The sequence below is a fragment of the Pygocentrus nattereri genome, chromosome 11, assembly GCF_015220715.1.
Source record: "Pygocentrus nattereri isolate fPygNat1 chromosome 11, fPygNat1.pri, whole genome shotgun sequence".
In the NCBI taxonomy this organism is placed as follows: domain Eukaryota; kingdom Metazoa; phylum Chordata; class Actinopteri; order Characiformes; family Serrasalmidae; genus Pygocentrus; species Pygocentrus nattereri.
In genome coordinates this window covers 12,023,416-12,084,363 of record NC_051221.1, presented here as the reverse complement: position 1 = coordinate 12,084,363, position 60,948 = coordinate 12,023,416, and the positions used below count along the sequence as shown (strand labels likewise).

The 60,948-nt window shown below is 41.2% G+C and overlaps 3 protein-coding genes and 1 long non-coding RNA gene across 9 annotated transcripts; 2 read left to right on the top strand and 2 right to left on the bottom strand.

Moving 5' to 3' along the window:
- Positions 1-288: 288 nt before the first annotated feature.
- zbtb22a (zinc finger and BTB domain containing 22a) lies at positions 289-7,035 on the bottom strand. 2 transcript variants are annotated; one of them, XM_017711945.2, is made up of 4 exons: positions 6,846-7,035; positions 4,659-4,870; positions 3,087-3,810; positions 289-2,872 (listed from the first exon to the last, which is right to left on the bottom strand). In XM_017711945.2, the coding sequence occupies exons 2-4, from the start codon at positions 4,863-4,865 to the stop codon at positions 1,806-1,808; spliced, it is 1,998 nt and encodes a 665-aa protein (XP_017567434.1). In that variant the 5' UTR covers positions 4,866-4,870; positions 6,846-7,035; the 3' UTR covers positions 289-1,805. The 2 variants fall into 2 exon arrangements, with proteins under 2 accessions (XP_017567434.1, XP_017567433.1); XM_017711944.2 differs by lacking the exon at positions 6,846-7,035 and having other exon boundaries at positions 4,659-6,838.
- Positions 7,036-9,864: 2,829 nt separating this feature from the next.
- On the top strand, positions 9,865-42,051 carry LOC108435832 (coiled-coil domain-containing protein 106-like). Of its 3 annotated transcripts, none has more exons than XM_017711939.1 (4): positions 9,865-9,919; positions 10,043-10,151; positions 14,177-14,313; positions 41,733-42,051. In XM_017711939.1, exons 1-4 carry the CDS (start codon positions 9,916-9,918, stop codon positions 42,047-42,049), a joined length of 567 nt encoding a protein of 188 aa, XP_017567428.1. In that variant the 5' UTR covers positions 9,865-9,915; the 3' UTR covers positions 42,050-42,051. The 3 variants fall into 3 exon arrangements, 1 of the variants encoding a protein (XP_017567428.1); XR_001858473.2 differs by lacking the exon at positions 9,865-9,919 and adding an exon at positions 10,703-10,822 and having other exon boundaries at positions 9,973-10,151; positions 41,736-41,815; XR_001858472.2 differs by lacking the exon at positions 9,865-9,919 and adding an exon at positions 10,703-10,822 and having other exon boundaries at positions 9,973-10,151; positions 41,733-41,812.
- On the bottom strand, positions 35,265-37,266 carry LOC119264249. Of its 3 annotated transcripts, none has more exons than XM_037542403.1 (2): positions 35,826-37,266; positions 35,265-35,737 (listed from the first exon to the last, which is right to left on the bottom strand). In XM_037542403.1, exon 1 carries the CDS (start codon positions 37,005-37,007, stop codon positions 36,321-36,323), a length of 687 nt encoding a protein of 228 aa, XP_037398300.1. In that variant the 5' UTR covers positions 37,008-37,266; the 3' UTR covers positions 35,265-35,737; positions 35,826-36,320. The 3 variants fall into 3 exon arrangements, with proteins under 3 accessions (XP_037398300.1, XP_037398301.1, XP_037398302.1); XM_037542404.1 differs by having other exon boundaries at positions 35,265-35,957; positions 36,040-37,266; XM_037542405.1 differs by having other exon boundaries at positions 35,265-35,946; positions 36,040-37,266.
- Positions 39,197-40,264, top strand: LOC119264250. Its single transcript, XR_005130910.1, has 2 exons — positions 39,197-39,703; positions 39,792-40,264. It is a non-coding gene; the product is annotated as an uncharacterized LOC119264250 (long non-coding RNA).
- Positions 42,052-60,948: the final 18,897 nt, after the last annotated feature.

The window sequence follows — 60,948 nt, the reverse complement described above, 5'->3', positions numbered from 1 at the left end:
TAGTCAGCACATTCAACTTTGTACAAAACAAAGTATTCAATGATAATATTTCATTAATTCAGATCTAGGACGTGTTATTTGAGTGTTCCCTTTATTTTTTTGAGCAGTGTATAATGACAATAAAGTTGAATTTAATTGAATTACCCTTCTCTGTTCAAGTGTCTGCGTGTGCAAAGACTCCCAATTTCAGTGAGGCATTTCTGGGCTAATTTCTGCTCAGTTTTTCATCTGATGCAGTTAAAAAGGCCTCTAAGACTGGGTCACTCATCAGATCAGCTGTGGCACACATCTGAAAAAAAATCTTTATTTATAGACATCACTTAGTATCATACAAATGATTGACATTTAGCACTAAAGCTCTGCCAGCGCTCCCCCCAGTGGTGAAAGAACAGGAACGGCATATGAAGCTACACAAAGCACGGTCCATGAGGCTGAAGTGACAAATTTCACATCAAATTAACAAAAGCCATGTCTTACATCCATATCCATGTACATGACATGTGGCCCACAAACAGAACTTACATTTCCTTAGATGGATGGTCTAAATTAATATCTGTGAGTCATTTAGGCTCAAGTGTTGTTTTCTTCACACGTGTTTAATCGATGCTTAAAGCCTGTCAAATAGAACAGTATTGCTTGAACTCCAACATCTACCTGATTAAAACCAACACTTGAAAATAATTTATGTTTGGGTACATTAATACTGCACTTCGTTCCATGCACAAATGTCCCATGTAGCTTTCTTTGTGGAAATACCTGTGCTAATCCATTAAGGCCAATGGCAGCAGCAACATCAACCGTTTATCAGCAGTCATATCAGCATCAGTCATTCATAATGAGCGCACATGTAGGCCATGAGTGAAAGTAATGATCTAAAATCAGCTCTTCTTCTTGGTTGTTCTAGCTAAACTTGCAACATCAAATGCTGCTCATCTTTCTGTCTTGCTGTCGGTCCTGCAACTGGAACACATTACATGTGTTTTGTAGGACATACACAGTTCATTCAGATGGCTTTATTAAAATGTTAGAAGTCTTGCAGTCTCTCAAAACCCATTGGCTGAATTTTATTCAATATTAACTTAATTTTCTTATTTTAAAGCTGCACTATAAAAACTTGGGGGATTTGGATAGCTCTTCTGGTGGAAATGTGTAATTATATGCAACATGTGGGAAAAACACTTTTGCAATGTGTGCTCCAGACCCCTTGGTGATCCACCAAGTGGATAAATGAATACAAAGAGACTTCGAGCTTCGAGGTGTCTTCCGATTGCTTCTGGCTTTTAAATTATTATTCACAAGCACCACATTTTAGAGTGTTTTTTCTTCTCCTGACTCTATAATACTACTCCTTTCAATTTTAATAAACTGATTTTACATAGTGCAGGTTTAAATGAAACATTGTTGCCAGATGTGCTACTTGCAGCTTAAAAAATATGACTAAATGTGCTACTTGTTCCTGCAGGTCAAGCATTGTGTTTACTTTGAGCTACTACTATAACAGCTGTGCCTTAGTCGATAAACAGAGTATTGTGAGCTCGGATGTAAGCGCCCATAGCAACAAGATGAGAACATCACTGACAGAGTTTGGGAGAAACCTTTTCTAAAGTTGTCCAGATTGGATTGTGACTTGTGGGTTAGACAGAGTCCTTAAATCTTGTCATTTTATTTACTGCCTCAGGAGCTGAAAAAGTGGATAACATTGTAGTAAGATTAGCCTGGACTGGGACACTGAAAGTAGATGGCGACCTCATGGCAGCAAAAAAAATGGAAACATTTGATAAGAACGGCAGGTTTCACTTTCTTTCTCATGTGTACCTACCACTATCTTCCTCCTTCAGAACCTGCTCCATCAGAACTCTGTCCTGTCCTGAAATTCTCCCCACTAATCCCTCCATGCAGCTTTCATCTGCTTGTGCCTCACCCTGCTCCACCTTCACCTGGCCCTGCCCCTCACACATGTAAACTCCATACTCAAACCCTGCCTCCTCCTGCCCCGGCTCTGCTTCGCTGCCATCAGCAGCTGTGTCGGCAGGATGATGCCCGGGTGCGGCTACCTTGGCAGCAAGACGCTGGCACCGTGCCTGGTGCTTGAGATAACTATCCCTCCAGATGATCTTCTTGCCACAGAATGTGCACTCATATGGGCGCAGGCCACCATGCGTTTTCACATGCTTGGTCAGGTGGTGCTTCATCTTGAAGCTCTTGGCACAGACAGGGCAAGCAAAGGGCCGCAGGTTCAGGTGCTGCATTTTGACGTGGCGGTCGCGCATGCTCTTCAATGTGAAGGCCTTCCCACAGTGGCAGAAGTGCACTTTACCTGTGTAGGGTGCTCCTGCCATGGATGGGGGAGAGGAGGAGGAGGGGATGGGAGAGGAGGAAGGAGGGAGAGAGGAAGAGTGTGATGGGGGAGAGAGAGCTCCGGATGTCCAGGTTAGCTCTGAAGGCCCCAGCACAAATTCACCTGTGGCGTTCCCGCCAGGTGACACAGGCAGCAAAGGTCTCTGTGAAACCTGTCCTGTGCCCTCCTCAATCTCATCGTAGGTCTCGCCCTCAAAACCTGCCTCCGCGAAACGGCTGAAGTCCATCTCTTCTTCCACATCATCTTCACCGTCCTTTGCTCTGGAATGATCGTCTAGCAGCCTCCCGGCTGGCTGAGTATACGTGCTTGCCGACCAGTCAGCCTCAGGCTGCCACTGAACACGTGCAGAGGGCCCTGGGAGAGGGGGAGGAGCAGTTCCTGCTGTGGTGAGCGATTCCTGCGGCTCCTGAGTTGACAGAAACTTTTCCTCCTGCTGTCTGTCCCTCTCTGCACTTTCTCTCCCTCCCTCTCTCTCTCCCTCCTCTTTGAGAGTTGCCCCTGAGCCACAGCCTCCTGAGAGAGAGAGAAGAGCAGAGAAGAGACAGTCAAATACAGACAGAGACACAGACACAAACACGGTGCAGAACATTGTCAGAATCTGGGGACGCTCCCTTTTTAAAGGTCGGATGGGCAGCGCTTGATGCTGCTGCTTTTTCGACAGTGAGAGAGAGCTTGCCCCCCCCGCGGGACAGAAGTTAAACAGCAGTGATGCAGACGCTCCACTCACCGGCGCCACGCTCCTCCAACTCCACCTTCACTCTTTCCTCCTCCAACTCTTCCCCTACACCTTCATCTGCCTCCATCCACCTCTCCCCTCGCCTCCTTTCCTCATCCTCCCTCATCCCTCGCTCCCTGCTTTCCTGCGGCCCCCTCAGACGAGCACGGACTCTGTGTCTATCGTTTGCAGCGGTGCCACTGCTGGTCATCCACAGACTCTCAGGGCTACAGGGTGGATCTCCTTCCCCAGCAGGGCTGCAGTTGGAAGGGGGAGATTCTGGTCTGTTTTGGGAGGGGAGAGAGAGCCTGGATCTGCCCCACCTGCCCTGCTGATGCTGGAATTGCTGGGGTCTCCTCCAGGTGGCCAGGGGAGGTAGAGTGCCGTGCTCACCCATGAGAGGCTTTCTTTCCTGGGCCGGGCCATGATCACTCTGTCCTCGCTCGCGCTCCTCTGGGTCCGTCAGGCAGCAGTCTGAGCTGCTGGGAGACTGGTGACGGGAAGAGCTGGCCTCGCCGGGGCTGACCTGCGTCAAAGGCCGTGACCTCTTTAGGATGTCTGTGCACTTGTCCACGATGTGCCACATCTGCAGGAAGCTGGCTACTGTTACGTAGTTGACGATGTCATCCCGCACAATACTCAGCTGACCTGTGTAGGCAGAGTTCAGGACGCTCTCAAAGGCTAGGGGGTCCATGACTGATGGCAGAGACACTGTAGTGACGTTCTTCAGCAGCACCTGGGCAAATACAAATATATTAAGTGAGTACAACGAGCACACTAGAGGTGGGCAATATGACAAGAATTTTAAAGTTATAATATAAAAAATGAATATATTAATTTAATATTAAAAGTTATAATAATTTTTTTTATCTGAGCATCTGAGTGGATACTGTCAGTATGTAAAGAACACAGAACATTGGATTTAGTGGTGCAGAATAAAAAAAAAATAATTGAAAAAAATCACTTACCCAAACATGCCACTACTACTCATTCTGTGTCTACCCATTCTGTGTGAGTCTGAGTCAATGTATCATGATATGTATTGTGAAAATGTATTTAAAGGAGAATTCCATGAACTTCATTTTTTTACATAATAGTGAGTGGAATCAGATGTCTTAAAAGTTTAATTTCTCTAAAAGCTCCATCACTAAAAGTTATTACATGAAATGCATATGAATACACTGTCTGTTGACTGCGACATAGTTTTAAGGTCAGTCTTTGGCCTCAAAAGAACCTTTTCAGGTTCAACACTATTTACCTCTCACCAACACTACTTATAAAACTCAGAAGACTAGGTTCACTGCTGATTTAATGGATCTAAAATGGATAATGGAAATAAAATGGATATATTTGTAGACACTGTGGCCCCTTATTACTAATCACCACCACTGTAAAGAAATCAGTGAAGTCAGTAAGTTTCTCTACAATTAACTACTTCACACCAAACCACTCTATATGAGTTTGGTTACATTTCAGTCAGTGAAATACTGTCAGGGTTTATCAGAGTTGTAAACAGGCATATATTCAGAGTGTATGTTAAACTGAACCTAGATCCAGAAATTCAATCGTTCTTTGTTTAAATACCTGGTCATGAAAATAAGGTGAAGAAGCTGCCAACACACAGCGATGGGCCCTGAATACCTGGCCTTGGACCTGGATGGACAGATCACACAGCCGGCCCTCCTCTCGCTGCCGATTCAGGTTGTCCAGCACTGACGCTCGCACATTGGGAAAACACACCTGGACCACAGGACCAGTGGGTGTACCACCACTACTCAACACCTTATCCATAGCACCTACAGCAGCAGAAGAAGAAATGAACCATGCAACTGCCAACGAAATATGTATGTTTATGTTGGTAAAAACACTTACATTAGAATAAAGAAAATAAACAAACATAAATACGGAGGTAACTTTACAATATTTATTTTTTTTATTCCACCACCAGCAGATGTAATTTAATGAAATTGTAATTAGACAAAATAGGTACTAATCGATAACTACAAATAATACTGGACTTCCTAGATAAGAGCCTTCTAAATGGCCCAGCAAACCCATTCATGTCATTTGCACTTATGCTAATATTTGTGTTTGTCTGAGAAAATGAACACTTACTGTCAAATATACGGCAGTTAGAATAACCAGTCATTAAGTAGAAGTTATTCATTTTTCAATGTCAGAAGCAGGAAACGTATCAGAAAATCACACTAAAATCTCCAACACAAAGTACAACATCAAATTTAGCACTATTTTGTCCACATTTGTGCAACTACCGCAACTTCAACTTTTCCATGCCTCCAATCTTACAGTTACAGCTGTGTTCTTTCAACAGATGCTGCTCCCAAAGGAGTCACTAGCATTAATTTTCCCTTTCAAACGGACAATCAAAGAAGCTGAACAATGGACTCACCACCACTCACTCAGGTCTGAGTCCAGACCTCAACACCATTGAATGGGTTTGATTACTTCAGAAAACGATCAACCAGCTTCTAAGACTGAACTATGGAGGTGTGGAAAATAGCCCTGCAGGTTTATTAGAGAAACTGAAAGTGAGTCTCCTGAAAAGAATGGAGGCTGGAATAAAGCTAAAGAGTAACACACTGAGGACTGAAACAAATGATATTATATTCAGTTGCTTTTGTATAATTTTCTGTTTCATGTTTTCTGCTATTTTCCCTAATGTAAACATGAATAACATATTTAATGATCATTTTTTATTGTAAATTAAATCAATGAAGGCATCTGGCATCAATAATTAGGTAAATGAACAAATAGGACAAAACATTACACAACTGCCAGTCCTCAAAAACATCAACATGATGGCCAGTTTGGTACTTTTATCCTTTTCTAATGAATGTTTTTCTCCAGATATCTAATAATCCCTGTTGAAAAAAAAAGTCCAGAAGAACCATTAATATTACAACCAGGTGCTTTCTAATTTATATTAGCTTAATGGTAACTAAAAGATATTATTAACTATAATATGCCACTAATTTCCTGCAGCACTACTTCAGATCCCATTAGGACATCGTCGGTTACATATTTTTTTATTCACAATAGTGATAAACTTCACACGGTTAGCAGGCCGGCTCTTTTCCTTAAGGGTCAGGAAAACTCAATACAGCCCGTTTTGCTCTAATTTATTAGCTAAAGGACGGTCAAAGCAGAAAAAAGCACCAAACTGAACTCCATTTCTTCAGAACAGGATCAGGTCTGGACTGAAGCTGAGGAGGTGACCAGTTCAGCTTAGCTTAGCTTGCTAACGTGGCTAACAGCTGTTTTGACAGCTGTCAGTGAAACTCTCGAGAAGAGGAAAACCTGCCAAGAAGAAAATTAATCAGAAAAATAGCAGTCAATGTTGTCAAATGTACAGAAATACCGCCCAATTTCCCCTTTTAAACAGCCCAGTTTAAAGTGATTAACTAGCTTTGTACGCCGTTAGCTTAGCGATATTAGCTAACGACAGCTAGCTGTCTATATTAGTTAGTTTAAGCCTTTAAAACGTCTCTAAACACACTGAAAGGGCCGAAAACAGCGGTTAAAACGTCTATGAAACGATCCCGGATCTGCAGCCATGTGAGCATAAAGCTAGAGTTAGCATTCTTTTTCAAATTTTCCGTTCCACCTTAAATGGTGCAGCAGCTACATTCTGACCCCATGCCCCATAATGGAACTGTGCAGCATTTAAGGTGGACAGGATAGTTCTATCGGCAGAAGCTGAAATAGGCCGCAGTATTTTAGAGAGAAAACAGATGACTGGGTGAATCTTACCCCAAAGTAAACGGACGAGGGTCAGCTGGAAGCGGTCAGGGCTCCTCAGGCACTCCCCGCAGCGGGTAAACCCAGTTAATGTGGAGATAAACGACCTTTTTCCGGCGTCATTTAAAGACTGGTAACGTTTTCCATCTCATTCCCAACCAGCGCTGCGGAGAATCTCTCCTTCTCTCGCACTTCAGTGACACACAGCGGCGAGAGCGCGCACAGCGCCGCCGACAGGAGGAGCCAGGATCTGCAGGTTCGTTAGCAAAGGCAGTAGCTCTTTTTACCGGCTTGAGTTCTTTGCATGGAGAAATGGTTTTTCAGATGGTGCTTGTTCTATGGTACTTTTGTTGTTATTTAATGTACTTATACGATGTTTCCTGATTTTGTACTAATAAATATGAACATATCGCTGCTGTCAGAACAAAACCTAGTATCTCCATTTTGCCTCACAGCGCTACCCGTCGTACCATGGTCCATTATAAGTAAAAAAATCATTACACTATAATAGTATTTTACACATATTGCACATTAAGTATCGATTATATTGCACATGAGTATTGTGATGATACCATAGTGGCGGTCTGGTGCTGGTTTAATTGGTGACCCAGTGCTGTCATACTGGTTGACCAGCATATCAACATCCAAACAACAACACATACTGTTTACAGAGCTGGACGAAGTACACAAATCATGTACTTGAGTTAAAGTAGAGATACCCAAGGTAAAATATTACTCCAGTAAAAGTAGAAGTCCTTACTCTAGACCTCAACTTGAATTAAAGTACAAAAGTATTTGGCTTCAAATGTACTTAAGTATCGAAAGTAAAAGTGCTAAAAGATTAATTATGACTAATGTCCTGTTATCATTTTTTATAACAATGACCTCATTTTAGGTGAAAATCCTCCAGTCTCTCTCTTGGTAAACCAGTCTTTTAATGGAACGTCATTAATTAGTGATGCTGACGTCTATTAAAATGATCATAAGCACAAAACACTGAAGGTAAACAGTTTCCATCAGGGAGAACCAAGTGGCCCTGAAATCACTTTTACAAACAAGCAAAGTTTCAGTTTAAGATTTCTTTGTAACTTAGTTACAAGTTAAATAAAAACTGGCTTTAAACTCAGGATCACAAATGAGTTTCCTTTACCATATTGATCTGTAGGTCTCAATTCATAAACATAAAGTAACCGAAACTAATTTACTATCAAATGAAAGTGTTTGTATAAATTCAGAAAAAAAGAAACATGCCAGTCACAGCTGCATATGTGTACATATTTCTATATTGTGCTCTATTTACACAAAGTTAGGTTAGTTCCATCATTTAGGTAGACGTATGTGCTCCCAAATTTTTACGCTGCTGCACTGAAGTTGAACCGTGTGCTGCACTGGGCCAAAACAAAACAGGTCAAAACAAGCTCAGAACAAAGTGACTGCTGTGCTCTGTGTTCTTGCTTTCCACTTCTTTAGTTTTGACACGTTACGGTTTTATACACACAAAAACCAAAAGGAACCACATATTTCTCAAAATGTAGTGGAGTAAAATGTAAGATATTTTCCTTTGAAATGTAGTGGAGTGAAAGTAAAAAGTTGCCAAAAATGGAAATACGTCAGTGCTTCTAGTTCATTTTTACTACTGTTTCCTCCAGAGTTTCAAACATTTGTGGTTGGCTGTAGCTACGGCGCAGACCCAGTAACGAAGCTAACAGCTTGGAAACCACAAGACACTGTAATGATTTCAGTCACTGTATTGATATATATCTCTCACTGTTTTCAGAAGGAAACCACTGACCAAGAAAATCATTGACCACTAGAATGGGACAGCTACACATGAGTCTTAAGTCACCACACCCAGTGCCAGTGAAGGAGTGATTCTCCTTCACTGGCAGTCAAATTCTCACACCAATGTTCCAACATATAGTATAAAGCCTTCCCAGAAAGGTAGTCACCCAAGTAATAGAGGACAAACTCTCAATTAATATCCTTTATTTCAGAAGATATGCTCATGTCTACAAATGACGTAGAAGCATCTCACAGTAGAAGCACCTCTTCTATACTTTCTTCCTCACAAAACTCTGGTTGAAATGACTTTACGATTAATAAATAAAGGTAAATTAGAGATCTGAAATATAGCCCTTCTTACCACAGTAAACAGTGCTAAGATTCCCAAAGAGCAGGACACAGAATACAAGCCGCAGTTCCATGTTGGGTTCAGTGAGATGCTGTAGATGCATTGAGGATCATGGACTTCTACCAGACATGCTGATCCTGGAGGCCTCTTCCTGTCTTCCAGTGGATACCTCACAACCTACAAATAGTCTGTTCCACAAGACGGCTAGTGTAGTTTCATTTCGTCATGTAAACCAGACACATACACACACACACATGCCTACCATCTCTTATGAACACGCACCAATAATATTTGTGCATTCATTTTCCTTTGCTTTTCCATCATCTTGACTGGCACAAACTGTTCGTTGCATATAAATTCTGTTTTATGTATTTTTCTTTTAATTTGCGCCATGCTGATTTATATCTGCGAAAGGAAATAAGACACTACAGTCTGAGTCTCAAGAGTGTGATGAAATACACACACACACACACACACACACACACACACACACACACACACACAATTTCTAAGCCACTTCTCCTTCAGGGTCGCGGGGTGGTTGTGATGAAATAATGTGTTTTATTTAAAGCTCCAGCATGAGAAGTAGTCTGCATTGGACATTCCAGCTGATTTCCTAAGTTACAGTAAGTACACGTCCTCATTTTAGTACACACTCTTTATCTGCAGAATTTAACATATTGGGAAAAACAGTAAATAAAATGTGAACTGTATGAAAGTCATGACATGTTTTAGATATCATGTTAATGTTAAGTAGAAAATAGTTAAACAGAAATAGGTCTGTAAAATGTACAAAAAACTGGCATATTTGTGTCCAGCCCGACTGGAACTACAGCCGCCTCGGCCGCCTCAGACTGCATTTCCCAGGACCCCTCACTTCCTCACATGACTCAGGACTCATCAAGATCCACCTATTCACCCCCTCTGGACTAATCGTGTTCACCTGTTCTCATGTGTACTTAACCTGTCTGCTTGTATCTGTTCATTGTGAAGTATTGTCACCATTTGTGTACATGCCTGTAAGCCTTTTCTTGTGTATGATCTGTTTTCCAATTCTGACTCTTTTTTTTTTGCCTAGCCCGTTTGCTCTGTTGTGGATCTCTGGTTTTGGACTGTTTTTGGATTTCCCCCTTTGTAAAACTGGCCTCATCTGTGAGCATCTGGTCCAGCCAACAGACATTACACAGGTTTGTTCCTTGTAGCTTCATGGACACGCAGAAGCAAAGTTTCTTAGCTCAGAAAAATAAGACAAAAGCAGAGATACCATACCCTCTTAACTCTTTACATACTGAACAGCCATCACTTCTTGACAAAATCAGGTAAACATGAATATTATGTGACAAATACAATGTGGTATTTGAAACCACTCAGTTGCAAATGAAATTATAAAGCAGGATTACGAACAAGACACAGGTAATGAAGATAAGTGGGGCAGCAAGAAACAGGACTGGGGATATGAGTATTTATTTAAATGAAAAATGTAACATTTAACTTTTTTTCCCAATTCAACCATGCCATCTAAACTTTGGATAAAAAAATTAAAGATTTCAAGATTCAAATCTTTGTTCAATCATCTGTACAATAGTCAAAGACAGACTGAGGGAGAGGAACCGAGCATGAGCCAGCATTACTGAACACACATTCCAAACTGAATGCAGAAAAACAAGCCAAGTCTCGCCTTAGAAGAACTGCTTGTCTCTTAAAAACCTTTTGATTTTGATTCTTTTTGTGAATGCAGACCACGCCTTGGTAAGTGAGATAATGAGAGGAGGGGAACTCTGAGGAATTTTGGGCTAGAGCTCAGTACGGCTTTGCGTGTCGCAAGAAGGCCAACCCCCCCATTAAAGATCAACTGCAGGTATGGACATGGTGCAGAAAAAAGGGGAGGAAGAGAGGTGTGAAATTCGTCACGAGTAGGATGAGTGAAGGACTGGTATTTATAGGAAGCTAGAATTAAGTAGGAGGAGTTTAGGCATGGTCTTTCCTCAAACTTTAGTTGTCATAACTCCATTTAAATAAGATGTGAGTATGAAGAAACTTTATTTACCATCATAGTTTACGTTGCACTTAATGTAAAGGTTCTTCATTAGAGCTGGGGAGTAACCAAGACCCCTAGTGAATCACCTTGAGATTGTGTACATCAGACAAATGTCCAAACAGTTGTGGGCTGGTAGTTAGGGAACTAGCCCTGTGGCCAGAAGGTCGCCGGTTCGATCATCTGAGCCGACATTACATCACTGAGGTGCCCTTGAGCAAGGCACCAGACCCCCAACTGCTCCCCAGGCACTGCGGATAGGGCTGCCCACCACTCTGGGCAAGTGTGCTCACTGCCCCCTCGTGTGTATGTGGTGTTTAACTGCATGGATGGGTTAGATTGCGGAGGTGAAATTTTCCTATTGTGGGACTAATAAGGGTCAATTAATCTTAATCAAACTGGTTGTCCTGCTGGAACTAAACATCCCTTGAGAAGACAGCTTGGAAGAGACCTTTGAAAGAGAGCTTACCAAGTATGAGAATCTAGTTTGGGACTGCCAGCAGGGTCGCTGGAGTGCTGTGGTGTTTGCTAATAAAGCAGTGGTCACCGGCCCTCCTTCTGAAGATTTACTTTCCTGGAGTGTTTATTTCCAACCTGCATCTAGTATCCTGCCCCTTGTCTTACTGATCCATCTGATTGAACCAGTCAAGAACTTCTGAAGAAGTTAACTAGCTGGAGCAGGTGTGACAGATTATGGTTGGAACTAGACTACAGGAAGATTGATCTCCAGGACCAGAGTTTGTGACCACTGCAATAGAGGATGGATGATGGGACCACTTGATTTCTGTCCAGAGTTTTCAGCATGTTGGGCTTCAAAGGAGTGGAAGGAGCAAAAAGACATCCATAACCATCAAATTGCAGAGATGGTTGTGACCCACAAGGGCAGGTAGATGGATAGCCATCTCCTCATACCACTTAGTGCCTGCTATCATGCAAATACAGTAAATATGTCTCATATGCTATGTGGATATGCAATGAGACATGTTTTTATTTATACTCTTATACTTATGTTTGGTTTTATTTTTATTTTTTGAATAGTATATGTATGTTTATATAAAATTATATGTCTTGCTACTGAAACTGGATCAAATTGGATCAATAAAGTTCTGTCGATCTGGACAGTAACTGGGGTCGGATCAGCCTCAGCTCGTTTGCCTGGAGGATGATGGTGTTGAAAGTTGATATTATTGCAGCTGAAGAAGTAGTTGCAGTTGATGCACTTGCACTGTCAGAAGGTTCCCTTTCTGGTCTCGACTCCTCCAGCAATACTGATGAGTGTGATGTCCTCATGTGCCTGTGCAAGTTGTTTGTCGAGCCTGCTCTATATGAAATGCTGACTTTGCACAGTCTGCACTCTGCCCTGGAGCTCGACGTTGCATTAAAATGAGTCCAAATGAGGGTTGGGGAGAGCAGCGAGGCACCGAAGGACAAAAAAAACCACGTTCCAATCGTTCACTTCAAAGAGCCAGCTCTTAGAGCCGGATCGTTCGCGAACGACACATCACTACAACGTTCATTCTATATATATCGGTGTTCATTCCATATATATTAATGTTCATTAAATATTTCCTGTTTGGCTTGCCATAATATATATATATATATATATATATATATATATATATATATTTTTTTTTTTTATATATATATAGACACACTGCTCAAAAAAATAAAGGGAACACTCAAATAACACATCCTAGATCTGAATGAATGAAATATTCTCATTGAATACTTTGTTCTGTACAAAGTTGTGGGCCAACCACACCAGCATATAGTCTCACAAGGGTTCTGAGGATCTCATCTCGGTACCTAATGGCAGTCAGGATCCGTCACCTCATCACACACACAATACTGAGCCTCATTTTGACTTGTTTTAGGGACAATTGGATCAGCCTGTAGTGTGTTTTTCCACTTAAATTTTGTGTGTGACTCCAAATCCAGGCCTCCATTGGTTAATAAATTTGATTTCCATTGATGATTTTTGTGTGATTTTGTTGTCAGCACATTCAACTTTGTACAGAACAAAGTATTCAATGAGAATATTTCATTCATTCAGATCTAGGATGTGTTATTTGAGTGTTCCCTTTATTTTTTGAGCAGTGTATATACTTATCCTGACTCAGCAAAGCTACTAATTGATATTTTAACAAAAATCTTATAAATGGCAGCTTTAACTTCATTCTACTAAAAATAAGCAAATTAAAATTAGTCCACATTAAATTCAGTCCAGAGGTTAGACAATCACTTTCAGACTTAACTGGAATCACAATGAGCACCACTGTAACTCCAATGCAGTGCTATTTACCAGCGTCTGACTGAGAGACTCTGAATATATTCAATGCCAAATCATTTGATGAGCTGTAACGTCTGTCTGGATCAGACAGACACTGGATCAAACACAGCGATGTGTTTGGTCGTCTCTCCATCATGAGTGGTCAGAATGTCCACTCTCTGTCCATTGATGTGTCTGCTCCAAGTCACTGTGCCATTGATTTTCCACAGTGAAGGATGGCGATGGAGCCTTCTGTCCAATTCACATGCAGAACATCTGTAAGGAAGAAGATGAGAGATGTACTGTATGCCTATATATGTACATATACAGTATAATCAATGATGCTACTGATCTCACCAAGCAGTGAGATCTAGAAAATAATAGTGATATGGCTTATTATCTTTGTCTATTTGTTATAATACCCAACACTGACACTCACTGAATTGCATATTAATCAAACGTCTATTAACAAATCTATAATTATTCATAACAACATAGGACAAAACTTTAAAAAATGTACATGTATGAATTCAAATGTTTAAGTTTGGAGTTATTATTTCCACTTAAATCCAAATGTATGTCCTTCAAAGAATGCTACATTTCATATGTTAACATTGCAAGAACTGCCAGCTCACATGGGAAACTACCAGGAAAACTGTCCAGCTTGACAGCTCTCTTCTCTACTCCTCACCAGAGGATGTGGACAAAGGAGAAACATCAAGTTGCTAAACACTAGAACTGACTAATGATTGAGTCCAAAATGAATAGGTTAATAGGGACCACTTGAGCAAAGTCATACTTTGTAAATGCTTAAACATTTTTTATATAAAAGAATGGATTTCCTGAATGCAGAACAGCTTAAAATATTTTAGCACTGCTTTTATAGTTTTGAGTGCTTTGCTTTTCAGACTCCTACCCTCACATGGGGCACTACACGTGAAAGTGTCTACCTTGGATGGCTCTCTTCTCAACTGCTCAATGAACTGCAACAGGCTGCTCTCACCGACCGGCAAGACGAAGCACATTTATCTCGACCAAGTCCAATGTGAGTGAAGCATTAGCAAATCAGTTATATCTGTGTTCTCAGTGGATTTTAGCTTTTGTAGTACTAAGGACAACAAGAACAAGTTAATGTTATCTGATGAGCAAAAGAAAGTGCAGCTTCAGTGCAGCCATCATTATTCATTTAATGTCCTGGCTAGATAGACAGGTAATGAAATGCTGCACCTCTTGGAGCTAAAAACCAGCTCAGATAGAGATAGATAGATAGATAGATACTTTATTGATCCCGAAGGAAATTTAGAAAATTAGCTCATGCACACACACAGAGTTGTGTCTTCATTTCTTACATCTGAATGGCTTGTTTTGCAAATGAAAATCACAACACTTAAATGATGGTTTAGGCTTTTTTAAGTACAGACACATTGTACTTACTACAATTTTGCAGCACATTTTAAGGGCTGCAGAACTGGGGTAGCCATTGTCTACCAACCTATAGATTTCAACTAAACAAAAGGGTGCAACCTTCACTGAACCTATGCATGCCAGAATCAGTTAATTACATATATTGGGTTAATTTGTGTAAGTATGGCAGCATATTCTACAGTTTTCAGAAATAAAAATGAAAATTGGTAAATGGTGTATTTAAAGTTTAATTTCCCTGATCAGTCTTCATTATTTGCAACATAATTAAAATGTTAAAGTTCAAAAAGTGTTTTTCATGTGTATAATGCTTGAAAAAGTTAACGAGGAAAAGCTAATTCTTTTTGACATTTGATGTTCACTGTCTTATGACATTAAAAATAAATAACAGTTGCCTATTTGCAAATCCTTTCCCTTGTTATTTTAATAACAGCCTGAGAATCTATACGTGGATTGATCACAGCCTGAATATCTAAACATGGATTAATCACAATCTGAGTATGTAAGCCTGGATTAATCACAGTCAGAGTATCTAATAACGGAATAGTCACAGCCTGAATATCTAAACCTGGATTGATTTCAGTCTGAATATCTAAACCTGGATTAATCACAGCCAGAATATTTCAAGATGGATTAACCACAGCCAGAATATTTCAAGATGGATTAATCACAGTCTGAATATCTAAACCAGGATTAATCACAATCTGAATATCTAAACCTGGATCAATTACAGTCAGAGTATCTAATAACGGAATAATCACAGCCTGAATATCTAAACCTGGATTAATCACAATCTGAGTACGTAAACCTGGATTAATCACATCCTGAGTATCTAAACCTGGATTAATCACAGCCAGAATATCTAAACCTGGATTAATCACAGCCAGAATATCTCAAGATGGATTAACCACAGTCTGAATATCTAAACCAGGATTAATCACTTTGACAGAGTGGCAAACCCCTCTCCATCTTTACATCTGAAAGACACAGCCACTCTCGCATATCATCTTTATAGCCAATTGTGTTACTGACTGGACTTTACCAGTCTTTTGTTGCCCACGATGCAAATTTTTTAAATGGGTTCAAAATGGCATTTATTTTACAAAAGACACAAAAAAATCTCAATTTCAATATTTGCTATGCTGTCTTTGTACTATATAATTTAATATTATGTTTTACTGTGTAACAGCATTTTTGGAAATGGGCTATATTTGTTCATAAATATTATAGACTTGAGAAGTGGAAAATGAACTGAGAAGTGGAAAAGTATTCTGTGGTTTGATGAATCAACATTTGAAATTCTTTTTAGAAATCAAGGACACTTTCCGAGTAAAGACCACTCAGCTTGTTATTAATGCACAGTTCAAAAAACAGCATTCATGATGGTATAGGTGTGCATTAGCGCACACGGCATGGGTGACGTGCACATCTGTGAAGGCACCATTAATGCTGAACAGTATATACAGGTTTTGGCAAGATATGCTGCCATCCAGACAATGTCTTTTTCAGGGAAGGCCTTGATTATTTCAGCAAGACAATTCCAAACCATATTCTGCATGTATTACAACAGCATTGCTCTATATTATATGGGTAACAGCATTTTTGGAAAGGGGCTATATTTGTTCATAAATATTATAGACTTCAATAAACTGCTAATTAGTGCTTTTTGGTGCCCAATTGTTGACTCAGATTAATTAACACTTTAGTAAACTACTTAATAATATCTAATTAATATGTGCTGCTTTTTATTACTATCATTAGTTAATGATGGAGACATTACTTAAACAGTACTGTGCAAAAGGAATTGAAGAGATAGTGTGGTAATAAATAAGTTTCTGTGTTAAAGCTGAGTTTGAAGCTCAGGATAGCTGAACCGATGAACTGAGCTGGACAACGTCTCTCTCTGCTGTTCAGTCTGTCTGTTCTGATGGAGGATCACTATGCCAGGAGGAACATCAGAGCACCCAGACCAGTTGCACCAAACATCAGCACTGACTCTACCACACTCACTCCACCTAGAGAGGAAGAGAGGTAGAGAGAGAGAGAGAGAGAGAGAGAGAGAGAGAGAGAGAGAGAGAGAGAATATATGATAGACAGCATTATCTAAAAACAAGAGCAAGAGAGAAACAGAGTAATAGAGAGAGAAAGTGTGTCACTGCTAACAATAAAACTGCTTGGCTTCGTTCATCCAGTAGGTGATTAGTTGCTAGTTTTTTTAATTGTCTGGTCATGCAAACTGCATTTTTACTAGAACAGAAAACAATATAAGCCAGCGGTCAGTCTATGGAGGCTTTGTTCATTCACTACATCAGACTTGAACAAATCATGCAATTTATGTCCACCAGCAAAGTAGCCCACCCACAGATCAAAACAATTTGCCTGGGGTTGGCCAGTACCACCATAGTGTGAAGTGTGGCCACCCCAGTTTTGCTTAATGAGCTGTCTGCAAGTCCAAGTCCAAATTTCTCCCTTGTGTGTTTTATACAAGAAGGACCTGGGTTCAGTTCCCTGGCTGGATGACCAGGGTCCTTTCTGTGTGGAGTTTGTATGTTCTCCGCGTGTCTGCGTGGGTTCTCCAGTTTCCTCCCACACAGTCCAAAGACATGCAGTCAGGCCAATTGGACATGCTAAATTGCCCCTAGGTATGTGGGAGTGTGTGTGCACGTGTGCGTGTGTGTGTCTGTTATGGACTGGCGACCTGCCCAGGATGTATCCTGCCTTCTGCCCAATGACCGCTGGGATAAACATTTATGTCATGTATGTTTGTGTCAGCCTTTGCACCACCAAATACACTTCAGAGATAATTGAAGTTGTACTGAATTGCATTGAGTTTATATTTTGAAATATTTACACTGATCTCAGTTATTTCGTTTTGTTGCAGTTGTTCTGAACAGCATCTGAGATTGAGATTATTTACAAAACAAGAGGTTTAAACAATGTTTCATTCTTACCTGTGTTTCTGTCCTTTATGGTGAACATGGGGGGAAAACCTACTGCTGAATCACTGCGGTGTTGTCTGCCAACCAAAAATAAAAGTATTAAGTTTGTTTTTTATAAATGCACTAACATTAAAAAAATGTCAATGTATGCCTTCCATTTAAAGCCGCACTATATATGATTTGGGGATTAGGAGACCTCTCTGCTGGAAATGTGCAATTGCATGGGATGTATGGAAGAATTTTTTTTTTTTACATGGGTTGTGCTTAAGACCCCTTCCCCAAGTAGATGAATCTGATTGTGAGAACATTGAAAATGATTTCAAAGAAAACTCAGTTACATTCTCAGTGAAGGGTGTGTCTTGATCTTATCTTCAACAGAATAATGTTGGTTTTGCATTTGAGACCTAAACAGAGAACTACTTACTAACTACCGTGTATTAAACAATAACCACCCCTCCCCCAACGCCCCCAACTCAGCTCAACATGACCAACTCACATATTGCCATTTTTTTTTAAACAATATAAAATGCAACACAAAAACAAGCACACACTCAATCGGGTAGTGTCTCCATATTAGTGAAATAAGAAATAAAGGGTTGCCATTTATGGAAAAAATTTGACCGTACATCCTCTCAACGTATATTTAATTTTCTCAAGTTTTAAAAAAAAAAATGACGTCCTTGAGCCAACGGGAGATAGAAGGATGTTTAAAAGACTTCCAATGCAACAATAAGGTGCGTCTTGCTAGTAAGGATGTGAAAGCTATAATATCCTTCTGTGTAGAGTCAAGTGCTAATGAGGGGTCGGGAATCCCAAATATAGCGATCAGAGGGCAAGGTTGGAGATTCACCCCAAGAACAGTGGACATAGTCGTAAAATAACCCTCCCAGAAGCCTTTCAGATCAGGACAAAGAAAAAACATGTGGCTAAGATGACAAGGAGAGCCATGGCATTTATCACATTTGTCTTCCATTTCCGGATACAGTACAGATAGCCTAGCCTTAGAGAAATGCACCCTGTATAAGACCTTAAATTGAATAAGTCCGAGACGGGCACAAGAGGTGGTAGATCAAATCCTTTCTATGGCCTGTTCCCAGGATTCCGCATGAATTTGTATTCCCAATTCACTCTCCCATATGCCTTTAAATTTACCAGTTGAGTGGCTACTAAAGGCCAAGATAATGTCATACAGCTTCGAAATAATTCCTCTGTGATGGGGAACAAATGAAAGCATAGTTTCCCACCGCTGTTCTAGAGGTAAAGAGGGGAAATTAGGAAAACACTTAGCCACAAAATTGCGAATTTGAAAATTTGAAAAAAGCGAAACAAATGAGTAACAGGAAGGCCATATCGAGATGACAAATTGGCAAAACTATCAAAAACACCATCTACATATAAATATTTGAATTGTGTAATACCCTTGTCATACCACACTGAAAATGTTGTGTCCACAAGTGATGGAGGAAATAAATGATTATTATGTAAAGGACCCAAGGAAGAAGCAGGTACAAATTTAAAATGCCGTCTAAACTGATACCAGATCTTGAGCGTATTAAGAACCACTTGATTATCAGTGTACAGAGAGGGTATCGTAGGTAAAGAGGAATAAAGTAGAGCAGATATTGAAGATCCCTTACAGCATGATAGCTCCAATTTACACCAAGAGGATCCAGGAGATTTTAACCAGTAACAAAGTTTATGAATGTGAGCAGCCCAATAGTAAGTTAGAAAGTTAGGTAATGCAAGTCTTCCACTAAGTCTGCATCTCTGGTGTAAAGTTTTACGAACCCTAGGTGATTTCCCACCCCAAACAAAAGAACAAATTATCTTATCCAGTGAGTCAAAAAAATGTTTTGGCAGAAAAAGAGGTATTGTCTGAAATAAAAATAAAAATTTTGGTAAAATATTCATTTTAACAACATTGATCTTGGCAATTAATGAAAGGGGAAGATTACCCCATCTTTGAATATATGAAGTAATCTTTAAAATGAGGGGAGTGAAATTAGCAGATGCAAGGCTAGATAAAGAACGAGTCACATTGATACCTAGGTATTTAAACCCTGATGGACTAAACTGAAAAGGTAAATCTGACTGTTGAAGATGACAAGCTGCGATATTCACGGGAAAACACTCACTTTTCCCCAAATTTCATTTGTAACCTGAAAAGGTGCTGAAGTTCTCCAAAATACTTAAAACAGCAGGGATTGAAAGTGTGGGATCTGTTATATATAATAACAAATCATCTGCATACAACGATAATTTATATTCAAGTCCGTTACGGGTGTTTCCTTTGAATAAGGAGGAAGATCTTAACGTAATAGATAGAGGCTCGATAGCAATGGCAAAAAGCAAAGGTGACAGAGGGCAACCTTGGCGACTTCCATGTCCAAGGGCAAAATAATCAGAATAAACATAATTAGTGTGGACACTAGCTTTAGGGGAAGAATAAAGGAGGCGAATAAGAAATAAATTTATCACCAAATCCGAATTTCCTCAAAACCGCAAAGAAGTACTCCCACTCTACCCTGTCGAATGCCTTTTCAGCATCTAAGGAAATTACCAGTTCAGGAAGTTCAGCCGAATTTTTTGAGTAAATTATATTAAAAAGTGTGCGGGTGTTAAAAAACAGTTGACGTCCCTTTATAAACCCATTTTGCTCTTCGGATATAATATGAGGAAGCACATTTTCTAGACGAGATGCGATTACCTTAGCTAACACCTTTACATCAGCATTGAGCAAAGATAATGGTCTGTAGACCCACAAGAGGTAGGATCTTTGTCCCTCTTGAGAAGGAGAGCAATAGTGGCTTGTGTCAGAGTTGGTGGCAGTGAACCACTTTCTAAGGATTCATTGAATACGGATAAAAGTAGTGGAGCCAATTTACCAATAAATGTTTTGAAAAATTCAACTGGAAACCCATCAGGGCCTGGGGCTTTGTTAGATTGCATAGCTTTAATTGCAGTTGAAACTTCTTCAAGGAAGAGTGGGGAGTCTAGTTGCCTAGCAGTGTCAGTATCAATGACAGGGTTCGAAAGGTTCAGAAGAAATTCGTTCATTTTAGTGTCATCTGCAGGGAATTCAGATTTATATAATGAAGAGTAAAACGATTTGAAAGTAGCATTAATTTCCAAGGGATCTGTAGTAATAATATCATGAATGTTTTTAATACTAGGTATCAAACGGGAAGTGGCCTGCCATCGTAACTGATGTGCCAGTAAACGACTTGCCTTGTCACCATGTTCGTAATATGAGCCACGACTGTGTAATAATAAGCGCTCTGCCTCTTTAGTTGAAGTGAGATCAAATTCTGCTTGCAAATCAAAACGCTGCTTAAGCAGTTCCGGAGAAGGGTTCAATGCATATCTTTGATCAAGGTTGCTAATCGCAGATGAAAGTTCATTAAGCCGAGCATTAATAATTTTATTAGAAAAGGCAGAGTAAGAAATAATTTGACCTCTCAGGTAACATTTAAGCATCTCCCAAAGCAATGAATATGAAGAAGAGTCATTTTGATTGAAAGACAAGAACTCATCAATGGAGCTTGAAATGAGTTCACAAAATTCCTTGTCTGCCAAAAGAAGAGTTAAACTTCCAGAGGGGTGGGCTCGTTGATAGGTAGAAAACAGAATGTCTAGTAATAAAGGTGAGTGGTCAGAAATTACAATACCCGAATAGTCAGAAGAATTAACACAAGAATTAAGCATACTGTCCATAAAAAAATAATCAATCCTAGAATATGAGTGGTGCACCTGGGAAAAGAAAGAATTTTTTGACAGAGGGGTTACGAAACCTCCACAGATCAACAAGACCGTTCCGTTTCATAAAATCAGAAAATACGTTGGACATGGCAGATTGAGTCAGATTACGAGGATTAGAGCGGTCCAAGAACGGGTTTAAAATCCCCTCCGAAGATCAGCAGGTGAGTATTCAAGAAGGGGATGCTACTCAACAATCTGTTAGCGAATTCAGCGTCATCGAAATTCGGGGCATATACATTTACCAACAAAACTTTTTTTTGCATTAGGGTATCAGCAACTATGAGGTATCTGCCATTCCTATCAGCAATAACATCTGTGGATGAGAACTGAACTTTTTTGTTAATTAAAATAGCGACTCCTCTAGCTTTTGAATTAAAGTTTGAGTGGAAGACTTGACTTACCCATGGGCAATGTAACCTATGATGATCTTTAATACGAAGATGAGTCTCCTGTAAGAATACTAAATCAGAGTTTAAACGTTTCAAGTGTGTAAAAACTTTGGATCTCTTAACAGGATTACCCATACCTCTAATATTCCAACTAATAAATCTAAGAGGTGTGCCTGGCCCAGCAATGCTGGGATCTATATTGGCATTAACCATTTAAAAAAAATTTAAAAAATGCAAATGGCCATAGAGAGCCGAGGTGGGGCACCCTCCCCCCAAAATACCCTTAAACAAAAATAGACCCAAAGTCCCCTCGCAAACCCAGAACAAAGGGGACAGCAGTGTTTCCCACATTAACCTAAAGTTGTAGTCCACACTAATGTTGAACTACCTGGAGACTACGTGGAGCAAAATAAGCAAAAAGAAGAGACAGAGGGAAAAAGGAGAAAAAGAAAAAACCTCCCGCCGATTTCAACATCATTTAACGGTATGCGTACAATGCAAAATGAGATATTAAAAAAACTCACATCGCAAAATATTGTTTCATCTAAAGGTGAACATTCCAACAAAACAATAAAAAGATGACTGCCCTAAGAACACATCAAATTTTCACACAGACCGGGATACCATAAAGCACATGAAAACTGCATGAAGATTAACAGCAGGCCCACACAAAAAGTTGCAGAAAGCATAAAATGAGGTAGTGCTGATCCGATCAGACGTACAACAATATAAAACATGGAATATCCTTTTTATATGTCAGTGTCCAGTGAAAGACAGACCAAAACAAAATAATGCCTGCTATCAACAAACAGTAGTAATACCGACCTAACTAGTGCAACAAACCAGTAAACCACCTAAGACTGTACAAGTGGGGAATTAAGGCTAGTGAGACCATAAACTCTAAGCAATAATAGAGCACAGAGCTGAAAAGCTGTTAGAGTTCACTCAGACATCAAGGTTTTGACATAGCAGCTGGCTTCCTCCGCTGAAACGAAGTCCTTCTCGACACCATTGTATGTTATGCGGAGTCGCGCTGGGTGTATCAGACCATACCGAGCACCGTCAATGCCACGAAGTTGGCGCCTGACCTCGTTGAATGCAGCTCGAGCCCGCGCTACCTTGGCAGTGTAGTCAGGGAAGATCGAGATGATCTGGTCTCTGACTTTAATCTGTCGGCGCTCTCTAGCGTGGCGTAGAATGTCAACACAGTCACTGTGATAATGAAATCTGCACACAATAACTCGCGGACGATCACCGGGCTTGGGTTTTGGTTGGAGGGTCCGGTGGGACCGGTCCAAAAGTGGCTCCTTTACAAGACCGAACGCTTCCTTCAGTAAGGCGGCTACAGCAGCAGTGGTACAGGTGTCAGGACCCTCCAGTACTCCCAGTATCCTAATGTTGTTACGCCAAGATCTGGACTCCAAGTCTTCACATTTATTCACATTCAAACTAACGTCCTACTCCATTGCAGCTCAGCCACTCCCCCACATCTTTCAGTTTTAACAAAATAATCTTACATTTTGCAGCTTTAAGTTCTTTGTACTAAAAATAAATAAATTGTAACCCCATTTCCAAAACATTTGGGACAAAATACAATGATGTGCACATCACTTAAACCATATATTTAATTGAAAATAAGGCAAAGACAACAAATAAAATATTGGAACTGAAAAATGTAATTGTTTTTTGAAAAATATGTGCCTATTTTTAATTTGATGCTAACAACACACTCCAATAAAGTTGGGACGGGCAACAAAAGGCTGGTAAAGTTGTGTAATGTTAAAAAAAAAAAACACCTGGTGGTTAATTGGCTACAGGTCAGTAACATGATTAAGTATAACAAGAGCATCTCAGAGAGGTGGAGTCTTTCAGTAGTAAAGATGAGGAGGGGTTCACCACTCTGTGACAGACTGCACCATCAAATAAACAATTCAAGCAAAACATGTCTCAACATAAAGCAGCAAAGAACTTTTGCTTTTCATTGCGTGCGGTACATAATAACATTAAAATATTCAGAGAATCTGTAGAAATTTCTATATGTAAGGGACAAGGCCAAAAACCAGTATTTCCTGGCCGTGATCTTTGGACGCTCAGGCGGCACTGCATTAAAAACAGACATGATTCTGTAGTGGAAATCATGGCATGAGCTCAGAAATACTGAGAAACCGAAATCACTGTCAGTGAAAACTGCAATGCAAAAATTCACAAATCCACAAATTAAAACTCTTAAACGTAAAGAAGAAACTGTACATAAACAGGATCCTGAAATGCTGCCATCTTCTCTGGGCCCAAGCTCATTTAAAATGAACTGAGAAGTGGAAAAGTATTCTGTGGTTTGATGAATCAACATTTGAAATTCTTTTTAGAAATCAAGGACAATTTCAGAGTAAAGACCACTCAGCTTGTTATTAATGCACAGTTCAAAAAACAGCATTCATGATGGTATAGGTGTGCACTGCATTGGTGACGTGCACATCTGTGAAGGCACCATTAATGCTGAAGAGTATATACAGGTTTTGGCAAGATATGCTGCCATTGGCAAGACAATGTCTTTTTCAGGGAAGGCCTTGATCATTTCAGCAAGACAATTCCAAACCAATTTCTGCATGTATTACAACAGCATTGCTCTATATTAATAGCGTCCATTGCTAGACTGGCCTGCCTGCAGCCCAGACCCGTCAAAGACAAGAAGAGGTCCATAACAGTTGAGCAGCTGAAATCAAGCAAAAATGGGAAAACATTTGATGACACAGTGGTAAACATGCCCCCATTCAATTTTTTTGGAATGTGTTGTTGGCATCAAATTCAAAATAGGCATATATTTTTCAAAAAACAATAAAATCTCTAAATATATGGTTTACATGATTTGCAAATAATTGCATTTCATTTATATTTACATTCTGCACAGTGTCCCAATTTTTTTGGAAATGTGGTTATAAAATCAGCTAAAATTAAATTCAGTCTAGACATAGTACCACAATTCAATTTCATTATGAAATTTTCAGTCTTACCTGATGTTACAGTAAGCTCCACTGTAGCTTCACTGCAGTAGTATCTACCAGGGTCTGACTGAGAGACTCTGAATATAACCAGCGGTAGACTTGCTCCTGAGCTGTAACGTCTGTCTGGATCAGTGATGTGTTTGGCTGTCTTTCCATTATGAGTGGTCAGAATGTCCACTCTCTGTCCATTGACGTCTCTGCTCCAGGTCACGTTACCTTTAGTTAGTTTTCCACAGTAAAGGATGCCAATGTTTCCCTCTCTCTGACTCACAGGTTGAGTCTCTGTAATGAAGAGTATGAGAGATGTGAAATGTAAAGTATTGCTTTCATTTAAATGATGCGCTGTGTCAGTAAACTGTACAGACACTTTTAGCACAAACAAAACTGCACTTCCTGCCTGAGACCTGCTGCATTTATTATGTGTCTAACACTGCAGCTCACACAGACTTTAGCAGGAAAATCCTTTACATACAGATTTTTTAAAAAGCTGCATGGATCTTTCCTCAGTAGGTGGCAGAGCCCAGAGAGGAGGAAACCATCAGCAACACAAGAGCAAAGCTGAGCTCAAAGCAAAGCAAAGCCTGAAAAGTCTCAGCAAGTGCACTCTTAAATTTTGTATTTGGACTGAAAAGCAGAGTAACGTGTTATGTATAAATAAAAAGAAGTTCTCTGTCTCCATACCTGCCCCTGGTGTCCTCACCCCTCCCACCTTTCAGAAATCATCACAATGATATAAGCTGTTTGGTATGACTTTTTGACAAAAAAACTGACTGAACAAAATAATTATATAAAAGTGGAAAGTGGCAATCTCAAGGTCAATGGCTAAATAATCAAAAGTGATTAAGTTGAATAATACAATTTACTTATCTCTGCCTTTATATATTTATGCTGCCTAAAAGATGAAAGAAAACAAGTGACAGGGTTGCATCCACAATGCAAGACAGAGACTGAGCAAACACAGGGGTATACACTGAGGGGAAATGAGAAACACCTGGGACTAATGAGGGATGGAGACACAGAGACACAGACAGGTGGAGCAGATGACAAGGGGGCAGGACCAGGGAAGAGACACAGAACAAAAGCACATGGCACAAGAAAACAAAGTGCTAGCAGCACCACACTAGCTAATTAACAGTAGGACCTAAAACCCTGCTTCAGAACATCCTGCCTGTACATATCGAAATTTGCAAGCACAGCTGACTGAGTTACTACTCTCAGATGCTTCGCAAGAGACACAAAGCCAGAAACACTTGTAAAAAAAAGGTAAAGGTTGAGCAATGCAGTGTGACACCCCCCCCCCACTCATGAATAACCTAATAATCAGACTTTTTTGGTGGTTGCTGTGCATAGTGAAAGTAGGCTGAACAATTTACGCTACAGGATGGGGACATACAGTCAGGACCACAAACATTTGAAAGAATGTAGAATAAAAGACTTCGCCGCTGAGCTCTTGTGGAAGGAAGGAAGGAAGGAAGAGGCCTTCTTCTTCAAATGGCAAAAGGGTTCCCAGACAACCACAAAGCAAAGATCATCACAAAACATCCTTTTACATTGTTGTTACATATCATCTTAATCCCCATTACGTCCTATGTCCTGATTCTGCACTTTCCTTGGAAACTCTTATTTCCAACCATGCATGACATGAATTTTTTAAAAACTTTCCCGGCTTAGCTGTACCAAGCGGTTCCATTCTCTCAGCTCTTTAACTCTTGTTGTATTAACTGGCTCCAAAACTGGTTTCTGCAGGTTCTTATAAGCTTACTTCACTTTTCGAGGGTCAGCTCGGCCTCGTTTTTTACTGTGCCAGCAAGGCTTACTGGCTTCTAGATGCTACTAAAATTTCAGGGACTCGCAAATCAAGGACTATCCTTTGTGAAAAAATTAATGTTTTTTTATTAATCAACGTTGTTTGTGTGATTATAATTCATTTAATTATTTAAGGCAACATTTTATTAAAATGCCACAGTAATGACATGATCCAAGAACCTATTGAACTTCAGAATTTTGTCCTGCAAAGCTATATACTGTGCAAGTCTGACTGAATGTGTACACAGGGCCATACAGATACGTGCAAAATCGAGATGTGCTTTAACCCGACTGGACCAATGTTATAGTGTAGGGGTGGTGGGGGCTTGGTCGGGGTGGCGGCGTGGGGTGTCTCCGTGGCCTCCCCGGGCCGACCTCATCCTGCCTCGAGCGGGAGGGCAGTGAAACACGGAGCCTCATGAGCCAGCTAGTCAGCTGGCTCTCCTCTTCCAGAGGACCATTGCCTCTGGACCTACATACCCCCCCTCCATCCACCCCCAGACACACTGGGGGCAGGCATGTTGCCGGGGGTCGACGAGGACGACCCGCTGTCATGGCCTCCCTCGTCTTCTGACGACTGTCTGTCCCTCAGTTTTTACTGCACTTTAGACATTCAGGGCTTTTGAGGGGACGGTGTAGACGGACACTGCAGACCAGTGGCCCGGGGCTCTGCCCATGTTTGCCCCCACACCTGTCCCCCCAATTTTAACTACATCATAGTGTCACACACTACCCCACATTCATATACACCAACTCCTGACAACTCCTATACACTCAACACTTCACTGGGGGTGGAAGGGTGGGAAGGTCATGCCTCACCCGTTTCCTGCTCCCACCTGGGGCGCCGGTGTGGGGGCTGGGCCAGGGGCGTCCTGGCGTCCTGGGGTTGCTGCCGGGCCCCCGCCGCCCCCGCCGCGGAGGGTGGCCTGTACGGAGGTGCCGGTCGTGATGCATTGTATGTTTGGGTGGGTGTGGGCGTCTGTGCACCCGCGCGCTTTCTTCCCTTGTGTGCGCCCTCTGGCTCGTGTGCAGCCGTGCATGTTCCTCCCGTGTGTGCGCCCTCCCGCACATGTGCACGTTCGTCCCATGTATGCATCCATATACAAGCCGGTACTGGGTGGGCTTTCCATTCGCCCCCACCTCATCTAGGGGGGTGGGGGGGTGTATATATGGGTGTGTGTGTGTGTACATATTGGGGTGATATGTGTATGTATATATGTGTGTGTATGTATGTATGTAGGAGTGTGTATATGTGTGGAGGTATGTGTGCGTAGGTGTATATATAGGGGTGGATGAATATATGGGAGTGAAGGTGAAAGGGTTAACTCTGCTCTAACTCTGCTCTAAGCAGACTTTGCAGCAAGCATAGCTACTGTCCTTGGCAGTTTTGCACAAACAACTTGCTCCTCTTATCGGGCCAACATTCTGTCCAGAACCATTTGTTCTCTTTCGTAGGTAAGATTATCGTACACAGAGCAGAAGCCCCCCTCCCTTGGGCAGTTCCGGTGGTCCGTGAGTGTCACCCTAGCATTTCATGACTGTTAGACAACTTATTTGGGTCCACCCTGTTCGCTTGTACACAACAGGGCAGGACGTGTTTGTATAAAAGAAGGAGTGCCCTTCTTTCTTTGTGCAGAAGACTTAATAAACTCTTTGATTGATTACGAGAGTGGTTCTGTCTTTCTGCACCGAGCGCTCTTGCTGCGACTGAGACTTTCCACAGGACAGGTGATCCACTCTCTGGTTCCTCTTCATGAACGGACCAAAAACGGCCGGTCCTTTCAGAAGGTATGTAGGTGTATATATGGGCGAGGATGCACATATGAGGTTGAGTGTGTGTGAGGACAGCTGGTTCTGGGTCGGGGGATTGCTGTCCCCGGTCCTCTCCCGGCTGCTCCCCTGTGGTTGCTACTTCCCCCCCCCGGATGGGGGGGCGCCTTGGGGTTTCAGGGCCTGGCCTGGTGCTCCGGCGTGACGGTTGGCCCGCTCCCCTGGGTGGTTGGGTTCTGGGGCGGCTCAGGGCCCCTCGGCGGGGATGGGGCCCTGCTGGGTGGTGGGTGGCTCTCGGGCGTATGAGGCGCTGGGTCTTTGCTGCTGCCTCGTAATGGGGGGAGGGCATCCTGGGGGCGGCTCTGGTTCCTCTGGTTCCCCTGGACCTGCGATCCGTGGCTGGGGGGGTGCTGTCCGGAGTCCCCCTCTCCCTTCCGCTGGGGTGGGCATGCAGGGGTCACTGGGAGATGTGGCCCAGGGTCCCCACTGCTCCTGGGGGGGCCGCGGCGGGCGGGATTCCCTGGTCTTTCTCTGCCTTCCTTTGGCCTCTGGGGGGATGTTGTCGCAGCTTTCTGCCCTCGCTATTGAGTACATCTTATGACAAATTTATACTGTACTGCACTCACAAACACACACACACACACACACACCCACACCCACATACACATACATCACAGTCATTTGTGCAGTCTTTCCAAGTGCTGTACGTCTCAGGTACACTTTCTTCTCTTTTCTCAGGAGCAGCAGTTGGTGAACCATCGCCGTGGCATTTGCACTGTGTTCTTTCTACCCTTTTGTTATTTCCCTTTTTACTTTAGAGCCTGTTAGCATGATGCTAAAGGTTAGCAACTCAGCTGACAGTTGTGAAGTTAGCTTGCTTGGTTCAATGTTAATAAAGGGCCTAATGTAAACTCGCTTACATTCATTTTGAAATCAAAATATATTTAATCCTTGCGGGAACTGAAAGTGACTCCACAGAGGCTAAAGTGTATTTATTTTACTTACCACAGTTAGTGATGTATAGATGTCTGTACAGCAGGGCACACAGTAGAAGGTTCCTCTCCATTCTCTCCTGTAGCATATTAATTCATGAGAAACTGCTGCTCTACAATCAGTGGCAGGAATTACCTCATCTTTGCGAGTTGTCTCATGCTAAAAAAAAGGAACCCAGCATATAACACAACCTGCATATATGTAGAAACTGCAGTTTTTCTTCTTTGTTTGGGTATTACTGAAATATAATACTCAACGAGAACTTTAAAAAATCTAAATGAAAAATACTTAAAAGGTAGGAAAGTTACAAATAAACATAAAACATATACACTATATTTGCCTAAAGTATTTGCTTGTCTGCCTTCACACACATATGAATTTGAGTGATATCCCATTCTTCCTTCTATCCATAGGGTTTAATGTGATGCCCAACTCTTTGCAGCTATAATAGCTGCTACTCTTGGGAAGGCTTTCCACAAGGGTTAGGAGTGTGTTTATGAGAATTTTTGACCATTCTTCCAGAAGCACATTTGTGCGGTCAGACACTGATGTTGGACGAGAAGGCCTGGCTCACAGTCTCCACTCTAATTCATCCCAAAGGTGTTCTGTCGGGTTGAGGTCAGGACTCTGTGCAGGCCAGTCATGTTCTTCTACACCAAACTGGCTCATCCATGTCTTTATGGAACTTGCTTTGTGCACTGGTGCACAGTCATGTTGGAACAGGAAGGGGCCATCCCCAAACTGTTCCCACAAAGTTTGGAGCATGAAATTTTCCAAAATCTCTTGGTCTGCTAAGCATTAAGAGTTCCTGTCACTGGAACTAAGGGGCTAAGCCCAATTCCTGAAAAACAACCCCACACCGTAATCCCCCCTCCACCAAACTTTACACTTGGCACAGTTCTTTCTTTATAAGCTAGGACTTTACTTGGGCTCTGTGTGAGGTAATGTTCCCATGCAATTACTGAGTGGTTTATCTATGGTGCCTTTCCTGTGTATCGGCTTCTCTCTATTCCTGACCTGGTTTTGTGCATTGTTTTTCCCTTGTGTACCTCTGCCTGCCTGGACTGCTTTGTGTCATTGAACTTAGACTTGGATATATGTTTTCTCCCTCTGGGAATTTTCCTCATTACCTCAGGTATTAAATCTTTTCTCCTTTTACCTGCGAGCGTCTGCGATTCTGTTCACACATTACAACAAGTCCCATTCTCCTGGCAACTGCCAAAACCCGTCCAGGCAGAGGACGTTGTTCTGAATTCTGTATATTGACCATATCTTTGTTATTTTGACTTTGCCTTTTGATCTCCCCCTTTTTGTATCTTCACCAGCTGGTTTTGTGTATTTGAACTTGGACCTTTTTTGGATTGTTTTTTGACCACAATGTTGTCTTCTCCTTGGATTTTGGTTGCCTGTGCTTTTTTGGTATTTGACCCTCGCCTGTTTTTGACCCTGATACTCGATCTCCGGTATTAAACATTGTTTGTCTTCTTAGCCGCATTCGTCTGACTCCTGTACCCATCCTAACAGTTACTTTTTCATGCGAATGGATTCATTTTTTGCCGTAAATTTACCTGTTACTCTGCTTATGCTCGGCTTGTTTCATTTTGGAAGACAAGAGCCCAATTTGACCAATTTTAACAGCTTCTGCAGTCAAAACAAGCCCACAAGATGAAGCTGACTTTTTGTTTGCCAGCTTCATATTTGAATTTGTTTCTCCACCTTAAATGGTGCAGCAGTTACATTCCATCTTCAAGTTAAGTAGTATGTTTACAATTATTTTCATGTGTAGTTGCTCTACTCTGTATGAGTCATGTTATTGATGTACCATGGATTTTATGGTAATAAAAAACTTCATATATAGCCATACACCACTAACATGCTGTCACTGAAAGGTTATATTATGGTTACCACCATTTGTTGGCTGTCACTGTTGGAATAGCATTAAATTAGCTAAAGAATGCAGAGTGATTTGTTTAGGACTTCCAGCTAGTTCTACAACCCATCTGGTTCTAGAACAGCAGATTATTTCAGTATACCATAGCCCACTGTATGTGTTTGAGCTTATATGGAGTGCTGAGTGACAAAGAAAAATTAAGTGAGACTACTAATGTGACAGAGTGGATCTAAAGTGTTTATTTCAGTCTTTTCAGGAACTGTTTTTTTTTTATGCTGTGAACCAGTTAAAATCAGAAAGAACTGATAATTGTACATCACTACATTACAAAGTTGAATGTAGGAAAATTGTAATTTTACTTCATAATCAGTTTTTCTGATTAGCAGTTTGAGTAATGTAAATTTCATCCCTGTTGAGTGGAGATTTTCCCCATTTTATTCTCTACATCAGAGGGATTCAGGTTTTGCCACAGCATCTCAATGGGATCCAAGTCAGGACTTCAACTTGCCCACTCAAAAATAAAACCTTCATTTTGTTTCCTTGGGTAATTCAAAGTTGGATGTGTTTAGGATCACTGTCCAGCTGCTTAACCCAAATGCACTTGAGCTTTAGGTCTCGAACTGATGGGCTCCATCAATTATGACTAGTCGTCCATGTCCTGCAGAAGCAAAGCAGCCACAGTCATCAGACTACCACCACCATGCGTGACCGTTGGTATGAGGTTCTTATGGTGCTCTGGAGCCGCATGAGGCTCTTTTACTGCTCTGTTGCGGCTTGTTTCACATCTGTATTTAAATCCCTTTAGAACATGGCCCATACTACTTATGTTTAGATTCAACAGGTCTGGCAGTAATTATACCGGCCGTAGCTAATAAAATTAAAGCCAATAGCCAATTGAATTTGGTTAACTGATTGACTAAATAGATAAGGGGAAGAAATACTTCCCTTTTTTACATAGGTAGGGCTGAACAACATTTCAACATCAATAAATGAAATCATTTAAAACAGTGTTTTGTTTTTCTGAGTTATCTATCTGAAAGATTGTGTGACAAATATGCAAAAATAGAAGAAATTGTGAAACGTAAATACTTTTTCTTGGAGATTGTTTGGCTACTCAAACCATACTCCTCACTGCATGTGGGGTCAGTATAGACCTGCATCCACTTCCTGGCAGATTCTTAACATCTCCAGCTAATTTAAGTTTAAAATTTGGGTAACATTTTATAATAATGTTCATTTATAAAACATCTGTGTGCTTTTAATTCATAATTAACTAATCATGAACCAATGATGTATTTAGAGCTTTGAATCATTAATTCATATATTAACAACACTATAAGACACCTATAAGCTCTTACTTCGTGATTAACAAATGGTGAATAGCTCAGGAATTCAGCAGTTATTCAGTTATTCATCATAATAGCATCTTGTCTTTGTAGTGTATTCAATTGAATATAGGTTGAAAAGGATTTGCAAATCATTGTATTCTGTTTTTATTTGTTTTACACAACGTCCCAACTTCATTGGAATTGGGGTTGTATTTAGGATAGTCATGCTCAATTCCAACACTAAATTACTATTCATTATCAAGATGGGTGATATGGCAAAATCATACTAAATTACTACAACACTTCAAGAAGTTTATGATTTCTGACATCTGATAAGTTAGCAAGTTAGACAATGTAGTTTCACTTGTTAAAGTGTGATCAAAAACTATTAAAATTATTTGTATAGAACATTTCACACTGTGCTGCACTAATTCCAATTAAACAGGACTAACATATAAACTAAGGACATCATTTATTGCAATAAACACTATCATATTGCCAAAACCTAATTCAATGTTTCACACCTTTGAATGCATTTCAAAGCATAAACGGCATAAAGATATTTGATTAAAACTAACAAAAACAAATACAAAATGTATTTCAAATAATATTTACTCTCTGTAACGGTTATTTGTTAAGCAATAGTTTTTCTTCTGTCAACTAAATAACTTATTTTAGATAAGGTTAACTTAAATTAACTGTTAAGTTAACTTACATTAAAAAGCGTAACGTGACTTAACCGACCATTCATAGCAGTCCGAGCAGTCGCTGACTTTGAGCTTCATCTTGTGGTTACAAAGACTGCATTTCACCTTTCTCTGTAGTTTCTCTGCTTGTGGCGCTACATTATAAATTTTAAATGTTTTCTTTTTGATTTCTTGCTCTCGATCAGTTTCCTCTCTTTTTTCTCAAAATATATTTTGGCGCAATTATAACCGAATGCTGCAATGAACTGTAGACCTGTCCAGGGGAGATAGGCTCCAGCACCCCCCACCCACCGGATGCAGATAAATATGTACCATTTGAGTGTATGAGATTCAACCTTAAGCGTTAATGTAGTTATACAGCCACCTGCCTGTCTGCTAGGTGTCGTTAGCTCCTGTAGCTTCGCAGGGCACCTGTCCAACGCCAGTTCGCAGTTCGTTGTCTGTATCGGATGTTTTAACATTCTCAGTTGAAGTTAGGCATTTCAGCTTTGTTGGACTATTCTGTAAGAGTAAAGCTGTGTTGGCCAACTAATGAGCTAGTACGGCTGGAGAAAAGTATACCGAATGATGACGGATAGGCGGCTCATCACTCCCACTGCAGGAGCCTCTCAGTCAGCATTTCAGTCAGTCAGCTTTCTTCTGTGGCTGTTGGGCTAACATTCTGTTGTTGCTATCTTGTTAGGATTTGTGAGAAATGTATAACACACAGAAATAGTTCAGAATATTTATCCTTTCAGGTCTCAATAAATAGAAAATCAACAAAAAAGTAGTTTGTTATTGAGAAATGTTAACATCACATTACATTTTAAAACATCGCACAATATATGTAAAATATGAAAATAGTCTCAGCAACAAGATTAATTTCTTTAATACTTTGAAAATATTACAGGCCCCCTATTATCCCCAACAGCTGCAATGTCCTTGAAAAAACAACAGATTCTGCTGGCTGAAGCAAAGAAAAATGAAGAGGCCATGTCAGAAATTGCTGACTTGAAAGAAGAAAGGGACAGTCTTCTAACACAATTAGCCAAATGTTAGTATTTTTTTATTAATAGAGGTACAGTGTGGCTATGTAATCTTATTAACCTTATTGGTTACTTTGCCCCCACACAGACACCTTGCTTATAGTGTAAGAATACACTGTGTTTGTCCAGGTTATATATATATGTATATATATATACATGTATGAATAACAGTTTGGGCAGCCCTTGTCAAAATTATTGTTACTGTGAATGGCTAAGTGAGTAAAAGATGACCTGATTTCCAAAAGACATAAAGGTAAAAATCAGAATCAGAATCAAGCTTTATTGGCCAGGTATGCTACACATACAAGGAATTTGTTTTTGGTTACAGGAGCTCACAGTGCACAGTATCAGACAGACATTCACATATAGGGAATAAGGGGAATAAGATAACATAAATACAGAATAAAATAAAGCCTGCATTCCTACCTCCCTCACTCAGACAGACACACACACAGTCATACCTGTAAACCTTAAAGATGACACATTCTTAAATATTTAAAGTAATATTACTTTTTATCTCCATCTTTTACAGCTTTAAAATAACAAAAAATCAAAGAGCCTGAAGCCAAAGTTTTACCATGTGTGGTTGGTACTCTTCCTACCATTGTACCAAAAGGCTTGTAGCTCTGTGAGATTCTTGGGCACTGCTCTTTTGAGGTCTTTTCACAGATTTTTGAAAAACCTTTAGCCTGCACCTCTTAAGGTAGTCCATTGTGGATGTTGAGGGATCAGTATTCTGTTGCAGAAGACATCCTCTTTTCATTGAATTGAATCAGTTCTTCCCTTTTCCAGTGAAAGCATGAAACATTTCTATTTTCTCCAAACAAACTGCTCATTGTGGCCTAAAAAGTTCTATTTTTATGTGGCGCCCCAAAGTTATCTATTGCCAGACTACGCCACCCCTGGGTTTAGACCTGGAGCGAGGGGAAGCTCCGTGTACCTTAATAATCTCAGACCACACCGCCTTAGAATAATACAAGTCAAACAGTTTATTAATTGTCCCAGAAGTTGTCAGTATTCGTATCAGCTTGATCCATAAAAGAAAGTAAAAACCACTACCTTGCTGGGCAAAGTGCTGGAGTTGGGAGTCCCATATAAGATATCCTTACCACACGTGAAGAATTTTTAAAACCAGTGACACACTATATTGCACATAGCACTCACTCTACATTGCACTGCAAAAATCACACTAGTGGATACCCAAATTAGCAATATCCCAACTCCACACGGTTAGCCCAGTACATACTTCGACCACCTTTGAGCATATAAAACAGGAGTACAAATCACAAAACCACGGAGACAAAAGAAATAAAAATATAAAAACAAACAGTACTAAAACAAAGAACACACGTAGGAAACCAAGAAAAAGCAGCTGGCAACCCAAGTGCCGTATGATCTGCGTTATAAAATGACCAGTGTCGATCGGAGGCTAGCTCAGCTGTCAAACAAAGAGAATAAGGCATCATGTCACTACCATACTGAATTTAAAACACCATAGGCGAGAAATATCAGACAGATGTACATACCTTCATGTGGTCCCAATATGCCCTGGACTGCACAGTAAACACGGTCACGGCACCGCACACCACCTCAGCTCTGCTTTCCAACAATGAACACGCTACAGGGAGTCACGGCGTCTCCTCCATGCTGGTCCCACACTTTGCAAGCATAAAGACACCTTAAACACTAACTAGTAGTATTGTACTTATAGTCGAGTGTCTACACACAAACACCACGTACCTTTACAATGTGCATGCCTGACACAAACAGCTCCTCGTCCAAACGCTGTCACTCGCTCTGCTGTTAGCCTAGCCACACTGCCCTGCCCTAAGGACCCCGGGCTGTCTACCTAAATACCTGAACCACAGGACCCCAGCTGCCCCCGTGATTGCCTGTCTCCGCCCTAATCCGTTACGCACACACACACAGGAGTGCCGAACATGCCAGGGCTACAATCCACCCCCCCCAAATGAATCGGCGCCCCGACGATGACAGCCTGCAGCCCTGCCAAAATAATGGTCCTATTCCAAGGACCCTCCATCACTCCTTAGCACAACTGTCCTTGGGAGTCGATGAAGGTTAGCATGCTGGCCTGCTGTAGACCTAGCTGAGCGTCGTGGGAGGTCCGGGACCGGTAGTGCTTCTACTTCATCCGGAATAGGAGACATTGATGGTTCAAGAGCTTCTTGGGGCTCCTCTCCCATGCGCAGAATTATTAAGCCGGCTGATGAATCCCCGTCAGAGGATAGTGACTCAGACGAGTCGGGCTCAGGAACTATCGGAGTTACCTCCTCTTGTCCCCGCTGCTGCTCTTCCGGGACTGCCCTTAACTCAACCCGGTGTACTTGTCGAATTGGCCCCTCTTCATAGGCTGGGGCCACCGAATACACAACTCCCGTGCCTGTGGGTTTTCGGACTACCTGAAAGATGCCGGAGTTCCAGTGGTCCTGAATCTTGTTCCGCCCCGTAACATGATTCTTCAAGTACACCAGCTGACCTTCCTCAAACCCAGCATCCCTCACTTGCTCATTATTGTTCCTACTACGCCTCTGAGCCTGCTCCTTTGACCTCTGCCTCACATGCTCATGTGCCAACTGAAGACTTTGCTGATGCTTAGATACCCATTCCTCCAGTGGTTCCGGGTCCTGTGTGATCTCACCAGTTCCCAATAGGAAATCCACAGGCAACCTTGGGTGGCGGCCAAACATGAGGAAGTGAGGTGTCTGTCCAGTAGTCTGATGAGGGGTGGTGTTGTATGCAAAGGTCAGCTGTGGCAGGTGACGTGGCCAGTGTCTCTTTTCCTCAGATGGCAGTGTTCGCAGCAGATCATGTAGGGTACGGTTAAACCGTTCACACTGCCCATTCCCTTGAGGATGATAAGGGGTAGTTCTACTTTTCTGGATGTGGTACACTCTGCACAACTGCTTAATTAACAAGCTTTCAAAATTCCGCCCCTGATCAGAGTGGATGCGGACAGGGGGGCCAAACCGATGGAACCAGTGTTGTACCAACGCCTGAGCTACAGTACTTGCCCTCTGGTCTTTAGTGGCAATGGCTTGGGTATATTTGGTGAAGATGTCAGTTAAAATTAAAACATTTTCTCTGCCATCACTGGCAGACTCCAAGACTGAGAAGTCAATTGCCAAGATTTCATTTGGGTGGGCAGCCTGTAGCGTCCCTTGAAAGGCCCGAACTTTAGGCTGGACAGCCTTCCCCAGTGTGCACCTTTGGCACTGTTGGCACCACCGTTCCACATCTTGAGCCATGTTCACCCAAAAACACCGGTCCCGCAGCAACTGAAGGGTTCTCTCTGTGCCCTGGTGGCCATGGTCATCATGAACACTTCGGAGGACCTCGTTCTTTAAACACTGTGGGAGAAGGAGTTGGGAATACTCTGATCCGCCTCCTGGGGGATAAACCAAGCGGTACAGTACACCCTCACACTCCACTAGCCGGTTCCACTGCCGCAGCAGCCCCTTACTAAGGCCACCCAAAGCTTCTCGTTCTTCGACCCCAGGGCGACGCCCCTCACTGCAGAATTTCCATATTGGCCCGATTACTGGGTCGGCTTGCTGCAAGGCACTCAAGTCACTGGGGGAGCGCCCCGGAAAAGCAACCACTTCCCTGCACTGGCTCCTTGGGGCATTTAACCGTTCTTCCACCACTGCCGCTGTCACTAGTGGTGGAACCACTGTCCCCACCGCGAACCGCTCCACGTATTGCCTAGACAGGGCATCAGCATTCTGGTTATGCTTTCCTGGACGATACTTGATGGTAAAGTTAAAGGATGCCAGTTGGGATGCCCACCTCTGCTCTACTGCTCCAAGCTTGGCAGTCTGCAGATGACTCAAGGGATTATTATCAGTAAGAATGGTAAACTGATGGCCAAGTAAGTATTCCCCAAACTTTTCTGTCACTGCCCATTTTACTGCCAAAAGTTCCAGCTTCATAGAGCTATAGTTCTCCATGTTCCTCTCGGTGGGCCTCAACCCTCTACTGGCGAAGGCAATTGGTCGCACCTTTCCCTCCTGTTCTTGTGACAGAACTGCTCCGAGTCCTCCATGGCTGGCATCCACCTCCAAGACAAAAGGCTTATTAAAATCAGCATACGCAAGGACTGGGGCAGAGGTAAGCTTTTCTTTCAAAGATTGGAATGCACATTCACATTCATCATTCCAGGATTCAGCCAATGATACAGGAGGGGTTTTACCTTTCCGCCGTGGTCCATTCAACTTCCCAACCAGATGGTGTAATGGCGCAGCCAACTTGGCAAAACCCTCCACAAAGCGTCGGTAGTAGCTAGCAAAGCCAAGGAAAGAACGAAGCTCCGCCAGGTGACCAGGGCGCTTCCATTCCCTGACCACTTCAATCTTATCTGGGTCAGTGGTCACCCCCTCTGCCGAGACCACATGGCCCAGATAGCCTACTTGCCGTTGAAAGAAACGACACTTGGACAATTTGACTTTTAAGCTCTGCTTTTGCAGTCGTGAAAACACCTCCTCCAGTCTTTCCAGGTGTTGCTCTACGGTAGCCGAAAACACAATCACATCGTCCAGGTACAAGAGCACAGACTGGTACCGGCAATCCCCAAACATACGCTCCATGAGGCGCTGGAATGTACCTGGTGCATTGCAGAGTCCAAAGGGCATACGATTAAATTCGAACAACCCAAAGGGCGTACAAAAAGCCGTTTTGGACTTATCTTTTTCAGCTACTGGAACTTGGTTGTAGCCGCTGGCCAGGTCAAGAGTAGAAAACCATTTAGCACCACATAGTGCATCCAAGGACTCCTCTATGCGTGGAAGCGGATATGCATCACGACGGGTCTTTGCGTTTAGCTGTCGATAATCCACACACAGCCGAAGGCTTCCGTCCTTCTTAGACACCTGATGGAGGGTCCTTGGAATAGGACCATTATTTTGGCAGGGCTGCAGGCTGTCATCGTCGGGGCGCCGATTCATTTGGGGGGGGTGGATTGTAGCCCTGGCATGTTCGGCACTCCTGTGTGTGTGTGCGTAACGGATTAGGGCGGAGACAGGCAATCACGGGGGCAGCTGGGGTCCTGTGGTTCAGGTATTTAGGTAGACAGCCCGGGGTCCTTAGGGCAGGGCAGTGTGGCTAGGCTAACAGCAGAGCGAGTGACAGCGTTTGGACGAGGAGCTGTTTGTGTCAGGCATGCACATTGTAAAGGTACGTGGTGTTTGTGTGTAGACACTCGACTATAAGTACAATACTACTAGTTAGTGTTTAAGGTGTCTTTATGCTTGCAAAGTGTGGGACCAGCATGGAGGAGACGCCGTGACTCCCTGTAGCGTGTTCATTGTTGGAAAGCAGAGCTGAGGTGGTGTGCGGTGCCGTGACCGTGTTTACTGTGCAGTCCAGGGCATATTGGGACCACATGAAGGTATGTACATCTGTCTGATATTTCTCGCCTATGGTGTTTTAAATTCAGTATGGTAGTGACATGATGCCTTATTCTCTTTGTTTGACAGCTGAGCTAGCCTCCGATCGACACTGGTCATTTTATAACGCAGATCATACGGCACTTGGGTTGCCAGCTGCTTTTTCTTGGTTTCCTACGTGTGTTCTTTGTTTTAGTACTGTTTGTTTTTATATTTTTATTTCTTTTGTCTCCGTGGTTTTGTGATTTGTACTCCTGTTTTATATGCTCAAATGTGGTCGAAGTATGTACTGGGCTAACCGTGTGGAGTTGGGATATTGCTAATTTGGGTATCCACTAGTGTGATTTTTGCAGTGCAATGTAGAGTGAGTGCTATGTGCAATATAGTGTGTCACTGGTTTTAAAAATTCTTCACGTGTGGTAAGGATATCTTATATGGGACTCCCAACTCCAGCACTTTGCCCAGCAAGGTAGTGGTTTTTACTTTCTTTTATGGATCAAGCTGATACGAATACTGACAACTTCTGGGACAATTAATAAACTGTTTGACTTGTATTATTCTAAGGCGGTGTGGTCTGAGATTATTAAGGTACACGGAGCTTCCCCTCGCTCCAGGTCTAAACCCAGGGGTGGCGTAGTCTGGCAATAGATAACTTTGGGGCGCCACATTTAGTTAATCAGTCCACATGACTTGTTTCTTAAATGTATTACTTTGAGAACTTCAGATGCTCAATTTTGTTGTGAGGATGCTGAAGATTTGTTTCTGATGACTCTTCAATGAACGTCATATTTCGGCAGGTGTCTCTGCACAGTAGAACCTTTCCCTACCACTCCAAAGTCTGACAAATCTTGAAGGGCTTTTGCAATCAAATGGAGGTTTTGATTTGCCTTTCTAGCAGTGTTACAAGCAGTTCTCTCAGACACTGTTTGGTATCTTCTTGTAGCCTTCTGCTTTGTGGGCATGAATTATTTTAATTTTCTGAGTGCTAGGCAGCTGCTTGGAGAAGCCCATTGCTTGCTGGTTGTTGGGACAAGGTTTGAGGATTTATAAAGCTTTGAAATTTGCATCACCTGGCCTTTCCTTACGATGATTGTGAACGAGTTATGACCCTAACAAGTTAAGGTCTGAGACTTTGGTAAATGTTATCTGAGTGTTTCCCCTCTCTAATTGTACAAAACAAAAATAATACAATAATCTTGCTAAAAGATTGAAAATATTTTTTTTTCTTTTTTATGCCTTTTGGAGATCAGCTTTATGCAGGTCTGTTTTACTAGTACTGCAATCATTTGCAAAAAAAAAAGATGAGTGGAGAAAGAAAGGAAAGAAACACAAGTGCTGCCACAAGAAAAAGCTCAAGAGAAAGAGGAGCAAAAAAAGAAAAAAGAGGGAATGATGCAACAAATTATTCAGAGACGTAAATGAAACCACAACTAACCCATAGATATATCTAATATGGTACTAGCTGTAAAACAGGGCTGTTCATAAATCTGAATGGAGTCTTTGGGGTCTATGTCTATGAGTTGAGCCTTGAGTCATAAGTAAAAGCTAAAACAATGGGCCTTCCATTACACAAAAACATTACAGTACTTAAAAAAGAAAGACAACACAACTTGAAACAGATGCTTAGTCTGCAGTTTATATATTATGTAAGCTTGTAAACATCTCTGCTATATCAGTTTTTTCTAACAAAAGGCTCATGTTTAAAGCTTTATCTAACCAGATAATGCTGAGAGGTGCACAACACTGAAGTAATGTCTGCCCAAGACTGTATCAGTTACCAAACTGAAAGGCAAAGACTAGATTAGATTTGAAATATTTTATTCATTTACTGCATTAATGTTAGCAGTTCAAATCAGTTTCAGTTCTTTGTCAGAAAACTCATCAGCGAGAAGTCGCTGACTAGAGTGCTGCTGTATAAAATGAAATAAGATTATAAGATTAAGGGACTGATGGAAAATTAAGGGAATATATCAGTTGATTTGTTTGTAATGTTTTCAATTTTTTTTTTATCTTTGTGTTGTTTCTCTATAGCAGGAAATCCTCAGCAGGCTGTAAGAAGATACAGAAAGATTTTGCAGCAGTACAAGAGGGGGAAAAATCTTCATGCTGCCTACAAGGCCGTTGGTGTAGATAGAAACACTGTAGTGGCCAATGCTCCCATTGCAGAGCTTGCTATTGTGGCACCTCAAGAGTACAGTAAGCTGTTGGAAAGTTACTCACGACAAGAGAAATTGCAAGTGTTTGCAAAGAAGTGCATGGATATTTTAAACAATGATGTACAGCTGTTGACCACTGTGGAAATGTACAAAAAGAAAAACAAATTTTTACCTTTAATGAAAAGAAAATAAGAAAAGACATTTGGTAAGAACCCTCTGTGTTTTCTTTGAAAATATTTGCAAAGAGAGTGTAAAAATATTTGCTACTGTGTTACAGAGTAAAGAAACTACAGCCTGATTATTCAGTTGCTTTTTGGTTTATTTAGTAAAGTTCTAACTACCCTGTTATCTCCTTTTGAGGTTTCTCTGTGATATTAAGGTCCTAAAGTCAAAAGGCAGGTTAAAAAAAATATTTATACCGGCTTATGCTCAATAATTACATTGAGTAAATGTCCATAAATTGTTTTTTGTTTTGACTTTAGATTAGGGGCTGTAAAATGTTTTATAAAATGTTGGCCAATTAATGTATAAATGACTTAACAGTAGGACTTTAGTTTGTAAATGACTTATAGGCATTTTTAGATATTTATATATATATGGAATAGTTCCCACTTTAGATTAGGGGCTGCAAAAATGTTGCAAATAATTTATGTGCAATGAACAGGCAACTTTTAAAACATGAGTAAGAAAGTCACTACTGTTTTTTAATGTTTAACAAATCATTTGTAGGCCCAAACATTTTTAATGAATCTTACTGTGGTTCATAAAAGGCACGTTGAATTAGCAGATTTTTATTTTTTAGTTTAATGGGGTTTTTTTGCTTGTTTGTTTTTTTGTAAATGCAAATGCAGTACATTCACTAACAGTGAATAATATCCTGATTTGTCCATCACTCATTATGAAATACTATCATATATATATATATATATATATATATATATATATATATATATATATATATATATATATATGATCATTTATTGCATATAACAAAAGCACTTATGGAGAGAAAAGTGAGAGTATCAAGAATCATTGTTGATTCTTAGATCTAGAGACACACAGTACAGGGGTGAGATTTTGCAGAAGCACTAGATTACAGTTCATTTGAATGCTTCACAGAGAGACAGAGCTTCAGTCGCCATTTGAAGATGGTGAGGAATTCTACATTTGTACTTGTGCTTTTAAATATGCTCTTGCTGGCTTGAGGGGTCTTCTTCCCCACTGCTATCTGAGCTGGACTGCACCTCTCCCTGTTTTCCAGCCTTCCAGCCAGGCTTGATGGTGGATCACTCGGCCTACAGTTACTGTAGTCAGGAGGAAGATTAGACCAGCCAGACAAACTCCAGCATGCATCAGCACTGTCTGCATCATTCCACCTCCATCTAGAGAGAGAGAGAGAGAGAGGAAGGATATAACACATAATATTATGGACAATCCACAGTCTTAATGAACCCTATTCTTCTTGATTTCAACAGTCTGTTTTGATGCTGACAGTTGTCGTTGTACAAATGTTTCAGTGTTCAGCCTAACAACCAGCTATTCACGTCAGCGTTTAGTAGCACAAATCAGCAATGAGTTGTATGTTACTTTATTTTAACATTGTATTTTGCTGCATGGTGTATGCTTCATGTCTATTTTCTAAATGTCCGGCCCCTTCAGTATTGTGTCTGGGATGCTCTGCTGTGCTGCCAGCTCACTCTTTGTGAATACTGTAACCCGATAACATGAGTTCAGAAAGAAAAAGCAATACACTTCATGTTGCTTACATGGTAAAGTAGCTCACTATTTCAGCTAACTGACAGTTACTATGCTACTATGCATGCCACACTCCAACCACCTACTGACCCACCCCATTCACTCTTTGTGAAAAAATGGGTGTAGAATAATGATGTAATGACCAAAATAACATAATAATAATGATAATAATAATAAAAAAGATTTACACAAAATAAGAAAAAAATGTTATTTGCTCTTATTATGGGTTAATCTGCTTCAAAACAGTGGCATAATACAGCCACAAGATTATTAAAGTGGTATGGAAGTGAATGCTGTTACTTCTACACTTAATTCACAAATCAAAAAGATTCACGATTCTTTCCTGCCGTAAAAGCACACAAAAAAGAGTCTTAAGGGTGAATAAGGAGTAATATCTGATTGTAAGAGTCCACAGATGGTTTTGGGAACTGAGAAAGAGAGTAAAAGCACATTCAACTTGTCAACATTTTTAGCCCTCAAATTACATCAGATTACAAACTACACACTGCTTGAGGCTCTAAGTAAGCTCACAGTTTGAAATTTTCACACTTTGCAATGTCACAGTAATTTCGTCTGTTTTCCATTTGCAGTTATACTGCAATCATGCATTTGCATCATGTAAGAATGAGACTATAACCAACACTAAAAGGTTTATATTATTTTTTTATATTATTTTTACCTGTGTCTTCCTCCTTTACGCTGGTCTGGAGGAAAGGCCTTGGGCTTACTGTAGCATGGCCTGATACCCAAAAATAAATAAATAAATAAATAATTAAGTTTAAAGGTTTTTGAGAAATTAGCAAACATTTCAATTCTGATTTCAGTTCTTTGGACAGTTCATTACAAAAAACAAACATTTAACAGTTAAAATGAAAATCATGATGTCCAGGTAAAACTTTACTGTAAACTGCAAACTCTTGTCACTTTCTGAAGCTTAAACATATGTTCTTTATGACTCACCTCCTGAAGTCACAATCAGCTCCACTGTAGCTCCACTGCAGTAGTATTTACCAGCGTCTGAAAAAGACACTCTGAATATAATCAGTACTATATTTGCTCCTGAGCTGTAACGTCTGTCTGGATCTGCGATATTTTTCGTCGTCTCTCCATTATGAGTTGTCAGAATGTCCACTTTCTGTCCATTAACGTCTCTGCTCCAAGTCACTTTACCATTAGTTAATTTTCCACAGTAAAGTGTGGCACGAGTTCCCTCTGTCCGACTCACATGTACAGTCTCTGTTAGGAAAAACATGAGAGATGTGAAGTGTATAGTGTGTCCATTTAGATGATGTACTGTGTCCCTGTATTTAAAAGTGCAGCAGACATCATAAAAGTGTCATTTAACTAATGATTTATCAAACATAAATTTGACATGGAACTGTACACTGAAGTTTCCACTCTGATGACAATTCCCAGTTGCAGTGCCAATGAGCTACGTGTATAAACGTTTCTGATCATTAAATCTGTGGTCAGGTGGTCTTTATATATGCAGGGCATTTTTAGCTGAAGGCATTTTTCCATTTTAAAGTACTGAATTAACTGTAGCAGCAGCAGCAACAGCAGAGTGTAGAAGAGGCTGGAGAGGACCTGAACACAAAATCAGCTGAGAGAGGACAAGAACCAAGACCATGAAAGAGACAGAAACAGCAGAGGAAGTGAGAGCTGGAGCAAAGGGACAGAGGGAGACAACATACTGTAGTATGGATATTGGCCCTGATGACTAATATGTGGTCCAGCTGCAACATGATGTCTTACATGATAGTGACCGCACATCATATCAGCAAAGGGTGGACATTGGAATTAAGAATGTTTACAAACAAGTTTCATGTCAGAAAGCCATACAGCCGACAACCTGGAAGAGGCAATGTGGGGGACAATATATAACTGGAAAATATTTTAAAGAAAAATCTGTTGCATAACTACTGATATTGGTGCCAATATTGTGGTGGCCATCAGACAGTAAAATGGTTGTAGTGAAGTTGTTTTGGTTATAACATTGCCATAAGGAACTGATTTTAGTGGCAGAAGACCAGCACTGATCAGGCATTTGGAGCTTTCTGGAAGTCAACACTGCTTTTTCCCACATCTGGATAAGAAGATGAGAGCTGTGCAAAACACAAAAGGAGCTCAAAGTCCCTCAGCACTGCTTGATTACAGTACTTTAGGGGATACAGTTGAGGCCTATAAAGGGTGTATTATGTGAGCTAAAGGCCTAACTACAGTTATTAAATTACGTTATTAATAGCTTCTGGCTGAATGTTTTTCCTGACATTCACGTCATTCACAGTATACTGTAATAGGACTGTGCTACCTGAGGAAGGTGCAGCTGCTGCTCTAATGCAGCCCTGCCTCGGCTGTACTACCAGGCACTGACTAACATCATAAATCATATCAGACCTCATAAGTTGTATGTCAGTCATATCAGACCTTGGGGGAAGGTCTCTAATTTCGCACTGCTGAAGCTAAAGCCTGGGTTTTGGCTAAAAGCTCACTAAAAATAAACATAGACCTTAATCAACATCTACAATACAGTATGTCGTTATAGAGGAAACTCATATATTCACCTACACTAGAGCAAATTATGGCCACTATAGCTGGCTATCAGGTTTGTTACTTAGTTGCTTGTTAGCTAGGTTAGTTAATATTGGGTTAACATAAGGTAAAGAGGTTTAGCTAACATTAACATTACAAGCCAGCTAGTTAACCTCACTTCATAGAAAGTGTGAGAGCGTGAACGAACAAAAGAGATAGAAATAACATCATTGAAAGCTCTTTATATTCTGTTTTTAGATTTCTTCTCTGGAATAAAGGACACCAGTATTTGCCTTATATTGTTTACAGTATGTGAATGTCAGTGAAAAGGACAAGGCTGAATTTGCTTCCTTTTTGCCAGATTTTTGTCAGAATTTTCCTGTTTGGGGGTGCCAGAATGAAACTGCTGCAGCATTTAAGGTGGAACGGAAAATTCAAACAAGAAGCCTCAGCTTTGTGTGAAAAGGTCATACAGTTTTGTACACAATGTACTTTCATATGACTCAATTCCTGAACCTGTGGATGAAAATTAAGAGGTGGCAACTCTGTCTAAGGCTAGTCTGATGAGACCATTTTTACCAGTTAAAACAAAAAAAAAAGACTGATCTCCAATTATTTCCTTGAGTTCTTGTAAATCAGAGGTTAATTGAGGTTAAAATTATTGTATTACTAAACACAGGAAGAGAGGGAGAAAAAGGAGCTGGGGGAGACTGACAAGACTGAGGAAGGAGATCTGATGGAGGTTAGTGATCAAGAAGACAGTGAGGGAGAGCTCTGTAAGATTTTAGAAAAAATATTAATACTGAATTCAATTGAACTTAACAGATAAAGTCTAATATTTGTCACAATGATCATGACATTCTGTCATCTAGCTTATTAAACATGCCTACAAAGCAAAACCTTTTTCTTACTGATTGCGACTGAGACTGAACTGACCTATAATCTGTGCATTTAAATAATCTCTTTGCTTGACGGTACCTTTGTATTGTACTTTTGTACTGTACCTTTGCTTGATCTGTGCCTGTTGTAAGTGGATGGATATAGTTTGTCAGTTTAGCTCCAAACAATCATTTTTGATACATTTTCTGGCTGTTTCTGCTCTAAAAGCTTGTAAGGAACATAATGAAGAATGTACAGGCTTCAAACTTCTAGTGATGCCCTGATGTCCTGTACATCAAAATGCTAGCTTGCTTGATACTATATCACTGTCACTTAAAAATGCAGTTTGAGCCCCCAAAGAAAAATAAATGCATAAAAAGTCCCCACCTTCATATATGTAATCTTCAGGACATGGTCAGATAATAACAAACCAATGATGTCAGCCCTCTTTCTGTAGTTTCTCCGACTGTGGACTGCTGACTCTGCCTGCCTATATTTAGCTTTACTAAACTGTGAGTCTTATTCACATTCTCTCCATTGATATCAAATGTGAGCAAGGTTTGCAGTTAAAGTTTCAGTAAGGCAGATAATCTGATTTCTGCTTTGAAACCCACCAATAAACTCATAGAATTAGACATGACATAACTGTAAAACTCAAAATGCATGTGAGGGCTTTTTTTTAAATAAACATCATTTACATTTTTAAATGAAAATCTGAAATTTCATCAAGCATGTAGCTGATTTCAGCATTGCTCCAAAAGTGATTTGTTGCCATCTACTGTGTTAAACACTGCTTACTGTTTACTAAAGCTAAAAATTAAGGTCTCTTTTTTGGATTTCTTTGCTGGATTTCTAATCTAGTCCAACAAGTCAGAGTATGTTGTATAACCCCTTAAATGGGCAGGGTCTACCAGCAGGCCCACAGTTTTATTACACACTTTTATAGCCTAAGAATAGCTCAGCCAGTTAGCATTGAAGTCTCTGTAGTTATTCAATAATAAGCCTTAGCATTAAATAAACCTGGAATTTTAAGCTTGAAAACATTGAAGAAACAGAGGCTTTTATGCCTTGTTTATAGAGGAAGCTGAGCCAACCCATGGCCCACCCAAAGCAGCTGCCTTTGCAAGTGCATACCCTGTGTGCCAAACCCCTGAAAAGCAGCTTTTTAGGTTTTTTAATGTGTGCTTGCCAGAACACCACACTTATTAGTTAACCCCTTAATGGCCAGTGCTACTTGAGTAATATTGGCCATATTATTGGTGTGGATATAAACCACTCAGTGAACGCGTGTATGTATCAGGTACAATGTACAGGTGCATACCCTGCATGTCTTGTGGAAGGTAGAAAAGATTTATGAACTGCTAGCCGAATGATATTTCTATAGTTCATTGGAAAAGGCCAAATTTTTTTTTCAGGGGGTACTATTTTCACCCACCCAACACTGTGCTTGCATAGGATGTATGTATAGTGCTTGAACCTGACTGAACCCCTGCTACTGTAGAGTAGCCTTCATTAATTATAACGTCAAAAAGTGGTTTAAGATTATCTGAGGAATGATTAAGTAGATTTACTTACAACATGAAGATTCTGACTGACAGAGACCCTGTTAGCTAGATGTAGATGCCGCTCAGCTGATAGTAATGAAGTAAGTGTGCTAGTTTCAGCGACAATAAACGGTTACACGTAAACTGGCTTACATTCAGTTTAAAATCAAAATATGTTTAATGTAAACATTTTACCTTTCTCTGGGATTAAAACAGCTCCATAAAGGCTAAAGTCTATTTGTATTTAAGTTACTTACCACAGTAAGTGATGTATAGATGTCCACACAGCAGGAGACACAGTAGAAGGTTCAGCTCCATTCTCTACAGCAGTGAATTCATTCATGAGAAACTTCTGTTCTTAGAGCTATTTACATGAACAGTGACAGGAACTACCTCGTCTTTGTGGCTTTTCAAAATACTCACCTCAAATTAGCTGTTAGCCACCTCCTGCTAAAAAAGAATAACACCAGCATAACACAATCTACGTACATGCGGAAACAGTTGTGCAACAAACGTATAGATAAAAACACAGATACTAAAGCTTTTTATTTAACACTGGCATCGCTTTATAAGGAGGCTCTTCTTGAATCCTTTTTGAATAAGTACCATTATAGAAATGACAGAGTTTCCACAAAAATGACTTGCTATTAAAAGAAGGACATTTTTTGATACAACAGAATTTAGACAATTTAGAGCTGCACTCAGCATTAGAGCCAATAATAATGAAAGTAACCAATAAACCAAGATATATACATTTATAATATTTGGGACATTAATTGGAACATGTTTGGGAACCAGACATTTTCCAAGAAATTTTGGATCATTTCTTTTGGTCTATTCACCATGAAATGTACACACAATGTAACAGTCAACAGGCATTTTAACATTATGTAAAGAACTGAAAAATTTTAAATTATAAATACCCTCAAAGTATGTTAAATGTTCTTGGAAGACTTCTTAAACTGGTAAAGAAAATTTACATTACCTTGATGTTCTTTATACCTTTTTAAAAGGTTCTTCACATCTACACATATTATTTATAATGGTTCTTTCATACTTATTCTATGGCATTGTTTAAAGAATGTTAGAGAAGAATAGAAAAAGGTTCTTCAATGGTTCTTTAGTAAAGTTGGTTCTACATAAAACCATGAGCACTAAATGAACATATGGCTCTATATAGAACTTCATATCAATAGAAAAAATCTTTTTTTGCTGTATAGAACTCTTTTAAAAATGGTTCTATATAGAACAGCATACATCATATCTCTATCAATCTGAGAACCATTTCATGATTGTTACGTGCACCAGAACCCTTTTTGAACTCAGCCCCACCTTGGTAAAGTTGAATTAGGGATATTGTGGTTCAAACTCATCATATAACACACCTGATAGGTTGAGCCATGGTAAAAAAACTTCAGTAGTGCCAGACTATTAAAAATACATTTAACACTTAGCAGTCAAGAAGGCATTTTTTATCTAAATGAATTATCCTCTTGGAGATTATTATATTATATTATATATTATATTTATTTGTCTCCATTTTATAAAAGCAGTTAGCATCTCAGGTCTGAGTTACAATTATTTACTCTGGGGGTTTAAGTCTGTGCTTCATGCTTATCATGAGCCTTTAACATGGTGAAATCTCACGGGCTAATTAGCTAGAACTGCTGTCTGTTCAGGAGATCACAACTTTATCTGGCACAGACAGAGGCCAGGGGTGGCTTGGGCCTCCATCCTATAACACCCCTTAAAATGGGCCTACACTAGATGATTTTTTTGCCCAAATTTAACTCCAATGTGACCCTGGCAACAAATTTTGACAATCTGAAGTGATTGAAGTGAGCATCTGTTTTGTAAACCGAAGATCACCCAACTTCTCCCCGTGCACTGAGGATAGGGCTGCTCACTGCCCCTAGTGTGTGTGTTCACTAGTGTGTATGTGGTGTATTACTGCACAAGTAGGTTAAAGGCGGAGGTGAAATTTCCCCATTGTGGGACTAATAAAGGTTTTTATTCTTAATCTGATGGCATGGATGCTCTTTTAGTCTGAGACAAGAAATGAGTGAATCTTTAGCCCTCCGATCAAACTCCCTCTGATATTACTGATTAGACCCTCTGATATTACTAAACATATGTTTGATATTTACAACTTAAAATTCACGAGTTCACAAGTCATGCAGTGTGAGACGGTCAGAGATTTACTCAATGAGTGATTCAAATAATAGCCAATCAGAGAGTTAGAACAATGGAAGACATGTCAAAGAGATGTGCATGAACAGCAGAGCACTGAGACAAAGAAGCAGCATGTAAAACACAGGCAGGTATAAACCGTTATGTTTATTATATGTGGATTCAGATGTCAGACTGGCGACCTGTCCAGGGTGTATCCTGCCTTCCGCCCGAAGACTGCTGGGATAGGCTCCAGCACCCCCCCGCGACCCTGACGGAGAAGCGGCTTAGAAAATGGATGGATGAATGGATGGATGGATGGATTCAGATGTCAAGACTCTCTCTTTACAATTTCAGCTCAGCTGCCAATTTGTAGTGAAATGTTTCTGACTTATGAAAAGTAGCACAAAGTGATACTCATATTCCTCATAGAATTATTATAAAATAGGTCATGTTGATTCGAAAACCTGACTGGCTAAGAGTTTATAAAATCTGATACAAACTCATACAACCCCATACATCAACTAGGGTGCCATTAGGTCCCTTGAAATCTTAAACATGAACCATTTTTCTTTTTAACATATTTTTTAACATTGGTTTTATTCAAAAAAACTCATTCCATCTCAGGAATAATATCTAATTTTCTACATGCTACCTTTGCTAGTAGTAGCTTAAATGAGTAACAAGCTTGAAAATAACATGATTCAGCATATAATTAACAAAACTAGCTAATGGCAAGAACAAATGAAAGTTATTCTAATGATTTTCTTAAAACATATCTTTTAAATTATTAAGTTAATTAGATTTCAGCCAACATATCATATCAACATATCAATATCATTGAAAATAAAATACAAAAAACACATTCAGGAAATTCAGATGAGGCTAATTCCTGCTGAACATGTGTGGAATATTCCAGATATTTCCAAGGAGTGAATGTGTTCAGATGTTGACTGAATGTTGAGTCACACTAAATTGTACATGTTTCATAATCTGTAACAGATTCAAGAAAAAGAAAATCTCAGATGAAATGATAAATTATTTGTGTTGTTTGGAAATGATGAAAATGTTAATGATTATATTTCAAGGTAAAGCATTATTATAACTTGTATGTTATATTGGTGGAAAAAAGGCACTCAAATTGTGGAAAAATAATTTATAACAGCTCAGCACATTAGAGTTCAGTTAAATCAATTATTAATGTGGCATGTTTTTACAAACTATTGTGCTGTTCTTGGAAAAACCATTGATTATTATGTTGCTTGGCAACCAAACCTTACAGGTAATGAACTACATTTCTTGGTCAAAGAATCGCTTATTGTTGTTTAACATTGTCCAATTTAGACATATTGTATTTTGTAGCCAATTAATAAAAGCACTATTTCTAAATTCATCAAAGGATACAAGTACAGTAATCTGCAAAAGTTTTCAACCTGTTTGTCTGTTCTGATGGAGGATCACTCTTCCTGCAGCTACCGTAGCAAGAAGAAACATCAGAGCAGCCAGACCAACTCCACCAAACATCAGCACTGTCTCTACCACATTCACACTCATTCCATCTAGATAGATAAAGAGAGAGAGAGAGAGAGAGAGAGAGAGAGAGAGAAGGGTGTAATAAGAAAGCATCACAGAACTTGTTTTCTAAAATTGTTCAAATTCATTTTGATGAACCCTGTCCATCCAGAGTTTAACAGTCTTTTGGAACCAAAAGGAGAGTAAGTTGTGTGATCAGTTGATTCATTAGAAGTAGACATGAAAACTCATGAGCAGTGACCATGTAGTGGGTTCAGTGGCATCATTCCTAATGGAACATTTTTGTGAATTTAACATAAATATCTGTTGCTTGCTGTATCAGATGGTCAATGTGTCAGAAATTTGTCGGACATCTTCTTTTGAGATCAACATCTACTATAAATAGAGGCAAATTTGCCCTTCATTTGTGTTCCCTTTGTTCCAAAATAGCACCAGTGGGAGGATGCACTGAATATGGGATCCACAGAACTGTTCTTCTTCTTCTTTCGGCTGCTCCCTTTAGGGGTCGCCACAGCAGATCATCTGCCTCCATCTTGCCCTATCCATTGCCTCCTCTACTTTCACACCAACCATCTCCATGTCCACCTTTACTACATCCATAAACCTTCTCTGAGGTCTCCCTCTTCTCCTTCTACCTGGCAGCTCCATCTCCAACATTCTTTGCCCAATATATCCACTATTCCACCTCAACACATGTCCAAACCATCTCAACCTGGCCTCTCTGGCTTTATCTCCAAACTGCTCCACCTTCACTGTCCCTCTGATCTGCTCATTTCTAATCTTGTCCATCCTTGTCACTCCCAACGAAAATCTCAGCATCTTAATCTCCGCCACCTCCAGCTCAGCCTCCTGTCTTTTAGACAGAGCCACAGTCTCCAAGCCATACATCATAGCAAGACGCACTACTGTCTTGTAAACCTTCCCTTTCACTCTTGCTGCTATCCTTCTGTCACACATCAGCCCTGACATCCGTCTCCACCCACTCCATCCTGCCTGCACCCTCTTCCTCACCTCTTTTTTGCACTGTCCATTGCTCTGGATAGTTGACCAAAGATATTTGAAGTCATCCACCTTTACGACCTCTACTCCTTGCATCTTCACCTTTCCACCTGCCTCCCTCTCATTCACACACATGTATTCCGTGTCTCTACTGATCTTCATTCCTCTCCTCTCCAGTGCAAACCTCCACCTCTCCAGATTCTTTTCCACCTGCTTTCTACTCTCACCACAGATTACAATGTCATCTGCAAACATCATGGTCCATGGAGCCTCCTGCCTGACCTCATCTGTCAACCTTTCCATCACCATTGCAAACAAGAAGAGGCTCAAAGCTGATCCCTGATGTAAACCTACCTTCACCTTGAAACCATTTGTCACTCCAACTGCACACCTCACCACTGTCTCACTATCCTCATACATGTCCTGCACCATCCTAACATACTTTTCAGCTACACCTGACTTCCTCATGCAGTACCACTGTTCCTGTCTTGGCACCCTATTATATGCCTTCTCTAGACCCACACAAGACACAATGTAGCTCCTTCTGACCTTCTCTGTACTTCTCTACCAACACTCTCAATGCAAAAATTGCATCTGTGGTACTCTTTCTGGGCATGAAACCAAACTGCTGCTCACTGATCTGGACCTCTCGCCTTAGCTTTGCTTCAACAACTCTTTCCCATATCTTCATGGTGTGGCTCATCAACTTTATACCTCTGTAGTTACTGCAGCTCTGCACATCACCTTTGTTCTTAAAAATGGGGACCAATACACTACTTCTCCACTCATCAGGCATCCTCTTACTCTCCAGGATTTTGTTAAACAACCTGGTTAATAAGTCCACTGCCTTCTCTCCTAAACATCTCCATACCTCCACAGGTATGTCATCTGGACCAACTGCCTTTCCATTCTTCATCCTTTTTAAAGCTGCCCTCACTTCCACCTTACTAATTCTCTGCACTTCCTGATCCACTATCTCTCCCCCCATTGTCCTCCTCTCTCTCTCGTTTTCCTCATTCATTAGTTCTTCAAAGTACTCCTTCCATCTACTCAACACTCTCTGTTCACTCACTAGTACATTTCCCTCTCTATCCTTTATCAGCCTAACCTGCTGTACAACCTTTCCAGCTCTATCTCTCTGTTTAGCCAAACGATACAAGTCCTTTACTCCTTCTTTACTGTCCAGCCTCTCATACAGCTCATCATAGGCCTGAGCCTTTGCCTTTGCCACCATTCTTTTTGCTATGCGGCTAGCCTCACAGTACTCCTGCCTACTTCCTTCATCTCTCTGGTTATCCCACTTTTTCTTAGCTGCCTTCTTCTTCTAAATACTCTCCTGGACTTCCTCATTCCACCACCAACTTTCCTTGTCTTCTTTCCTCTGACCAGATGAAACACCCAACACATTCTTGCCAGTTTCTCTCACCACCTTAGCTGTATTTTCTGAGTCCTCAGGTAGCTCCTTACTGCCCCCAGGGGCCTGTTGCAATTTTTCCCTGAACTGCCTGCAACCATCCTTCTCCTTCAGCTTCCACCATCTAATCTTTGGCTCTGTCTTCACTCTCCTCCTCTTCTTTGTTTCTAATCTCATTCTACAGACAACCACCCTATGCTGCCTTGCTACACTTTCCCCTGGTACCACTTTACAATTTCCAATCTCCTTTAGGTGGCATCTCCTGCTAAGGATATAATCCACCTGTGTGCACCTCCCTCCACTCTTGTATGTCACCCTGTGTTCTTCCCTCTTCTGAAAATACGTGTTCACCACAGCTATTTCCATTCTCTTTGCAAAATCTACAACCATCTGACCTTCTGCATTTCTGTCTTTCACACCATACATACCCAGCACCTCTTCATCCCCTCTGCTTCCTTCACCAACATGTCCATTGAATTCTGCACCAATCACTAATCTCTCCTCTCTAGGGACACCATCTACCACTTCATCCATCTTACTCCAAAATTCCTCTTTCTCCTCTAACTGACAACCAACCTGTGGTGCATATGAACTGACCACATTCAAAATTACACCATCAACCTCCAACTTCAGGCTCATGATCCTGTCTGACACTCTCTTTACATCCAGAACACTTTTCCCAAGCTGTTCCTTTAGGATTATCCCTACTCCATTTCTCTTCCTCTCTACACCATGATAGAACAGTTTGAATCCACCTCCAATGTTCCTGGCCTTGCTTCATTTCCATCTAGTCTCCTGGACACAGAATATCTACCTTCCTTCTCTCCATCATGTCTGCAAGCTCTCTGCCTTTACCAGTCATTGTCCCTATGTTCAGAATCCCTACTCTAACCTCCACACTCCTGCCTTTCCTTCTCTCTCACTGCCTTCTAACCCGCCTTCCTCCTCTCCTCTTTGATGGTCTTTGACCTACAGTAGTCCAATTTCCACGGGCGCCCTGCTGGTCAACAGCACCGGAGGCGGTCGTTGTTAACCCGGGCCTCGACCGATCCGGTATGGCAATCATATTCGTGATCTGCATGATAGTTTTGGCACAAGTTTTACGCCGGATGCCCTTCCTGATGCAACCCTCACCATGAAAAACATGGAAATGCTTGGACTCCAATGATTGCTGATTGTGATGTATTTTCCTTGGACCCCAGTGATTGCTGATTGTGATGTATTTTGTCTGTGGTCACTGAGCTCTCATAGCAATAACAGTGAACATAAATCAACCAAATCAATCTTAGAGAAAAACAAAGTGTTTGTTGATGGTCTTAGATGCAAACAATGATTTAAGATCATAAACAGACATTCTGTGATGTAATTTACAAATGTTAACACTAGTAGCAGAACTTCAACATCTGTTTTAAAAGATACAGGCAGTCAGTATGGTGTCTAAACAGGAGTGATATCATCTCTCTGTTATTGTTGTTGGGATCTGTGCTGCTGCATTGTGTATGAGCTGCAAAGGATGTATTGTTTTCTTAGGAAGTTCAGTAAGAAGAGCATTACATTGATCAACTCTGCTTGTAACAAATGCATGAACAGGTTTCTCCATGTCGTAAGATAGAAAAGACTGACCTTTAGCAATATTTCTCAAATGATAAAAAGCTACTTGTGTGACTGCATTTACATGTGTTTACTAACATCATTCTTCAAAGCATGCAAAAGACTTAAAAGAGTTCCACTGTTTTTCCCAAATGTCTGTACAAGTCAGGCATTAAGATTTAAAGTGCACTGTTTTAGAGAAACTTTGCTGAGCATTGTTCACAGTGGTGGTGATAGGAACCAACAGTCCGGTGAGTTTAATGCCCCTAAAGGCTCCCTGACAGCAAGTTATTGCATGAAATGGTTATGAATACATTGCCTGAGGTCTGAGAAATTGTTTTATGATAGCTATGTAAAGTTAAGCCAAAATAGTCCCCAAATAATTTTTTTCCAGATTGTCCATATTATTCCATCATGTAGGTCCACTGGTGGTTTTGGATATGAAATAAAATGGCTATATTCGTGTTGTGGTCATAATAGCCCCTGGTTCCTATCACCACCACATCTTTCAGAGTCTTTTAGTGCCTTTCTATCTCATAGAAACCAGTTGTGATGAAACTTAGTGTTAATTGGTCATATGAGAATACTCATGAATGAGAAAAAACGCTCTCTACAGACAAACTTTTCAAATAGAAATATACAGTATCTACAGTAGTTTAACTGTAAATGTACCTGTGGTTGATGTGATGGGTTCAGTGTGCAGGATGCTGGATTCAGTACTTATTGTGGTAGATTCAGTGTGTAGGAGGCTGGATTTAGTAGATAATGGATCATCTGATCTCCTCTTGGTGGGAGGACATGCTGAAAGTGTGATCACAAAGCTGTTAATATGAGAAGAATAACTACAAGATATTCCAATTAACTTTATAAATAACATGTTACAAAGTGAACACTTTTTTCCCTAAATACTGATTAATTGGTGTGTTTTGTTCAATGCACAACAGCACAAATTAAAGTATCCTGTTTTTTGTCACATTGCCCACTTTTACCTGAAAGGGACTTTCAGCCACCTTTTATAGTAACTTTCTGGTAACTCATAACTTTTAAACCTCTTAATTAAAGCCCAAAACATGGAGATTTGTACTTCAAAAATTCAGCAAAGGCTTTTCTAATATTATTGCTATATTTGTGTACACTCTCCACAAATATGGCACCCCTGGTAAACATGAGCAAAACAGGCTTTAAAAACATTCTTTATTGCTTTGGCCTCATCCTGCAGGTTTTCAAGGGTTTAAGTCAGGTGACTGGGTCAGCCATTGCAAAACCTTAATTCTCAAAGAAAGGGGACTGGAGGCTGTATGCCAACTATCAGGTATAGGGTGAGGACCCCTGGCTCATCCTAGGACCTACTGGAGGGATTATATCTCCAAGTTGGCCTGGGAGCGGCTTGGGGTCCCTAGGAATTAGTTGGAGGAAGTTGCTGGGGACAGGGGCATCTGGGATTCTCTGCTTTCCCAACTGCAACTGCAACTCTATCTGGACTAAGTGGTTAACGATGATGATGATCATGATGATCTGCCAGAATCTGCCAAAAAGAGGATGTATGGTTGTGGATCAGTGATGTTTCATGGTCTTGACAATTTGTTCAGATAAATTGTATTACAAAATCTGTCAAGTACCAGCAGAAATAAGATCAAAACCTGACTGTCTCATCCAGGAGGCTTAAATTGGGACATAGTTTGGAACCTCCAGCATGACGGTGATCCAAAATACACCACAAAATACAACGCAGAAATAGTACATTGATCTTAATTGAGAAATAGGGATCACCACCTTAGTCTGCCAGTCCAAGGGTACTGTTCCTGGTGCTTTGCCACTGAAGAGCTTGCCAACTACCTCAGTGACCTCCACCAAGGAAATGGAGCTTGACATGAGAGAGGCATGTCTCCTGGATTAAGTAGTTCCTCAAAGTGCTCCTTCCACCGACCGACAATATCCTTATTTGAAGAGTTTCTCCACCCCTGCCGAATACAGCTTGGGCGCAGCCACCCCAACCGCTCCTGTCACTGGACAGTTGTCCAGAACCTCCTCTAGGCCGACTGAAAGTCTTTTTCCATGGCTTCACCAAACTCCTCCCACACCCTGGTTTTTGTTTCTGCCACCACTGTGGCTGCCACCTTTTTTGCGTGTTGGTACCTATCTGCTGAGTCGGGAGTCCTTTGGGCCATTTAATCCCTAAAGGACTCTTTCCTCAGCTTGATGGCCTCCCTCACCACAGTTGTCCACCACAAGGTTCTTAGGTTACTGCCCTGACAGGCACCCACAAGCTTATGGCCACAGCTACGCCTGGCAACTTCCACAGTGGAGTTTTTGCCATGATTTGTGTACTGGGATTGCCCTGATTGGTGCAGCCCAACAACCTGTTATCGCCCATTATTTCTGTTTTCTTTGGACTTTGTCATAGTGATGGATGACTAAGGGAATTTCATCTGTCATAGTTGATCACTTAAGTGTTCCTAATCACTCAAGTGAACTTTGAAACATAAAATATGAATGACAATATACTTCAGTTAGATTTCAGTAAGAATTTGTAAGGGTTCCAACAATGGTGGCATGGATGGATGATTTGATTGATTGATTTAACTGAACTGATTTAATGATGGATGGATGGATGGATGGATATTAGTTTCATAACTAGCTTTAGCTTTTTTCACTATAGTTATATTTTAAATATAAGTGAAGTTTGTGCTAATATTGTGAATGAAATATCAAAAGAATGAGTTTGCTCATGTTTACCAGGGGTAGTGATATTTGTGGAGAATACGCCATACATTATATGCGGCTGACTTTAGCTATGGTCGCAAGGTAGTTGGTGCCTGTCGGGGCGGTAATCCTCGAACCCGGTGGTGGACACCCCAGGTGAGAGATGCAGTCAAGCTGAAGAAGGAGTCCTACTGGGCATGGTTGGCCTGTAAGACACCAGAGGCACCTGGCAGGTATCGACAGGCCAAGCGATCTGAGGCTTCAGTCGTTGCCAAGGCAAAAACCTGGGTGTGGGAAGAGTTCGGTGAGGCCTTGGAAAGTGACTTTAAGTCGGCTCCGAAAAGATTCTGGCAAACCGTCAGGCGACTCAGAAGGGGAAAACAGTGTGCCACTAGCACTGTATATAGTGGAGATGGTGTGCTGCTGATTTCGACTGAAGACATCATTGGGCGGTGGAAGGAATACTTTGAGGACCTTCTCAATCCCACCAACACATTCTCCAGTGAGGAGGCAGAGTCTGGGGACACGGGAATAGGCTTGTCTATTACTGAGCCCGAAGTCGCTAAGGTAGTTAAAAAGCTCCTTGGCGGCAGGGCTCCAGGGGTGGATGAGATCCGTCCTGAGTTCCTCAAGGCTCTGGATGTTGTGGGGCTGTCTTGGCTGACACGCCTTTTCAACATTGCGTGGACATCGGGGGTGGTGCCACTGGATTGGCAGACTGGGGTGGGGTGCCTCTTTTTAAAAAGGGGGACCGGAGGGTGTGTTCCAACTACAGGGGAATCACACTCCTCAGCCTCCCTGGTAAGGTCTATGCAGGGGTACTGGAGAAGAGAGTCCGGCTCATAGTCAAACCTCGGATTCAGGAGGAGCAGTGCGGGTTCCGCCCTGGTCGTGGAACACTGGACCAACTCTTTACCCTCTCCCGGATTCTGGAGGGTTCATGGGAGTTTGCCCAACCAGTCCACATGTACTTTGTGGATTTGGAGAAGGCAATCGACTGTGTTCCCCGGGGTATTCTGTGGGAGGTGCTTCGGGAGTACGGGGTACATGGCTCTTTGCTACGAGCCATTCAGGTCCTGTACAAACAAAGCAGGACTTTGGTTTGCATGGCCGGCAGTAAGTCTGACTCGTTCCCAGTGAGAGTTGGACTCCGTCAGGGCTGCCCTTTGTCACCGATTCTATTCATAATTTTTATGGATAGAATTTCTAGGTGCAGTCAGGGGATGGAGGGTGTCCAGTTTGGTGACCTCAAGGTCACATTGCTGCTGTATGCAGATGATGTGGTCCTATTGGGGACATCAGGTCGTGAATTTCAGCTTTCGCTGGATCGGTTTGCAGCCGAGTGTGAAGCGGCCGGGATGAGGATCAGTACCTCCAAATCCAAGGCCATGGTTCTCAGGCGGGAAAGGATGGAGAGCCCTCTCTGGGTCGGGGATGAGCTCTTGCCTCAAGTGGAGGAGTTTAAGTATCTCGGGGTCTTGTTCACGAGTGATGGTACAAGGGAGCGGGAACGAGATTGCGAATACAAGTGGCCGAAATGAGTTTCCTCCGCAGGGTGTCTGGACTCTCCCTTAGAGATAGAGTGAGAAGTTCGGTCATCCGGGAGGGACTCGGAGTAGAGCCGCTGCTTCTACATGTCGAGAGGAGCCAGTTGAGGTGGTTCGGGCATCTTGTTAGGATGCCTCCTGTCACAGGCAAGTCCACCCGGGAGGAGACCCCGGGGAAGACCCAGGACACGCTGGCGTGACTATATCACCCAGCTGGCCTGGGAGCGCCTCGGAATCCCAGCCAGGGAGCTAGTGGAAGTGGCTGGGGAAAGGGAAGTCTGAGCCTCATTGCTTAGGATGCTGCCCCCGCGACCCGAATCCCGGAGAAGCAGAAGATGATGGATGGATGGATGGATACCATACAGTATATACAAATAAACCCATTAGTTTGTTTATATATATATATACAAGCAAGGTGTACCTAAT

What these genes read in the sequence shown, in the direction of transcription:
- LOC108435832 (XM_017711939.1), top strand. An exon ending in AGCCAACAGACATTACACAG is followed by an intron (nt 10,152 to 14,176) that starts GTTTGTTCCTTG and finishes TTTGCTTTTCAG; the next exon opens with ACTCCTACCCTCACATGGGG. An exon ending in TTATCTCGACCAAGTCCAAT is followed by an intron (nt 14,314 to 41,732) that starts GTGAGTGAAGCA and finishes GTTTCTCTATAG; the next exon opens with CAGGAAATCCTCAGCAGGCT.
- zbtb22a (XM_017711944.2), bottom strand. Translation starts at nt 4,973, where the DNA reads ATGTTTGTTTATTTTCTTTATTCTAATGTAAGTGTTTTTACCAACATA. An exon ending in CACCTTATTTTCATGACCAG is followed by an intron (nt 3,811 to 4,658) that starts GTATTTAAACAA and finishes GTATTTGCCCAG; the next exon opens with GTGCTGCTGAAGAACGTCAC. An exon ending in GTTGGAGGAGCGTGGCGCCG is followed by an intron (nt 2,873 to 3,086) that starts GTGAGTGGAGCG and finishes TCTCTCTCTCAG; the next exon opens with GAGGCTGTGGCTCAGGGGCA.
- LOC119264249 (XM_037542403.1), bottom strand. Translation starts at nt 37,007, where the DNA reads ATGTTTGGCCGCCACCCAAGGTTGCCTGTGGATTTCCTATTGGGAACT.